Raw genomic sequence first — 70,660 nt, forward strand, 5'->3', positions numbered from 1 at the left:
TTGGCAAAAAATCTGCGAAAGATCGTGGGCGTATTCAAGGCAAGTTGTTGAGTAGCAAAGACGTGACATATTTTGTCTGGCATGCTGATCTGCTTCTATTGTAAGTTTTCAAACCCAGTTGCTAAGCTTGAACAAACCTATACATTGTCAACACTTCGAAAACCGAGGACTATAGATGCATCAAGTCGCACTTTTCTCATGTCAGGTAAGAGTTTCCTTTATTTAAGCATCATTCCATGACTTTTTAGCAGTATATATTATTGAACCTGGCATCATTTGTGTTACATTTTATGCTTCGTGCTTCACATTTTAGGTACATAATAAATTCATTACTGCATTTGTTTTATGCAAGAGTTTAATTTAATGTTGCTTAAACAATTGTAAAACATTGTTTATTGTTCTTGATCCATCTGTCATACCAATTTTTTATTGCTTAGATTTGAATACTCCAATATAAGCGTAGAACTTTGAATCTGATTCAATATCGCTCTTAAACTATTAGTTAAAATAATCAAAAACAAGTATCGACACCATGCTCCTAAACTCAAGAATAGAAAGATTCGTAGCTGAAAATCTACAGAAAGTTTAGATCTTTATTAAATTTGTAAACTTTATCCAACTATGAAGCTACTTAATATCAAGTCAAAATGTTGACCTAATCAGTTACTTTTCAATCCAGTAATGTAATATACACTTAGGTACTTTTGGCATTTAGGCATATGATCATATTTTTATACACTACTAACACTAAGATGTATTTTTGATTTTATTTCCCCTTTTTTTTTGTATAATCATCGAATGGGGAAAATGAAGTTAAGCATGTTGAATGGACTTCCCAGGTTTGTATTCACACTAGGTATTTTTTCGCTAATCTGCATTGTTTTATTGAAATTTTACTCCTTGAAACCTTTCATCATTTCGGATACAAAATGCATCTATGATATTAAACCCCAAGTAAATGGTGGTCCTCAAATCGAAATATTAAAGACAGTTATGAAGAAAATCGAACGTGAGATTACTGATATTAAAATTTCTCAGACGGATTCACCTTATGCATTGAGATACGGTTCATTTCTTGCAGATATATTGGGTCTTATCGAGTCTGCAAAGTCGGGTGATCCAGAAACCAAGGTTGTAACAAGTTCAAACCGGTCACAACCCATTCATGTGTCTCCTGATTTCTTCTTGACAGAAGAAATTCGGAAGTATATTAGGATAAAACCAAATCGGTTGGGAAAGGAAAACTTCATGGGAGCAAATGGGACATTTACAAGTATAGGCCATGCTTGTTTTTCAATGAAGCAAGAACTTGAAGAATACATGAATTATGATGTGGGTGAGATATGCAATGATGATTGGAAGCTGGCTCAACGCTTAATGGTTCATGGATGTGACCCATTACCCAGAAGACGCTGCCTTTCACTAGCCCCAAAGTTCTACACAGAACCGTTACCTATCCCTCAGTCAATCTGGAACCTTCCGGATGATAAAAACGTCCGATGGAGTCAATACAGATGCAAAAACTTCGCTTGTCTTGCAGCCAACAAAACAGGCAAAGGTTTCTACAAGTGCTCAGATTGTTTCAATTTAACCCATCATGAACGCCCGAGATGGGTCGTACCCAGCTACCCAGATCCGGCCTCTAACTCAACGCCTGATTTCTTAATCGCTGACATTCTCGATTTGAAGCCTGGTGAGATACGTATCGGGTTGGACTATAGTGTCGGGACGGCTACATTTGCTGCTAGAATGAGAGAGCATAATGTGACTGTTGTCTCGGCTACTTTGAATCTCGGAGCACCTTTTAGTGAAATGATTGCGCTTCGGGGATTTATACCTATCTACATGACGATAAATCAACGGCTTCCATTTTTCGATAACACGTTGGATATAATCCACACGACGAGGTTTCTCGACGGGTGGATTGACTTTGTGCTTTTAGATTTCATACTTTATGATTGGGACAGGGTACTTAGGCCCGGAGGGTTGTTATGGATTGATAGTTTCTTTTGTTTAAAGGAGGATTTGGATGACTACTTGGAGGGTTTTAAGATGTTACGGTACAAAAAGCATAAATGGGTAGTTGTACCAAAGGTTGATAAAGATGATGATAGAGAGGTCTTCTTTTCTGCTGTTATGGAAAAACCCCCTAGGCCCTTTTAGTGACAGATGCACAATGAACAAGTTTTATGGCAATTTACAAGGTATAGTAGATGTTTTCAGAATGTCCATTAATCATTTAATCCATGTGTTTAGGTACAGTTCCTATTGTAATTGATTATATAATTTGTACTTGTGTATTACATTTACTATTACTAATAACAGAGTTGGTTTCATATTTTGAAGATTCGGAGAACTTGCTAATAGAATACAGTTTGATTCCTCATTAACACTTTACTCTTTCTTTTCTGCTGTTTTAGGGGGCAATGTGAATGTTTTGTATGTTGTGCAAACTTTTATGGTAATCTTGTAGCCATGTCGCTAGCTAGGCATGCTTCACATTTGATTCGAGTACATTGAGTCGTACTTGGTAGCGTAATAAGTAATTTTGATGTGTACAAATTAGAAATCACCTATTGTAAGCCCAGTTATCTAGGAGTTCTTATAGCATGGTTCTTGAAGTGCCCATGTAGGCGTGTTTTGGGCAAGTTCAGTTTGAGACGAGAAGGCTTGAATGCCTCTTTAATGACCATGTCCTTTTTATAGGGCCTATGTATAAGTTTAATAGCTCGCCAAGTTTTTTGGTTTGACTGATTATTTGTCAGTCTAAACTCTAAATGTATACTTGCCAATTGTGTCCAAACACCATAATCTTTTCCCGTTTTATAAAAAAATGGAAGTACTCTTTAAATCAACTCAAACTTAAAAGTATATGAGTCAGAGACTTGGAGAACATATATCAAACTTCACAGTATACAGTCTTGTCTTCTTTGTTAGGCAAGCCTCCTTCAGTCCTTCAACTAATTCGAGTTTTCTACATCTCACATTTTCCGGGAAGGTCTTGTGTCTGGATGTATCATGTCTATATATATGATTTTAGCTGTTCTACTTTTAGAGATTGCAAGTGTTTGGTAAGGGGGTGTTTGGACTAGCTTTTTTTCCATGGCTTATGCTTATATTTTATAAATGGCTTTTGGCTTTTTTGCTTTAAGATTATAAGTCATTATGTAGTGTTTGTATTAGCTTTTATAAGATTATGGCTTTTATTAGGAAAAGGAAAGGCAAATGAGGGAAAAAAGCAAAAAAGCTTCAATTTATAGCTTATGAAAAATGGCTTTTATTGTGCTTAGATAAGCAAAAAAGCATAAACAAATAAGCCAAAACAAACACCCAAAATGGCTTTTATTGTGTTAAATAAGCAAAAAAGCTATAAGCCATGAAAAAAAAACTAGGCCAAACACCCCCTAAGATTTTGCATCTGCTTTCAGATTATTCTATTAATTCGAGTTGTTCGATGTCTCTACCATCAAGTCATTTTTAGGAGAGCAAATACTTCTATGGTTGAGGATAAATCCGACTATCCCAAGTTCCCAACGACTGATTAATGGTTTATAGTTTAGTGTCTTATTCAGGGCCCAGCGGTCTCATGAGTTTAGTACATATTATCATTTGCTAGAGACTGGGCATTATCAATTTCATTTAGTTGATGTCGATGTAAGTTGCTAGTTTTCACTGTATTTTGTAACGGTCAAATATTATTACTGATGAACAAACATGTACGAGATGGTACATGTATACAACCTCAGACTCAATCACTCAATTAAAAACAATTACACGTTTTTTAATCACTCAATAGTTTTTTTATTAGTATTTTAATGGCAAATTAACTCAATAGTTGATTGCTTTAGCGGTCATCTCTTTACTTGCAATATTTCATATTACTATATATCGATCTTTATGTCAAAAGCAGACATGATATTTTTTTTTTATATATAAATTTATAATAAATTGGGATATATAGAAAAATAAAAACATGAGATGAGGTGAGAAAAATTAGCCTGAACACATCATATAAATGGAAGGAAGTATAAGATATGATACAAGTACTTCTTCATTATCAAAAGGATTGTAGTTCAAATAGATATACATTTGTAGAAGTAAAATGTTAACTATGTCTATAACAAACTATCTATACTAAAAAAAAAATAGAAAAAATCCATACTACTCTAGACTAGTTGTAGATCAAAACTTCAAATAACTACGGACCGGTACCCATTATTACCGATATTACCCGTCGCTATGTGTCGGTTAGTACATGGTGTAACATTTGTTCAGTTTGTGTCTCATTAGTCAAGGAGCTCATTGAAGTTTGTGACAAGGACGGCTTGGGTAATAAATCAAGAAAGGCATTCAAAATGACTAAAAATTTGAAGATGTTTGAGCAAGAGGTGATTTGTTGTGATAAAATCTTCCATGAGATAAAGACTTTATATTTTCTTTGATATAAATGTAGACTGGAAAAAAAAGTAGCATTAGTTAGAAGGATTGGATCAATTTTAATGAAAGCTAACTCGTTTGAGACATTGACATTATTTCATAATTGCAGAGTAGAGTGATAATGGAATGACATACACTTTTTTAAAAAAATTTTATCCACTTTATTAGTTTTTTTCCTAATATAGTATTCATTTTTACAAAATTTAGTAATTATCATTACTACAATGTTATCAAAATAATTACATTAAAAATTACATATAGCTCAACTTAATAGTTTTCTTTAGGCAATTAGGCATCTTTCGGTATAAAGAGAGTACATTCTTATAAATCTATGAAAAGATAAATAAATATTCTTGAAACTTTGTGTCTTTAAAAAAAAAATAGTTTCTTGAATAATTATCTCCTAAGTAAAATATAAACAGCTGTTTTCTTTCACAGCAAAAATATAAAAAATAAAAATAAAAAGCTAATAATATGTCCACTAAATGCACATTATTAAATTATAAATTTATGTTACGATAAATAAATGTGTAGGAACGTCAAATTAGAACCGACAAAGACATTTGACACCGTCAAAATAAACGGCGTTAAATCCAAAATAAAATACTCGTAATATGATTCTGGATTCTTCTGAATCTAAAAAGCGGTGATTGTGTGTCCCCATCAGTATCGGGTTCGGATCCTCCTTTCTCGATATTCACTATTTTCGATCATTCACTTTTACGGTTTCAAATTCTTATTCATAAAAAAAGAAAAGAAAAGAAAAGAGGTTGATGGCGGAACACGGCGATGAAATAGAGACGAGTAACGACTCTTCCTTTGTTGAGAAGATTCACCGTGATGACACGTCATCTTCATCGGATTCTGATTCCGAGAAGAAGCAAGTGAAGTATGATGATGATGATGTCAAGAAGCATCACGATGCTCCGGCAGCTCCCTCACCGGTGAAATCGAAGAGTAACCGGTTGTTTGGTCGGCAGAAACCGGTTCATCAGGTTCTTGGCGGTGGAAAACGTAACTAAACTATTTCCTTAATCTTTCTTTTTTTTTAGTCATTTATTATCCTTATTATTATTTCTTTTTGTTATTGCTTAATATTATTGTTATTGTTTTTTTGTGTAATTATATTTTGTTAATACTTGAACTTGTAGTTTAGCTTGCTATATTTTTGAACTATATTACGGTTCGGTTTGGTCGGTTATTGTCGTCGTGATTTTAGGGATCTAGAAATGAACAGGGACTAAATTTTAGATGGTGTTAAAGCTTGACAGAAGCAAGTAATTGAATCCAATGAAGTTAGGGCATTACTCTGCGGTGTAGAGAGTTTAATAGGACAAAGATGTTATGTATGTTTAAGTTATTTCCTGCCGTAAAAGGACATCGACTGATCTGACCAAATGCAATGATAGGGTATATATATATATTTGGTTAAGCATATTTTGATCACTGAGAAACTAGGATGCAACTTCATTAGAGAAGTGACGTTTATCGTGATTGAGGGTGTGTGCTTGTTCAATTTGGTTCTTTTCGTTTACTTAACGCTAACTAATTGTTTGTGATGTCTTTTTTGGCTGGTCATGTAGCTGCTGATGTGTTTTTGTGGAGGAACAAGAAGATATCTGCCAGTGTCCTCGGTGGAGCAACTGTGATGTGGGTGTTATTTGAATTGCTCGAGTACCATCTGCTTACTTTGGTTTGCCATGTTTTGATATTTGTGTTTGCAGTTCTGTTCATGTGGTCCAATGTTTCTAAGCTCATCAACAAGTAAGCTTCCCGATGTTTGTCTCACGTTTACATTTTGAATTCACTGGTTAACTGATCTAGTGTCAGGTCTCCTCCACGCATTCCTGAAGTTAAAATTCCAGAAGACACGATTCTTCAGGCTGCTGGTGCGATAAGGAATGAAATCAACTATTCTTTTGCCGTCCTAAAGGATATTGCATCTGGAAAAGATCTGAAGAAGTTCCTTGCTGTATGTTATATGATTCAATACTACCCTCTAATTCCTGCCGCTTACCCCAAAACACACTCAATTGAAGCAATGTTTTGACATAAGTTTGCATATTTGGCAGGTTGTAGTTGGATTGTGGGTTCTCTCTATTGTTGGAAGTTGGTGCAATTTCTTGACATTGTTCTACATAAGTATGATCACTTAATTCCCTTTTTTTTTCTAGATTTTGTTTGCCTGTTTTGGTTTATATAATGATTATTCAAATTAGTCTGGTTATTGTCTTATTGCATACATGAGTTACATTTTCCAGTAATATACTTGGCTGATATATGTATCTTGTTTCATGAGAACAGCTTTTGTGCTCCTACATACAGTCCCTGTTCTGTACGAAAAGTATGAGGACGAGGTTGATGCATTCGCAGGGAAAGCAATGATCGAGTTTAAGAAACAATATGCAGTGTTCGATGACAAGGTTCTGAGTAAAATTCCCAAGGGACCGTTGAAGAACAAGAAGAATGCTTGAGAGGAAGGGCAACTCTCTTTCATTCAAGGATGGATTTGTTGTTTTAGTCGTCGTTTTAGTTTGGTCGAGGTTAGGCTCCTCTGCCCAGTTCAGATACTTGGAATGGTCGTAATTCGCTTAGCTTTATTCCATGAAAAGATACTATAGTGCTTTTATTCAATAATTTAGATGCTTTAGTGGGCTGTACATATACAAAATTTCAAATGATGCATTACATGCTTGTGTGTTTATGGAAATTATGTGCTTAACTTGTATGATAAATAGGTTTCTGCTTTTGTGGTTGGTATAGTTGGAGGTATTATTGAACATGTAGCCTAAGTTATTGTCGCAAACATATGATGCTTTTTACTTTGCAAGGATGGAATAAAGTAATACTCGTAGAAGATATGTGTTGCATAGATTGTATTGTTCCTCCAAATCTATATTATTTCATTTTGATCTAAGGAGGAGAATTAAATAATCAAAATCATAGACTCTTACTATATTATCATCCTATTGCATATGGTTAAGGTTTACCTTAGCTTATGAGATATCCGACGTTGTTAAATTAAGCATTATGTAAAAACATAGCAATTACAATTAGAACAGCACCAGCCCTTTTTGATATAGAAGTTCAAAGCAGAGAGAAATAATCATTTATATCTGGTGTAATACCAATATTTTAAGATGTTCAGCTTACTACTCTGCCATATAAGAACTTCAACTCATCTGGTATACCAAGCAAGAAGAGTGCAACTCCTTGTAGAAGTGATACTTAACTTGATTGATATGATCCTATTATGTTGAGATGGGTTGCATATTCCAGAGTGTTTTGTTACCCGACTTTCTTTCCATGAAATCAAAGTAACCTATTCATGCTCCTCTTGCAACCAAGTAAAGTAACTACTCTGTATTCTTTGACACAACTAAAAAGAGGAAGCAACCGTTGCTACTTCGTTGCACTGATCTTATAAATGATCAAAAATTTAAAATCTTGACTAAGTTTGTACCGCACAAACATAAAATCAGATGTAGTACATTTAACTAAAATCAACTAAGGCACTTTTATAACACAAGCAACCAAGAAGTTAAACCTACGTACCCAGCATCAGCTAACCTCCTCAAACACAATCTAAAGAAGAAGCAAAAGGCAGCAAGTGGTTAAATCCTCGCACTGGTTGTTCTTATCGATACTGGAAGCAGACCGTAACTGAGTGTTCCTTTTATTGTGACCATTATAGGTAATGCATGTATTTGATAGCTGTTGTATATAATGTATAGCCTATTAATTAAGCCAAGTAGCTCTTAAAACAACATATCCAAAGGTATCTCTATTGATTTGGGGCAGGTTTAATAATAATAATAATAATAATAATAATAATAATAATAATAATAATAATAATAATAATGCTTTAACCCTTCAATTTTGAACCATCTAATATTTGCTTTAATCGATCTCTTAATCATTTTAGATCTTTGAACAATTATCGTGTAATTGTTTTTTGAACATTCAGACGGTATTCGACATTAGTGGACATCTCACCGTAAGTCGTTACGGGTAATTCAAAAGAAAAACCCTTGGGGCATGTCACTTTAAAGAGTTGAACCCATGACCTGAGAATGACTCCAGTCAGTTGATCTAGCCTTCATCGTCTATAGTTTTAATTGTCTTAATTTTTACCAACAATCTTTTAACAATTATAGTTGTTATTTTATTCATGTTTAGACCCTAAACTTTCAATAAGTTGATTTCTTTAGCCCGTCGATGAATAAAAATAAAAAACCACAAATATTAGGCAATATATAAATTTACACCCTTTAAACTAACCGTCGCCATTTGCATCAATTATTAGGGTTTAGCAGAAAGCGCCATGGGTGGTCGCAAGCACAAAAGGAGTGGGTGCATACTTTTATTTATATTATGTGTCTGTATATATTAATTCTCTACTTACAAAAGAGAAAAGTAAATTTATAATGTCATTCTTTTAAGTGTCCCGTGTTTTTATTGATGATTACACGTTAACTTTGTAATTTGTTTTGTGTGATTTGCTAATTTAATTTTGATTGGGAGAGTACAGTAAGAAGAAGCAGAAGAAGAAGAATGGGGTTACTATCGCGGTGCCATCAGCTAAAAAGTCACGCAATAGGATCAGAACAAGCCTTAAGATCTCAAATCATGATGTATAACATGTTACCAATCAATGCATATATGCTTCTTTCTTTTTTTTCTTACAAATTGTATTTTCTTTTTGGCTTTAATGATTAATTATGCGCGATTTAATTTGCATGCATGATGAATAAAGCTTTAATTGATGTTTTTCTTACAAATTGCACCCTTTTGTAAGCCAAAGATCATCATACACCTTGATACTGGAAAATTAAAACTGATTTGGCCCGGCCCCGCCACCTCTTATCGATTTTTTCATGTGAACTGATTCCCAAATAAACTGTTTTTTTGATAGCTTTCATTTTGTTTAATTTGGGTCGATCAGGTTATGGAAAAGCTTGCCAAGAAGCGTCTGACACCATCCCAAAGTGGGGTTATGCGGATTTTTGCAAGCAGTATCAAGGCATCTGCTAAGCCACTACTCAAGAGGAGACCAAATATCTCATCTCAGGATGTAAGAGACCATAATTCATAACCAAATGCTTCTATTATACTTGTCATTGTTTCGATTTATTTCATTTTTGTTTCTTTAAGTATCTTATTTTTGTTCTAAAGAATCTAATAATCAGGAGATTTGTTAAAGTGATTTTGCTTAATAAAATTATTATTAGTATATATATATATATCAGCTATATGATTAGAAATTTTTTGATTTTAATCTTGTTATATCTTTATAATTATAATTTGTTTGCTCTTATTCTATCAGCTCGAGGACAGGTTCGCCAAGTTGTGTATTTCATCATTATCCCAAAGTTGTCCTGATTTTCATGGAATTGGTCAGACTAATAATGATAATAATAATAATAATAGCATAATCGGAAGCAATGTTATGAAGGAGTATGGTATGCATTTCAACTCTTTGGTGATTTTTTCTCCTTATTATTGATGTTCCTTACCCATCCTTGTGAAAAACTAGTCTAGTAAATAACAAGTCACTGTGCTCATTAACTTTTTTGTTTGATTATGTCAAGAAAATTGCATCCGCTCGCTAAGGAAGCATTCAATAACGTGAAGCATTTGTAGACGCACACAAATGACAAGGATGTTGGGTTCAGTTTTGAAGGTATTGAGCTTAATATTGACATGGTTTTCCGCTACTACAAGATGGCCAAGCTTCTGCCAATAGTTGAACATAGTAAATTTTTTCATGTCGGTTTTCTGATAAATATCTTTCATCTCTCATCTTTCTCGATTTTCATGCGTACGATGTGAAGAGAGTACTTTTAATTATAAGAGTAGTAATGCTTTTTCGGGTTGTTTAGGGCTTATTTGACATTTTCATCGTAAGAATCGCATTGTTTACAAGATTTTTCAAGCCTTAGATTGGAGAGGTAATCCAGTCTGTATGGATGTATCAATTGCACCAATGGATGATACGCTCTCTTGTTATCTTTTTTCTTTCCATTATGGATAATAGGCATGGCAGGTAGCAAATGGCAAACGACCTATCTATAGCAATTCCAAATTTCCATTTTTTGAATCTATGCTTATTGCTTAATAGGTTTATGTACATATGATTATTATTAATGTTTATGCTTGTTTTAAGGATTTGCTAAACATGGCATAAAAGCTATGGTTAACACACAGTAAAAATATTGTACAACTTTTTACTGCTAAGTTAACCATAGTGTTAAGACCTATGTTGAGCAAAATCCGAGTTGAGGCCAGTGGGTATCTTTTTATGTTACTTTTAGTATCAGGCGTAAATTTCTTTGAACTACTACACGTTGCATTTTGTTCACGAATGTCTATCACACACACTCGTGCTTTACAAAGCACTGGGATATTTAGTATCACTGTATCTCAGTATGGGACTCCTATTGAAGTTTTAGTTTCATATCATTATGCCATACTAATGCACATTATTTCCAGCTGTGTCACTCTCGTCTGAAACTTGGCCCTTGCCTGGTGGAATTCGTATAGTCCTTTCATTAAGGTCCGAGTCTGGCGGTAATCATAAATTCAAATAAATAATAAATAACTACAACTAAGCAGTTCAAAATTTACAGAATTTCTACAAACAAAACTTAGACGATTTGATTTCCTGTGAGATTCCATACTCTAGAGAACAAGAATGACACGCATGTAGATAATCAAGTTGGATACCTTCTGTTCCAAGTGTTAACCCCACAGTAAAGTAACAAACTTGATGCTTCTGCACTTGTGCCCTGGTAAATCTTGAAAAATGCAGGTAAAGTTATCCGCTAACCCGTCAAAAAACATCACGAGTTCCATGGTTATCCAATAAAAAATTTGTCCGGCTCTAGTGAAGGGAGAGACCATGGAATCTATATACTAAGCTTCTATTTCCGTCTAGTAGGTTCTGTTTATGAAGGACATAACACAGATGTGTGAGTAGGCCACAAAATGAAATATGAAGGATCAAGGAACATGATAAGATTGTATCACACCTATTGATAAAAGCCGCTTAGGATCATTCTAGTTTTCCAAGTGGAGATTCTGAGGCATGATCGTCAACCAACCAGAGGTTATAGTCATGGAACCTCTTTATCTTCTTTTCAAAACCCACTATATAGTTGTTATGAATAATGACATGTTTCCCCTTGGTTTCTTCTACCCATGTCTGATTCTTAAAGTATAGCCCGCCAGTTGGAAATGCTGCCTGAGGGAGCAGGTACAGGTCAACCTGCCAGGTGTATTTTGTTACTAATCATCGGCGACTCAACAAAATTGATGCTCAAAAGATGCGCTATATGGCCAGAGCTTAATTTCTATAAAAGTGGATGACCATTTAATGTGAAACAAGTGATTAACGATGGGACTATGACATTCCTAAATGCACCACTGATGTCCACAAAGATAAATACAAGACTAAGCAAGAACTTCAACTAACCAAGTTCAAAGTCAAACAAACACGTATGGACCGTGCCACTATACCAATTCCACAAACTTTACAGATTTAAAAAAAGGGATACTAAAACTTGGTTCAGAAGTTGAATTTCGGTCAGAACGTGATCATTGGAGCATTAATTTATTTTACCTTCCTGTGGTTGCTTTCTATCGAATAAATTAAATAAAGACTCATTGTAATCATATCAATTTAATGATCAAAAGGTGAGTGAAACATACCTCCCCAGCTGTTTTGTTCAATGCCCAGTTGAAAGCAGGCTGATCATTAGCTTTCTTTGCTTTAGACCATGGTTGTGCTTGAAGTTCTTCAATCCACTTTTGCATGACTAATTTTGCACCCGGTGTTGGATGCATATATATCATACAGCTGCAAATGTAAGTCCGCCCTTTTTTCCCAGGAGGTGGTAGGACATTAGGGTGGTCGAGCGGTTTTACCTGGTCATGTGTCAAAAAAAAAAAAAAAAAAAAGAATCAGGGTAAAGTATGAATCATAATAGGAACAAAAGCCCATCTGAAAATGAATTAAATATAAGTGATATCTGGTCTTGTAGATATTTCTATCCGTCAACTTATTTGAAGATCATTATTATAAATAAGCAATATCTGGTCACGTAGTTATTTCTATCTATCAACTCATGACTGGGTTTATTTGGGTTCTGTTTTATCTAAATGGGTTAACTACAACCCTTGAACTCCCCATCTTGCAACCTTTTAACCATTTAGATGTTAACTACTTAAATAAAATGCAACTTTTCAAACTTAGCATAGCACTTGAAACTAAGAAGCGAATTCAAGACTTACAGCAGCCATGTCATCCATAAAGTAAACATCATGTTTTCCTTTCAGGTAAGGAAATGGATCTGCTAACCAAACCATGTCAACATCATTGTACATCACACTGTATCCAAGCTCGAGTATTTGAAGTAAATGACGTGGCCTTCTTGAAGTGAAGTTGAAGAACCCCTGCAAATGAAACCAAAGGCATCAACTTATATGTCATATACCTTGTCACAACTCGTACTTATGCACATATATAACGTTAAATATATTAGCATAACCGCAGTACTCTTAATGGCATCCATTTGGTAAAACTTTAACTTAAGCTGCATATACAGGTCCATGTCCTGCTGAAAGTTCTACTTAGCGCCACTAATTGACACAAACTCTGGCAATGCATTGTTTTTGCAGAAATATATTCATTTAACCAATAAGAAATTGGACCACAAAACTAATGAAACATTTGTCCAATCAATACCCAGTATACCAAACATCACCCATCTGACAGTTACTCAAAGATACTACAGAATACACTGCTACTCAAAGATACCACAGAATACACCCATCTTATTTCCTAAATACATGACACTTAAATATAAGTAACTTGCAACCAAGATTCAGCCTTTTGTAACTTAAAACCCACGATTTACTTACATTTGGCCTTAGATTCATCTAACTACTTAAATACACAACATATAATGTACATGAAAGTGGCCTAACTATCCGGATACAGCCCTGCGTAGCTCAGATTCACACTACAAAGTCTATATTTAAAAAAAAACATACAAAGCATAAACAAACAAGAAGGGGGGGGCTCATATTCACCTGAGAGCCAAACTTATGAGCAAGTTGAAAATCAGGAGCAGGAGGGATCAAAACAGCATGACCAGGCCATTTAGCATTAACCGTAAACAAAGTGCTATAATCCTCAGCAATCACCAGCACTTTCTGATGATGCTTCTGTCTGACTATACTAATCAACCAGTTATTCAAAAACGGCAAGTAAGGCTGACTTACAGCACACACGATAACCGTCGTTCCGTTATTCGCAACAAACGATACGGCTTCAGGTAATGTGTAACTCCTCCATTTTGATTCGAACAAATCCCTTGTTGACGTTACAGAAAACAGCGAACGCTCACCGATCCACGGCGAGAAAACGCCGAGGATTATTATTAGGGTTAGTAGTAGCAAAACTGTTGTCCGATTGAAAAGGGATGTGAAGGTGTAGAGTTTTGAGTTTGGTGATGATCTGTTGTAGAGTGATGTGTAGGGCTTGTGTTGTGGTCTTTGGTATAGTGATGATGACATTTATTTAGTTGATTGCAGATGTATATATATACGTATAGATTTAGTGTGTGTGTTTGTGTATGTATGTATAGACTGTGTTTGTGAGAAGAGTGGAGGTTTAATGGAGTTTGTGATTGGATCTGAAACAAGAAAGGTTTTTATGTGGTGGCCTTTGCTAACTTGCGCCACCGACGCGGTAACATATTGATTTTGCGGTTAATAACTATTTTTATCTTATGTCGTGAGGTTAAAACTAGGGATGTGATAAGTTGTACTATTTCTTTTTATTCATTTACCACAGCTGGCTTGTACATTCGGTTGTATAATTTATACACTGTGTTACATTAATAAAAAATGGTAGTACGAATATTACTCTATGGATGAAAACGAATCCAGTTGTTAATAAGTATTTGAATTTAAACTCGTTTAAGTCGAGTTTCAAACTCGAGTCAAACTTGGATACAAAATAAATACGAGTATTTGATTAGTTTTACGAGTTGACCTTCATAAAGTACTATTCGATTCTTTAGACATTCTGTTTAGCTTTTATAGTAGAGCAAAGCTATTGGAGCTTCAAAACTGAGTTTTATGAATTTTGCCCGAGAGTAAGTACCCGCGCGTTGCGACAGTGAGATGATGGGGGTGATAGGTCATGGAGTGTGATAGCCAAATGCCTTAGTTGTACAGGCTCCGCCCTCGGATTTAAAAATTCGTCGAAAGTATATCGAATGAGATCTCTAATTAAAGAGCATAAAATTTTAAGAACACTCATATAATTTTTATAATTTATCGATGTATGGTTTTTGAGATAAATTTTTTTTAATGAATTAGAGAAATAAATGATTTATGAAGGAGAGGGAAAAAAAATGATTGGTTGAGATTTGAGAAGAAAGAAAGGGTGGTAGGTAAATATAGACATGATATATGAGCATTTTAGGAAAGTAAATGTTGAAACTTAAAATGTAGACATGAGAGATTTGCTTTATAATATAGTATAGATAGATATAGATTAGTTTAGTTTGGATCAAAAATAAATTTGTTCGATTTTGGGAGATTAAATTAACTTATCAAGTCTGAGTCAATGAAAAATAGTATAAAAATGCTAAAACAACATAAGCAGGTATTGCAATCAAATTCGAACAATTTAACTATTTATGCTCGAACACACTTTGAAAAGTTATTCAAGCAGGATATTTGTTAAACGACTTGAGCCAAATATCCATAATACAAAGGATTTCTTAAAACCATTTACTAATCATCTTACAAGGAATATCTTCAAGCAAATATTTTTTATAGACTTAAATTTTAATGTATTTAATAGGATGGTACATTAACAATCATAGATTTTTGTTAAACTGACATGTAAATTGGACCATTAGTCCTACTATGAACTATGAGAACTCACATATTACATACACAAAATGAAAGTACAAGTAAAGAAAATTTACACATTCTCCTTGTTATTCGTGGCTGGCCTCAACTATGGCACTTCTACTAACCAACCGTGCATAATCACAGTTCTCATGAAACAGCACTGGTCCTTAGTTTTGGTATCTTTTGTTTGACAAAGAAAGACGATAGAACACTCTTGCTACGTATAGGAGCAGGGATGATCTCACGTCTGGGATTATCAAATGAGCGGAATGACATCACTGTCCTTGGACCTTCCACGGAATCCTGTCAAAGAAAAAGAATAAACATTCACCATAAACATGTACTCGTATAATTGATTGCATCATTTACTTACAAATCTTGTTTCTAGTGCCTTAGGCCTCCCAAGTTATTCTAACCAAATGATTAGTTTACAATTAATATTAAACTATATCAGATTTATAATCAAATGTATTTACGGGGCGACCAGACCCACACAAAAATGACCCTTCCCAATCTGCTCAACCCACCCATCATGCCACCTCTAAATTGATACAATTGTTTTTACTTTTCAAACTTGACTTTACCTGTCGTGAGATACCGAGCGTTTGAACGGCTGTGCTTGAAGCTGGGCCCATTTTGGGCAGCTTTGAATGAGCTTGAGATGTTTTTGTGCGCGTCCCATCATCATCTATATATTTGAGATTAGGAATACAGTTTGATGTAGCTGAATAGTGAGTGTAATACAAAGATACTTACTGGATGCATGAGACGATACAGAAGCATGACTTGAAGTTTTAGCATCGTCAATGCTGCAAATTATAAGCATAGCCATAAGCCCTTTTCAGTAAAGTTTAGACATTATTTCGTACTTACCTCTCGTTCTTGCGAGAGTTCCTTGACAGAAAAGGAGAGATGAAGTAGAGGGCAAACCTTCATGCAGTATTTTGCACTATATGATTTTATATTATAAGCATGCTCCATTAAATGGTTACAAATTGCATAATTTGGTTAAAGATAACAAGTATGTTTCATTATATGCTTTAAAAATGCATGTTGCATATAATGCTATATAGTGAATACTACATCACATTTTCTTGATGCTTATGTCTTTATAATACGAGTACATTCAAAACACTAATAACCTATTAAATTTAAGAAAAGTCAGGACAAAAGTCTTTACACGTCGACTTAAGCAAATAAGACCTGTACCAAAATTACATGTTTTGACCAATTACCCAAACGCCCATTAAAACTAATTTGTTATGAATGAGCCACTTTGGTTCCCATTCCTCATTCTTGGAATTATGCCTTGCATTTAAGGAAAAGTGATGGCTTGGAAATTTAAATCTATTGTGAAGAAACAAGTAAAGATGTTTATGAAACCTCATTGAGCGTGAAGTTCCCTTCAAAGTGGACTTGGTTTCGGATGCTAGATGCCAACAAAGAGTGTTTGCTGCTGGGGTACCTGAATTGAAGTTAATATGCTGAGTAGGATAATGTATTGGAAATCTAGCACCAAGTGTTTACAACTCTAGGTACCATGCAAAAATGATGATATTTGAAATAAAAAATGTATTTCCTACCTGAAGTATACTGTCGAGGTCGTGATTGAAATTGGTACTGCCTTGGATCAGTTTGTATCTGCGGACTGAAATGGACCTTTTTGCTCACCGAATCTAGAGTAAAGTAGTTAAAGATTCATTATATCTAATAACTAAATGCTGTTAACCAATCTGCATTATAGAACAATTACTGAATAATAAAACTTTATATGTTTTGGTGATTTGTCATTTTCATTTAGCGGTCCTCTTCACATGATGTGATCAAAAGGTAAACTTGATTAACATGGTTCTTGTATTCATAATGTGAACCCACAATTAACCAGAGAAAACTGGAAAAGGAAAGCGGGTTAATTGAAATTATATCTTGCTGCTAATGGGTCAGATATATAAACTGAGAGAAACCAGGTCGAACAATTTAAATGTCGCCTAAAGTAGAGTTATGTGTTTGCATCCTGCTACATTGCTTTATTCCAATAAGATCCGGTCAGTTTTTTAAGTTTTAACAAATCATTATGATCAAACTTGATTTGGAAAGTATGAGCATAAAAGAGGACAAAACACGTAGAGGTGGGTCAACCCACCTTATTCTAATATTCTTATCCCCTCCACCCACCAACTGACCCGCCCATTTGCCAGTTTGCCACCAATAGTAAATTTCATGAATGAAAAAGTACTAATTATTCTTACTTGGCAAAATATAATGCTTGTGATGTCGTGGTACAGCAGCTAACAATTGTTGTTGCCTAATAGCTTCTCTATCCGTATATGTTTGGCATGTAAGAAGTTGCTTAGCACACACACATATACATTCAAATCATCAATAATTTAGGTATAAAATACTGTCTAGAGAAAAATTCCGCTAAATATTATTAGTACCTGATGTAAGCATGTGACGTGTAACCCAGTTGTTGAAATTTCTGAAGATTGCTGGTCTAGAACGTCAGTCAGTTTGTAGGCAACAGTGCCAATATGGTCAACAGCATTTACAAGGGCTCGTACAGCATAATCTTTCAGGTTATCAAGGACCCTACAACAAGTACGTATAAAATTTCAAAAGAATTAGCACAAACTTCACTCGATTTAATATATGTAATGTTTTAGATGCTTCTTACACTTGTTTTTGTTCACTATGAAGGTAAGACTTCTCACAATATTCAGCCGCGGAATAAAGTTGAGGCCTTAGATTTTTTAGTTCCTAAATGAAACATCAAACAAGATTAGCAATCTAACTTTTAGCTGTTATTTAAGATTTAAAAAGACACTGGAAAAGTAACTGAATAGGATTAATCAATCTAGAACTACCAAATAAATCTTTTCCTCCAATTTGTTTAAAATTGCAAAGTTTGACGACACTTTCTTTTTATTGAATCTGCTTTTCAATTTGTGTTTTCTTGTATAAAATGTCGGGTTCTTTTTATGTTTTATACAACATCGGAATTCAGAAATCTCATAATCAGATACCTTACCCTCTTATTAATCACCTAAATTTAAAATTATTTATCATGTATGTATGTGATAACCAATCCTGACTCCTGACCCATATTATTTTCACAAAATAATAACTAGCATGATTATGATTTATGATTTTCTTACCCGAATGTCTCAAAAAGACCACAAGTCTTTTGAACCGCGATCAATGTATTCAACTAATCACTAAAATGGACAAATAAGTAATTTCAAGGAAAGGTTACAAGCTGTAATGGGGTCTATATATGTGTTGTCTAAAGTGCTTGCAGAAATTAAAGTCGCAATCAATCATCGGTTTGCAGTGTATGGGTTGCAAAAAGGAATTTTCGTTGTAACTTTCTGATTATTTTAAATAATCAAGTAAAATGTAGCAGTAAAAAAACTGATTATTGAGGCAAACATAAATTGACAACCAACATGTACATTACATCTATGGTAAGTTTCAGAATAACATCAAAAACAATTATCCTAACCAACAGTTGCACATTTCTATAAGAATACCCATTTCTAAATTTGAGGTCAAACCTGGCACTTCAAGATTTGCAAAATTAGTACCCAGTTTAAGACAATTAACACCAATTTAATTCCATTTGTACTCCCTTTCATAAACTTCATATAATTGAAAAAATTTCTATAAAAAGTTAACACTTTTCCATGACAAATTGTACAGTCAAAGGTGACCAATTTGACTCGAAAAGTCAAAATAGCTACTACTACTACTACTTATGAAACAGTGAATGGTAGTACATACATAAAAGTCAACGGCATTGCACTCTCATACTAAATACGAGTACAAAATATATATAATTACTGGTATATATATAATCATACAACAATACCCAGATCTAATATGAGATAAAATTTGGGAAATTAGAAAAAATAAGAACCTGAAGGGCTTTGACAAAGCTGATGCTTTGCTCCATGGATGGTTCATCAAAGGTCATTGCTTGATTTGATTGCTCCAATTCCATTACTCAAAACTTTATTTAAAAGAAAAAATTTTCCAAGATTAATCGGTCACTTCAAGAAAACGGATAACCGACCCATTATCAGTCTTTCACCGACCGGTATAATGTCCAGAATGTAGACACTATGTCGAAGAAAAAAGAAAAAGAAACTAAATTTGATTGATAAAAATGGGTGAGAAGGTGATCTTGGAATATTAATTTGGATTGTTGTTTTTGATTAGGAATTGAATTGAGTTTTTTATGGTTTGGTGAGAAAAGAATATGAAGGGAAGGGAAGGGAAGGGAGTAAGGCCAAAGAGAAAGAAAAGAGTGTGATTGTTGAGCCGAAGAAGCAAACAGAGGAAGAGTTGGTTACAAGTGAAAATGACGGGGTTTTTTATTTTTTATTTTGTTATTAATTATATAACCGTCCCTTTAATTAAACGGTCTTAATTCTCAATTTTGATAAAATTAGTAACAGAAATGGGTTTTGATGTTTGAGTTTTAAAAGAACATACAAAAATTCTAGCTACAGTAGATGGTGCAAATCACTCACAATTGGATTATCGATGTAGACTTATTGAGTTATGAATAAAAATTGTAATATGGTGCAAAATCACTTAAACAGTATGTGTAATAATTAACACTAAAGTTTATCAATTTGCAACTCTATTTAATCTGGCACTATCCCGTTTTTCAATTTGGTATGAGCAGAGATATGATAAAAAGTCCATTTTTATATTCGATCTTGTTTTGAAAAAATTGGTTTTTTTTAAAGGTGTGGATCACTTGCTCGCAACACGTGATCTAGTTTACGTTGTTTTAACCGGGTCCGCGCTAAAGAGTCCCCTCAACCTCAATACCTAGTAGGAGAAGAAACTTCCAACTAAATCACTCAAAAACACGATATTTAATTGGGATAAAACCATGCACCCTCTGCAGGACTCAAACCTGCTTCACTGGATGACTTTATTGTGAAAACACTGGTTATTAATAAATAAATTTTGATAAGTTAAGTACAAAATTCTGATATGATGAATTGATGATAAAGACTTGTCGTTAAAGACGAAAATAGATGGAAGTCCCAAATTCCAATCCTTACAGAAAAATATATCACTTTGTGGCCACGGGGGTTCATTTAGCATGGGGAGTATCTCGTCACCTCTCCCCGCCCTCCCTGATTTTTCAACAGGTACATGTCCGCTCTCTAATCGCAGGGAATATCTCCCCGCCCCTCCCACCTTTTTCTATTTTCTATTTATTTTTATTCAAATAATAACTTAAACTTTTATTTAATAAATTAAAATTAACACAATATTAAACTAACACAACAAAATAAAACATGAAACTAGAATCTAAAATAACTCTGGATTATCCGTGCACTCCGGGCACTCCGGGCACCTTTAAGATAAGTCTGGATTACTCGCAAGCAAAGCAGGTAATCATTTTGAGATTAGTTGCTTTATAAAGTGACTTGGATATGCAGTTTAAAAAAGCTTCGATAAATAAATTTTTATAAAGTAATGAGTTGTTATTTATGTAATTGTCTAGTTGGCCATTTCGATTTGTGGTATCACACGTGCCTACTTGCTGGAGAAATATAGTTGACATTAACTAATACTCCCTCCAGTCTCATTTTAGTTGTTATGTTGACTAACTTTGACCGTAAATAACTTTGTTTGTACTCTATAGTAGTTAATGAAACTTATATGAACGAAAAGTACATTAAAAACCCAATCCATTCATATATTTTATATCAAGTGTTACATGACACAAACAAAATTATTTACAGTCAAAGTTAGTCCACATAACAATTAAAATGGGACGGAGGGAGTAGTATATAGAATTATGGATTGCCTGAATTCATATCCATCATTAATTTTGTTTCTACCTATCTGTATCATATCATATGCTTTCATAACATTATAGTGAAAAATGGAATAGTGGGGCTCTATCATACTACGCCTCACAAAGGTACTATATATTTTTATTTTTGATTAACATCCAATTCTGAAATTACCAACCAACTTTGATGCTTTTATTTAAACTAATCTAATTTTTGATTAATTTTAAAACTCATAACTCTATTTCACTTCTCTCATATTATGTTTAAAAGCTCCATAACTATTTACGATAGCTATGCTCGGTAAAGTCATATTTACTATGAATAAAATGCTTGCTCATTTGAAACTTGTATGATAATGACTGTTTATGAAAAAAAAAAATTTCTTCCAATCATTTCTAATGTTTATTAGACAATACTACTAATTAACTAAAAGTTTAAACTATATATTGACTACATACATTTTATTTTGCATAAATGAACTCTAAAAGAATACCAATAAATATCACAATAGAAGTAAGTAAGTAACTGCTCAGTGCTGCCTTTTGCGGGTTTTGAGCCCCAATACTTCGACGGTGTATGGGGGAGGTTAAGATGTAGGCAGACCTTACCTCTACCTAAGTAAAGAGGCTGCTTCCAGTTTCTACCTAAATGGTAAAAAAGGCCCTCCAACCTTTGCATGGGATGAGGATCGAACTCATGACCTCTGTCTAGAGAGGCAAGAGTATTTTACCACTGATCCAACCATGCTGCTTCCCAATAAATATCACAATATCAAACAATTGTTATTTATTCCCTCCGTCCCAATTTAAATGTCCAAATTTGATTTGTTTGGTCTTTCTACTCTAACTTTGACCGTACGTATTTTTGTTTGTATAATATAATACATAATGAAAGTTATATCAATGAAAAATACATCTAAAACTCAATCTATCCATATATTTTACATCAATTATCGTATAACACACACGAAACAATTTATGGTCAAAGTTACGAAAGAAAGACTTCAAAAGTCAAAATAGGACATTTAAATTGGGACGGAGGGAGTACTAAAAACAAGAAGTTATTAGTATGACATATAGGGTATGTTTGTCAAAATTAGGTAGTTGTATCTTTTAGTTGGAGCTGTAAATTGTAGCTTTTAAATAAAGTTGTTAACTAGAGTTTTTATTTTTTAAATGTATTTGATATGTAGCTGTAACTTTTAGAAATATTTGTTTAACTTTAAAATAATAAAAATTTCAACGAAAAGCTAAAGCTTCTGAAACGCTGTAGCGTTTCATTTTAGAGTTTTTTCTTTTAAATAAAATCTAGTTACATCCAAACAAACTTTTTAACAATTTGAGGACTTCTAGTTTAAAATAAAAAACTAAAAGTTATGAAAACTCTTTGAAAAACCACTCCCAGACATAGCCATCATAACAAAGTCGGTCCACATAGGTAGTCCAAGTAACCATTTCTTGTTGATATTGAGTTATTGACACAAAATTTGAAGAAAAAAAATTTATATACATTGATTAAAGATTTGTAAAAAAAAATTTATATACATTGATGATGTTTTCAATTTGTTGCCCGTTTAAAAAAAAAAAAAGTTAGAAACATAGATTTCAATAGTTCATTACCTCATTACTTACGTTAGTGCATAAATAATTCAAATAATTATTTGGTTACATAAAAAAATAGAGACAAAGTTAAAAATTAAAACTAGACCATCAAATAATTATTTGAATTATTTATGCACTTGTAATGAATTATTTGGTGTAAATTTTTAATTTAATATATTGAAACTCCTTATGTTTACTGCCCAAAAGATACTCTTTTAACATTAAATTGATATAGATTTTTGATGTATAAAGTTTTATGATGATCATTTAATTAAGTATTCCAGCTTTAGTGACAAGAATAGCTATTTATGAACATGGAACTTGAAGAGAGCACCGAATAAAGTGGAATTTGTAAAGAAGGGCGGTGGTTTGGGCGGCCAAATGAAGGCCACATTGATTGGTGTTGATAAGGATGGAAATATTGAAAAATATTTCAATATATTTTAAAACTATTCTATATCTTTAATCGAAACAAATCTTGGTATAGTATATTGAGGTTTTAACTTCCTGCAATTACAATTTCTTTTTATTGGCAGAGTAGACACTACATATGATTTGGCACTAACACGTATACCATATGCCATTTGGTATCTAGGGGTGGGGGGATTTTTCACAATTTGATTTCCTCTTTTTAAGGATTTTTAAGTTCGAATCTTACCATATATAAATGTTGTAAGAAACCCAAACAACGTTGTATATACTCATCTAACACATGAGAACAAACCCTGTATGATGTTAGTAGTTGAAACAACACACCCACATAATGATGTTAGTCATTTAACTGTTGTTGTTTTGGGAAAAAGACGTATACCATCTCTCTCTCTCTCTTAATCATAGCATTACGAAATTCATTTTCACTGCATATTTATAATTCTATACTATGTTATAAAAATAATATACTTTTTTTTTAGAAATGTTGAAAAATATTTAATACTTTTACTTAGTATCTCTTTAAATTTATTTCATCTACATTACCACCATAAAATTAAATATTAAATTACATTATCAATCTTTTATCTTTTAAAATATCTCCATTAACCATTTACATCAATTATCAACATCACTCGATATGCTTTATTTATCACCAACAGTCACCCCCACCACCACATCGTTGTTGCCACGATTACCGCCGTATTGTGCAGGTAACGTGCTAGTATAACGATTATTCTTGTGGCGCCAATAATTAATCGATTATTCATATAAACCTATATTCCACTTGCAAATTACACGGAGTGATTTAAACATGAAACGTGTTTGCTATTTTTTTTTTTAAACATTAAACGTGTTTGCTACTTCTTATTAGTCAAATACTTCAATATTTAAGTTACTATCAAGTAAAAAAATCATTTGAAATTTTAAAATTCATAAATTATAGGGGTACTGTCACAAGTCACAAATCCTGCATCCACGGTCTTTTATGTTTTTTGTTCGAACTGAAATAATTTATACTGGAACCAGGTCATAGAATCGGAGGACTACAGCACAAATGTCTGTTCAAACAAGCGCACAATCAATCAGACGGGAGATTGGTTCGAGACATCCGCTAAGTCATGTGATCATGTGTACGACGTGCTTTTACAGCATATAAATCATGATACCAAATGGATCATGATTCTAGCTCTAAGTAAGACAAACGCGTATATAAGTGGTTACGAAGTACGAAATATTTACAGTGGCTATGAAAAAAAATAAAAATAGATGACCACGAGATTCATGACAAATAAGATCATGGTGGTTCAAATGGTCAATGAACCAAAGGGAAAACCAACATAATTCTAAAATTACCTAACCCAATGAAACGGATCATCTCCGAAACTAGTTCAAACTGGAAAGTACAGGGCGCTTCCGATGCTATGATAAACACAGCACTAATGATAAGAATAAAACATACTAGATGATAATCAAGACAGACTCTATAAATAAACAAGATCCGTAATTAGAATTACAATACAAAAACAGAGCACCAAAAACGCTCATAATAGATGAGAGTAGTACATCGATAGATTGTAGGGGTGAAAAGGTTTAATAAACATGAACTCAACCATGAGTGTTGACAGCTTCCCATAGTAAGTTCTGGGGAGCAGGGTTTGTTAGATCACGAGCCTGCATAGCTGCAGTTCTTAGTGTCTTGAGTGTTTTTATGTTGGCATCGAAGAACGACAGACTCATATATGGCAAATTGTGTTTCTTGCAAAGTTCTCTAACGATTGGAGAAATTGACCTCAAATGACAGCGAGGTAACCTGGGAAATAAATGGTGCTCGAGTTGGAACTGTAGACCACCAAAGAACCAATCCATGTATGATGAACACGAGATGTCAATGGTCCCATTCGTTTGCTTCTCAAACCAATCGTTACCTGTTGGTGGACCCACATACACGTTTGCTGCAAAGTGGTTCAGTGTAAATTGAACATGTTGGATCCCGGTGACACAAAAGCTAACCAAAACAAACGCGACTCGCTCTGGCCAGTTAGGTAGGTATGACACAAGAAGCGGAAACCAAGTCCAGAAAACGATGGTCCCGAGAATGTTGAGGCCTCTATCAGGGATTCTTCTTTTAGAGGCCAGCAATATTAATGTTTGGAGATAAAGGTTGACCCTCGCGACACACATGATTGGGTAATAAGAATAATGTTGATAGCTCACGAAAAACCGAGACAACCGGTCAAAAGTCAGCTGTCTCCCATAGAATACAGATTGCAACGAACTGAACAATTTATTGGAGACCGCCAGCATGGGTAAATGTTGCAAGTCGGGATCATAATCGAGACTATTACAAGCTATGTGATGAGCATTATGTGTCCATTTCCACCACGCTATGCTAATTCCTGTTATACAATTCCCGATAAAGATTCCTGCGAACTTGTTCCACCCACGAGTAGCCATCATTTGATAATGACCCGCATCGTGACCTAAATACGCGATCTGCATCCAGGCTAATCCCAATAACGCCCCTGCCAACATATGAACCCAGAAGCTACTAGAGAACAATACCCCGTATACAACAGCAGAGAGAAGCAACGATACAAAACAAAGTGAATAAATCACACCGTGCCCTTTCTTTTCAAACATCCCAGCTTTTGCAAACTCAGAAGCAAGCTTTCTATAATCTTTGGACACATCAGAAACTTTATAATCTTTTAGATGATACCCAGTGAAGAGTTTATCAAGGTGTTTCCAAGCTGTGCCAGGATGAAAAGCAATAAATGCATCGGTTACATCCTGACCAGCAAGATTCATGAGCGGAATATCACCACCCGGGTGTATTTTAGCCCACTCTGTAACATTGTACACTTTGCCCTGAATCGAAATCCAGAGGTCACTAGCCTTGTTGTGCTTCTTTAATTCCTCGGATGTAATGTGCTTCTTTCCATCTGCAGTTGAATTCAAAACTGCAAAAAAGAAGTAACATCTCAAATACAATCAAATTTCCATATATAAGTAACGCACATCGAAGCTAATAAGAAGGTGGTTTACAAAAACGATGTTGTTTTATACATAACTAAACAAATAACTAAAAATTCTAAGTTTTGAGCATATCAACATCTTGATGTTCTTCAATAACCTAACCTTTTACAAGGTTATCCAGCCAGTATACAAGAGTAACAAGATATAAGTGTAACTAGCATAAAAAAGGTGAACATCAACACACATCATATACTAATTATACATGATTTATTCACTATACAGCTACAAAATATACATAATATGTTCAAAATCCAATATCTATATCAAGGGCCCTTTTGACTTGATTAAAGGCAAAACAGTATTATCAATAATTGCAGAAGATTGTCGACATATAGATATTATATTTAAATAAGATGGCATCTTTCTTGACTAGAAATAGTCAGTGGGATGTAGATATTTAATTTAAGGGGCTAAATAGCATTTAATTGGATAGTTCAGCAGGCCCGGCGGTTCTACATCAGACTTAAAAACAATAGGATAATAATAACTTCGAGGCAATGCAACAAAAACAACCCATGTTCAGACAGAACTTTGTGCCATGCATGGCCATTTGCCTAAACTAGTTAAATTTCCATCAGATTATAAATTCTAAATACGTAGACACATGAAATTGAGGGATCATACAATAGTTGCTAATGTACTAATTATGGTACTGAAAACATTTGCTACTGGTCAAAGAACTTTGATTTTTAGAACTCGGATCCTATAAATTCATATTAATGTCGCATTCGGTTAATATAACGCATCTATTCATTTTTTGTGAAAAAAATGCTTGATATGCATTTTTGGGTATCAGAAGATTGTCCAGGGTAAACAAGGTGTCTAATTATTATAAGGTTTACGAATTACTTCATACTTGTGGGTCTTCAAAGTAGCCAACAAGTGGGCAGCAGAAACTTTTACCCGGCTTATTAGATCAGAAATAAGATGTCGTTTTATGCTAGTCCACAATTGACAATTCATCTTACATAAACTAAAATCAATTGATACCACACACTTAGTACAAACACACTTGGTAGGTGATACCTAATATCATATAATTACTGGTACCATATTAGGTTACATCAGACAGTCTTCCCCCTTTTCACCTTTAACCCAACAGCCTGCGTCGATCACGGAAGAAATTACAAACAAGCGACATCTACTTCAAATTCGATCTTAGTTTATAAGGCAAGCTTTCAATAATCAACATTTTAAGGTCTATAATTGGAGTTTGAAAAAACTTAAGTCCATACTTGTAATTATTAACTTTGTAAACTTTACTTAAGGAAAAAATATACATATGGGCTTAATGTATCATTTCCACAACCATAAGAAGGTACAACTACTAATGCATTATAAATATTAATTTGAGAGAAACATTTTTATAACTATTAATTTGAGAGAAACATTTTTATAAATAAGTGGCCAGCCATCTATATGAAGGTACAACTACTAATGCACTAAGTACAATATGGTCAATATGATTCTTATTCATACTATTCCACTATATTCTATTCATCATCTAATATATAATTAAACCATAAAGAAAAACCTTCCTAGGGGTTAGCTTTTTTTTTTTTTATTATCAAACAATAATTCTCCAATAAATTATTAGAGTTTTAGACATAAAGTTTTTAATCTTTTAATAGCCAAAAAAATCCTAAAAGCAGGGATACCTTTTCCGAAAGAATCAGATCTGGTATATACAGATATATAAACTATATATAATTATAGAAATACAAATTTCAGATCTGAAAATAGGAAACAAAATCAGCTATATAACAAAGGGTGAAACATATACGAAACCAAATTTTAAACAACATTGTGAAAATATATAATAAATGGGGGGGGGGGGGGGGGGGGGGGGATTTAGAAATTAAAAATTAGATATACAAACCTTCAACGCCAGCAATGGAAGGAGAAGAAACCATAGTTGAATCTTCACACATCAATACAAAACAGTGATTGATGGTTTTATATAGAGAGAAAGATAGGATATAGATATATATATATATAAATATTTATATATAAGATAAAATATATATAAATATTTATATATAAACGTAAAATGTAATATAAAACCACAATGTGGATGAGCAGGAAGGCAGCAATGCAATTTGGAGAGAGAAATTGATACGAATCTGTTTCTGTTTAATTTGAAACCCTTGATAACAGCGCAATGGCAAACATTTATATATATATCCTTTTTTTTAAGAAGAAAATATATAATATTATAATAAAATAAGATGATAGATAAATCTAACGGTTGATATTGAATATATATATAATTTTGAAATGAAAATATCTAGAGGAGGTTAAGTGAACAGGCAAGCACATCACAGGGTGTCATGCGTTTGTAAACCTCCTTTGCCACCAAGCAAGCAAGCATACACACTACCACTTTACTCGTCTTTCCATAACACATTGTTTTTGGTTTGGACCACCCCCCACACCACCTCCCATAGATTACTTACCTTTGTGGCTCTTGTGTTTTTCCTTATTTTTATTACTTCCTTTTTAAAATTTTGTACACATTCCTAGTTTGACTTTTCCGAAGATATATATTTTAGAAAAATGATAAAAAAAAATTTAAAAGTTTTTTTAAAATTTTTATGACATGGTAGTCCAGTTATTTTGTTTCTTAATCTCAACTTTTTATTTCATCATATATCATAATCTTATAATTAGAAAAAAAAAATTAAAAGATTTAGTTAGAAGACTTAATCATTTCTTATGTTTTTAGTGTCAGTTTTCATATATAGCCCAAAACGCACTATCTTATTTTAGAGAATTTTTTGTTCATAAATTATAAACCCAATAATCATCTCACTCCACTGTTTATAAGAAATTTGTCTATAGCCTTGCATGTATCTCCTCAACCATATGTAATACGGAGTAATAATAAAGTTGGAAACGCATAAAGTATGTGTCAAAGAGTTAAAAGAAACGCATTTTTCGTTTTGATTAGTAACGAATGAACATTAAGAAAGCATGTTTGTTTTGGTTAAATTAACGCGCGCGCGCACACACACATATATATATTATTCACCTTTTTCGTTCAGTAAAATGTTTATATACGGGTAAAATGTTTATATACGGTCATTTATGTTTTCAATTGCTAATATTTTCGAAGTATATATACATACATGTATATCCGTGGACGTGGTATATCAACAAAAATGGTACACATCTAAAGGATTCCTTGGTTCGGGTCGAAAAAACAATGTCACTCGATACTTATCAAACTTGCTGCATGTCTGTGAGGATCTCACCAGAGCGTCTTCCACTTCTATTAGGCCACGAACTAGACTAGAATCATTCTCAACAAGTCCATAAGGATTAAGGAGTGATCATGTTTTTTTCATCAAGTCTGGGTAGAAACCAAAGATCTTGAGTGACCGATCCGCAAAACAAACATAAGAAAAAAACAATTGGCACTATATATACTTTCGTTATTATATAAACGTGCGTACGTGGATATTTGATATTTTTGCTAGTCTTTGTTATGTTTATCAATTGACCTAAATTAATAATTATCCTTTCATTTGATTTTCATTTTAATTTAGTTGTTTCCTTAATTAAAATCTAAACAAATGGCCATGAGGAAATGAAGTCCCTCCGTAACTCCATTAAGCTATTTGCGTTCATTCTTCAGTCTAGTTAAAGTTAGAGGAACATAACATAAACAAGTTCTGTTTTTATTTGTTTGGTTTGTCTACATATATCCATATTATACATTTCCATTTCTATTTCTTTGGAAATTGGTCGCTTTATTATATATTACTTAAGGGGTTCGCATCGCCAGCGTGAAAGGTGTGGCGTGGGTGGTGACCACGCGTGGCACACCGCCGCCCGGTCCCTAACCACCCACGCGTGATGCAAATTGTGTTAACAATTGATATAGAAAACGGAAGTAAGATTGTAAGGCTTATACAACATTTGATACTTTAATTTGGAAACTAAATCTATTTGCTTGCTGCCAAAGTCGATATCTTTTTATTTCGGGAAACAATGATTTTTTCTGATCACCGCAATCTTTTCTTCTTTCTAACAAATTGCGTGGAAGTTCGACTCGCGTGGTGCTTGAGTCCTTTGTGACCGTTGGCGGCATTTGTTACCGTTTCACTTTACTTCTTTTTTTTTATCCCCTTATATCTATTTAAACACTCTTTTACCCGATAATTCATACATACACATTCATATTCACATATTCATATTTACACACATTTATCTATTCATTCATTCATATATTTCCCTTCAAACATGGCAAACAACATTGAAAATATAACTTTGTGGGATGTAAAAATGTCGATGCAAATACACATGAATAACGACGACAAACACCGATCTGTAGTCAACAACGTCATTCAGAGCGTGTCTGAAAACAAGGCGGCTTACCAAGCTGAGATCGACCGACTTGAAGCTCCCAATCGGCTTCTTAAACGCAATGAAAGTGAGTATGCTGTGCATTTTCGTCAGAAGATGGATGGGCTGAATCAAATTATTTTTCATTTTACCACCGCCTCTACGACTTTGACATCCACGATAGACCACGGACTGTTCTGGCAAGGTAGTGTCAGTGGTGGTCATGATGTACGTTATTACTCTGACCCGGGAAAGGAGTACGTATCTCCTCAACCCGACGACATAGTATGGTCTCCTGAGCCCTACCGCTACATTCACCGCAACAACGGTGATAGTACCGTGGCCTCGGACTATTCCAAGTGTTATGTTTACGCATTTTATTATGTAATGTTTTATTTAATCTTATGTGATGTTTTTTACGTCTTATTTAGTATTGTGTAATGTTTTTATATTTTTTTAATATTATGTAATGCTTTTATGTTTAATGAAACTTTAGTTTTAAAAATAAAAATTAAATTGTAGTGAGTGGTGGTGATGACAACAAAATTTGGGTGAGTGGTAGGTGAGTAATGAATTTGAGATGACATAATGCGATTGGTTAAAAGTGAGTGATGAGTGAGTGGTGGGTGGTGGTGATACCCTCACCCTTAAATAGTAAAAGATGCTAGAATAACATGCTATGTACTTCTGTAAATGGTTATCAAAATAGAATCATGTCAAATTGTCAAGTAGAATGAATTAATAAAAGGCCACTTTAGATAAGACCCTAAGTTTTACGACCATAAGCCGAATATATATTTCCAGCTAACAATTCTTAATTATATTAACCATCACAAAGTGACAAGTGTCTAAACAATTATTCCGTGCCATATGTGTTTGATTCTTGTAAATAAAACAAATCATATATTTGATGCAACTATGGTTGTCAAATGAGTTCGGGTTTGGGTTGGCGAGTTTGGATTGACAGGTTGTCGAGTTGAAAAACTCTAATCCTAACCCAACTCACTAAAAATTTCATGTCAGAAATTTCAACCCAGACCTACAACCCGTCAACCCATGACCCAATCCATTTGACATGATAAGCAAATATATATATATATATAACGGAAAAATAAACCAATATAAAGCTCTATCATTGATGTGTACGTTGAAAACAAAAAATACCAAAAAAGAAAGAAATACGAGAGTATTGTTAGAACTTGGCACAAAGTTAATAAACTTGTCGTCTCACCCGACATCATGTAGCATCTCATAAAATTTTGAATCCTCCTCTTATTTTAGATGTTAAGTTACTTTAGATTAGATATATAAAAAATGAGAATAGGGCATATTGATAAGTAGATAGTGGAGTATAAGATATTATATATAAATCAATTATTTTTAAGAAATTAGGTTGGTAGGTCGATCTGACAACCCAACAATCCAACCCAAACCCAACCTATTCAGGTTGACAGGTTGGTGGGTCGAAAATTCCCAACCCTAACCTGACGTTTTTTGGGTTGGGTTTCGGGTTGGGTTGAGATCGACCGACCTAGATGCAACAATATACTTAAGAGTTTCACATCTCATTGATTGTACGTCTACAAATGAACAAAAAGAAGATTTCCATTTGAATTCGTAAGTTTGGTGCTTTTTTAGTCGTTGATTATTATTATTGTCATAATCGAAGTACCGAATGAGAATAAAATAAAGTAAGATAATGATTCTCCTACAATCCATGATCATCAGTTCATCACATCTATTTGTTCTATACGTGACTACGTGTTACGACTTACGAAGCAACTTTTATTGAAACACTTCTATCCACATAATAATTTTCATGTTCTTTTTCCTTTGTAAAATTGGAAAAAAATGACCAATGGTCATAGTCAATTGTGCCAAGTGGTGTAAAATATGGCCCTATGGTTTTCTAACCAAGTGTGGCCGGTATTGGTTCTTTCCCACTAGCCATAAATCTGTGGTAAATCCAACTTGATGTTAAATGGATAGTTAACCGACTGTTGGGTATATATCGGTTAAATTGTATAACTCTTTGGTTAACTGAAAAAGAAAACAAGAAACGGGATCTGCCAATACGAGTCAATCTCAATACCCTTTGCTGGACACGTCTTCGAGCAGGCCCGCAAGCAACTTTTTTTTACTAAACGCCAAAACTAAAAAGTATATACAATTTAATCTCGGTTTGATTAAAAGCTTTGTTCAACACGAAAGGAACTCTCCAAAGATAAACTTATGTTATGTTAGGGTTAAGTATCGTAAAACAAGTATTAAAGTAAAATAAATAAGACAGTATCTTGAGCCTTAAATCATGGATAAATTGATACACGAATATTCACGAAACAATTGATGCACGATAATTTTCATGATACAAGGTAATTTTCAGTGAAAATAAATTTATTTTTTTATTTGTTTTACTTTAACACTTATTTTATTTTATCTAAAACCTGTTATTATAAACAAGGAGTACATATGGTACTGAAATGAATAGAAATAAATAGTGTATTTTTTTCGGGAATAACTAAAGTGATATTATTTTTTATTTTTATTATATGTGAATGAGCTGATAATACTTGCTATGATCAAAGTTAGTATAGAAATGGGTTATTTAAGTTAAATATGCTAAAAAGAAAATAAAAATTGATATGAATTGTTATTCATGACCAGTGCATCACTTCACTATATATAATTCACTATATATAATAAAAGAGAATTATTTTCTAAAATTATTTTTTTAAAAAGTATTATGTGACATGCCTATATTTCTTTTCAAAATGTTTTTATATTAATTATAATGTCATATTTAGTATTGAATATTTTTAAAGATCAATAGTCCATTAAATACTTATTTTAAATTTCTAATTATGATTAGAAATGTCTTATTATGTTTTGTTAATTTAATAAGTATTTATATATAAAAATTATATTAGTCAATTTGTATTAAATAAAAAAAAATTACATAATACTTATTTTAAATTTCTAATTATGATTGGAAATGTCTTATTATGTTTTGTTAATGCAATAAATATTTATATATAAAAATTATATTAGTCAATTTAATATCTCCAAACCAAGTTATGATGTATTAAATAACAAAAATTACATATATTTTTTTTACATTTTTTTTTCGTTTAAAATTTAATTTAAACTGTCCGGATTAAACTCGGGTTAATTAGCTAGTTAGAAAAAAAAAATTAATAGCAAAAGTAAGTGTTGTATGTTTAGAATGTGTAGTGTTTTGATATGTTTCTTAATTCGTTTTAAAAAAATTTTCTTATCCACTTTTTTTATACAAGTTGTTTGTTTTTCTTTTGAAAAGGAAATTGATGTACGAAATAATTTGGCCATTTTTCGTAAGAAAAAGGAAGGTTATAGAAAACTTCTCTTGGAATCAGAATTTTATCTTATACTCCGTATATGATCTTGTGTTCGATGGCTCATGGTTGCTAGCTTCGTCCCTTAACTCTAACTTTTACACCTGTTTTCGACTTTTTGTTAGGATGGCCACCTTTTGTATACTACCCGCCACCACAAGGACTTTACGGGACATGGTGGTTGACACGTACGTACATGTAGATATAAAGTCTTGTCTTTCTTCAGAACAGACACGGTTCGAGGCAATTCAAAATTTATTTAAGCTTAATTGTTCCATCTACATCTATATATACAGTCTTGATTATTTGTTGGGGAAATTCGTGAATAACGAACAGATAATCGGATATAATCAAACTCTGAAAGGCGTGTAATCACTTTCAGATTGAATCAATTTGGCGGTTCACCAAAACTATTCAATCGGATACAATTCAGAGAATTAAGAACGTTCTGTGTGTTTTTTATTTGAGAGAAAAGAACCAGAAAGAAAGAAGGAAAAAAAGAGAATGATCAGAAATCTTGTTACGGGTTGTATAAATCCACCAAAACGGCAGTTATTTGTCAGGTTTCGAAATTGCCATTTTTAGTCCCTCAAGTTCCGAAAATTTAATTTTTCGGAGGGATTTTTACTATAGCAATTTTTACTATCTTGTTAGGGATTTTTAGCCAGCTCAACCCCAGCCAGGGGCTCTGCCCCCTTGGACCCCGCTTCCAGGGGCGCTGCCCCCGGACCCCCGTACCTTAGGGAGGTCATAATAAATTAAAATAGGTGTGCACTCCGTACCACCAATCCTATATGATGTATTATTATGATAATACTGATCAAACAAGTTAACCCAATTACACTAAAATATCCAACATTATTTATTACTCGTATTATTATTTTTTTACTGTGCTTGTATTTTGGCTTGTCTTTGTGATACAATTCCAAACATCTAAGTTCTAACGAATTCAATTTCTTTCAATTTGAATTTGAAGGATCAAAAGAGTGTACATAAAAATAGATTTACTCCGCATTTTTTTTGCAAGGAGAAGAGACTTAAAAAACCGAAGTCAATTTTATTTTCTCATCTGCTTATGACTTGGTCATTCTTATGTTCCAAATGGATCATTTAAATCCATGAAAATCTATCTGTAATATACTAACTAAATCAGTAAACCAATAGCCCATATCAGAACTGGGCCAAATTAGTAAAAAAACGTGAGCCCAAATTCACAGCCATTATTAATTAGTTTCATATATAATAAAATAAAGAGTTAATTGCAAGATTGGTCCCTGTGGTTTGTACAATTTAGCAAGAAGGGTACCTTTTCGAGAATCGTTGCAATGGGGTCCCTATTTTGAGAATTTTTTGCAAATTTGGTCCCTTTTTGACGGATCCGTTAAAGGTGGCCGTCAAGTGTGCACGTGTGCCGCACGTGTGGGGGTATTTACGTACTTTTTACCCCACAGGGACCCCCATTGCTAAAATGGAAAAACCACAGGGACCAATCTTGCAACTATTTAAAAATCCATCACTAAATAATACTACCTTTTAACTTTCCCAAATTTTTTTTTATTAAGTTATTAACTTAAATATAATTTATAACACTTTTTAACTTTTCATGATTATTTGTTGTTAAAAAACTAAAAACATATAACCACTAAAAATTAAAAAGTTTTATTTAGTGATGGATTTTTAAAAATTGTAAGTTTATAACACTTTTTAAAAAGGTAAAAGGTATTAGTTAGTGATGGATTTTTAAAAATTGTAAGTTTATAAGACTTTTTTAAAAGTTAAAAGTTATTATTTTTTTTTCGAACATTCAGTTGGTATGCGACATCACGGCCCATGATCAACATCTCGTATTTAGTGATGGATTTTTAAAAAATGTAAGTTTATAAAACTTTTTAAAAAGTTAAAAGGTATTAGTTAGTGATAAATTTTTAAAAATTGTAAGTTTATAAAACTTTTGTAAAAGGTATTAGTTAGTGATGAATTTTTAAAAATTGTAAGTTTATAAGACTTTTTAAAAAGTTAAAAGTTATTTTTTTTTCGAACATTCAGTCAGTATGCAACATCACGGAAACCTCACCGTATAATGGTGAAACCTTGCACGTACCGTGGACAACGAGATGTTGACCATGAGCCGTTACAAGTATTCGAAGGAAAAAACCCCAAGATTTGACATCCCTAGGGATCGAACTCAAGACCTTGAGTAAAACCTGAGATTGCCTCTGACCAGTTGGACTAATCATCATTGGCTAAAAGTTATTATTTTAGTAATGGATTTTTAAAATTTGTAAGTTTATACAAATTTTTAAATATTTAGTGGTGCGTTTTTAAAATTGTAAGTTTAAAAAGTAAGTTTTATAAACTTAGAGTTTTTAAAAATTCATCACTAACTAATACCTTTTAACTTTTTAAAAAGTTTTATAAACGTACAGTTTTTAAAAATCCATCACTAAATAATACCTTTTAATTTTTAAAAAGTTTTATAAACTTACAAATTTTAAAAATTCATCACTAACTAATATCTTTTAACTTTTTAAAAAGTTTTATAAACTTACAATTTTTAAAAATCCATCACTAAATGATACCTTTTAATTTTTAGTGGTTATATGTTTTTAGTTCTTTAACAACAAATAATCATGAAAAGATAAAAAGTGTTAAAAATTATCTTTAAGTTAATAATTTAATAAAAAAATTTTTTTTTTGGAAAAGTTAAAAGGTATTATTTAGTGATGAATTTTAAAAAAAGTTGCAAGATTGGTCCCTGTGGTTTTTTCATTTTAGCAATGGGGGTCCATGTGGGGTAGAGAGTACGTAAATACCCCCACACGTGCGGCACACGTGCACACTTGACGGCCACCTTTAATGGATCCGTCAAAAAGGGACCAATTTTGCAAAAAATTCTCAAAATAGGGACCCCCATTGCAACGATTCTCGAAAAGGGACCCTCCTTGCTAAATTGTACAAACCACAGGGACCAATCTTGCAATTAACTCTAAAATAAATAATACTCGTATGTTACTTTTTTTAAAAACAAATAATTATTAAATAACAATCTACAATACGAGTACAAATCAAGTATGGTGGGCGGTGGCGCTGCTGCAACGGCGGCGTCGTTTAGATGGATACTACAATTACACAAAGATGTACCAAAAGCTGCTAATTTCTACAAACAAGGACTTGATTTCAGCATTAATGTATGCACCCATCGTTGGGCCGAACTCCAATCCGGCCCGCTCAAGCTCGCTCTCATGCATTCTTCCAAGTTATTTCCACTCTCCTTATAATATATTCATACACTCTTATAATTTAATTTTCCTTGTTTAATTTAATGTTATAGCTCTTATAATTTTCGAGTACATTTTTAGGGTTTATAAAATCTGAGTAAGTTTTTGTTCATAATGAATACAATACACCTGTGTTTGTTATGTTTCTCTTTTTATATTTAGTCAAGTAGCAAAGGACTATCTTGTAATCCATGTTACTAGTTTTGAGCCCATTTGTAGTCCAAAAATTAAAATAATAATACAAAAATAAAACATGTGGTTGCCTTTCAGTTTGCGTGTGCGCGCGCATATTCATTTGTTAAACCAAACTAACAATCGAAAGACATTGATAAGTTATAAATAAACATTACCTGATAAAGTGTGCTCCCTAGTCTTTGTTTTGGACATTTTTATTTAATCCAAATGTTAAGTATGCAGTTTCTGATTAGATATTCACTATTTGCAGCGAGATAGCAGTTCAGAAAGGATACTCTTCACTGTTATCGTTCACTGTAACAGACATTAACAGTAGTGTGACTAAACTCATGGCTTTAGGTGCAGAGATGGACGGCCCTATCAAATATGAGGTCCATGGGAAGGTAATACTACTGCCATTGTTCAACTTGTGCTCATTGCATATGGTTATTTTCTTAGCCCATGGCTTACAACTTTTCGTTCATAACATTTAAAGTTATCTAAGAGAGATCAAAAATCATGTCCATTCTGTATTGTATTAGGCAGACAGCAATTATAACCTATAAAAGCGCTAGCTCTGTGCTCGGTCCGACGGGTTGATTGATGTCAATGTGGGAAATATTTTGTATGCACCAATAGCGGTCCATTGGCCCGTAATACTCTTTGTGCTTTTTTATCAACACTTTTTTTGTATCTGTGATTTGTATGTCAAATATGATCAAACAAGATATATAATCAAAAGAGTGATCTGGTTTTTGTAATAAGGTGGATGTTTATACTTAAACCACTAGCAAATATACCATAGGTGACTTTTGATGTATTTGACCTCTTTCCTGGATACCATTTTACTCATTTGTCACGTTAGAGATTTAGAGATAAGATATAACCTGGGTTGGCCCGTTCACAAGTATGTAAATGGGTCAAAGCTACCACATCTATTTTATACCCAGGCAAAAGCAACGAAAATGAGTTCGTTAATAACGTTTTAACAATCTCAGCGTTTCTGTGAAAAATCCAAGAACACCTCAAATTTTCTTTCTTTTGTTGGCAGGTTGCTGCAATGCGGGGTCTTGATGGTCATATGCTGGGTCTTTATGAGCCTGCTTGAAGCCTTGCAACCTGCATACCCAAAAGAACCAATTTTGTTTGTAACAGAAGCCGATTTGAAAAGCAAACAGATCATAAATTCCTCTTCATAAGCTCTTTGTGCATGTACAAATCTTGTATGCTGCAGAATGCTCTACGGCCTGAGACTTCTAGTGTCCTGCTGCTTTATTAGGTTTATGACCTATAACTTGTATGGGAAGGATGACAACTGGTGGTGGGCGGACACGTAAGTGAAGTGGAGTAGGGTATTTTTTTTTTAAACATTTTGCTGTTTTTTCAGGCAGCACTACAATTGTAATTTTGGTTAATTTGCTTTGGTTCTTGTTCATGTAAAATCTGTTTCATATTAGGAGCTTGTTGATACTTTGGTTTACTTGATGGTCATGGAACATGTTCTACACTTCTACCTAAGCCTGGCAATACTTCAAACCAAACATTAGTTCCAAGAGGCTGCTCTATTAAATTGTCCTGCATTAGCTATACAATTTTGTAATTACAGGAATCTGTGCAACGATGGAGTTACTGTGATTTTAGTAGACGGGATTTTAACACCTGTATTAACCGCAAATCCAGACCGAAACATATCCATGAAACGGAATCAGATTTCTTTCCGGTCAAGTAATAAACAGACGAGAATATCCCTCTAAAGAGACAGTGATTTAGTTGTTCAGACTTCAGACATTCTTGTTTAGTAACTATTGAGGAGTTTAACAAACCAAGAATAGTTGTGTCGTTGAATTATAATCCAATTACATACATCAGAGCTAAATGCTTGTTTTATTTCTGATAACCTGAAAAAGAATACTTCTATTTTCCACGGTTTTAAAAAATCAATTCCAGGAAGTATATTTTTTCATAAAGAATTTTTGTAACAATAAGAATAACAATTGTTATAAATTTAGTGACTTAGTCATGAAATATTTCCCCGTCATTACTTTTATTTATACAATTGATATATAAACGGAACTAGTTATAAAGTGGACAATATACTATGCAATTTCTTTCAATTTTATATTATATTTTACATCTTTTTAATTCGTACGAATACATTTTCCAATTTTTTTTTTCAGTCAAATCAAAGAAATAACTTTTGTATTTTTAACGAAGATTTAATTACACGAGTTGGCATACGATTTCACAGTTGGCTTTGAGTTTAAAAGCAAAAAGATAAAAGTAATTGAATATTCTTAAGTTTTAACTAATCTTTTTAAAGGTATTAATTAATGATGTACGTATATATTAACATCTTATTGTTAGTAACAATATCTTATATAAAAATTCATGTACGCCTAAGTTACAAGATTTCAATTCTATATAAGTACATAATAATTGTCTTATAATTACCTTATATATATAGTAATAACAAATTAAAGAAAGGGAAATGCTAAATATAGCCTTTAGGGTTGTATTTAACGTGCATAAAAAAATTTGTACCTTTCATATTAAAAGTCCACTCTCTGATTTTCATAGTAAATGTACAAATAATTTATACACTTTAAACTCAGCCTTAAAAGTGTTATTTAGCAAACCCTTTAAAGAAAATATACACATATTCAAAGAAGATATTAGCCAGCAATCAATATAAATTTTAAGAACTCAAAGTACAATCCGTACACACATCCTTGTGCACGATTTCACAGTTTTAAAGCTATCATCACTTCAAAGGTGTCATAAAGACACATATATCTATATTTTGAAAGACACACATATATGATTTTAAATTAACATTTTATTATTGGATATATCATTAATCATTCGTTTTTTTTAACGACATCATTTATTTAAGATACAAAAAATTATATAAATATATCATCTGTAACTAAATCAGCAAAACCATATAACAAGTACATAATTATCTTTTTACCATAAATACTACTTTAAAAAAAAACTAATTATTAAAAAAATATACAAATAACTAAGGAAAATATTAACCAACATCAAGATACATAAATATAATACACATAACTAAGGAAAATATTAAACAAAATCAATATACATAAATATAATTTTCATAAATATAAATAATAAAACCCCAAACTATAATCCGTACAAGCATCTTTATTTTCAAACACTTAATTTTCAAACACCTAACAATAATTTGCCTATGTCAAACAATAATGATGTTAAACACAACATCTTCAACCTCCCACAAGTCATAATCCTCCACATTCTTTCATGTCTTCCCATCAAATCTTTGCTTCAATTCCGACGTGTTTCCAAGTCATCTCGGCAGTTGGTCTCCCACCCGTATTTGGCCAAGCGCCATCTCTTGGCCTCAACCCCAAACCACCCTGATGATCACCACCTTTTGATCTACTACGAAACCGATGATTACAAGTATGAATTTTACTCCCTTAGATCACCTATCACTTTACAAGAAACACTTAAGCTTCAAACCCCAGACAATGCCCTTCATGGATATCTTAGAATTGTTGGTTCTAGCAAAGGCTTAATGTGCTTTTTTGACACAAACTATTTCTCGAATGTCGGTAGGGTTATTCTTTGGAACCCAAGTGTTAATAAGTATAAGATTGTCTGCGATCCTGTTTACAACGACTTGAATAGTAAAAAGTTTTCTCATTTTGTTGTCGGGTTTGGTTTAGTTTCAAGGGATCTAGAGTTTAAGGTTGTTGAGATTGTTTACTATTCGCATAAAGTCAAGGTTGTCAATGATGTGTTTGTTTATTCATTTAGTACTGATACTTGGAAGAAAAAGGATAATGTGACGGCTCCTTGTTTTTTGGCTAGGGGTTGGTCTAGTAATGTGATGGTGAACGGTTTTGTCCATTGGTTGGGTCGTAAAGGTCCTGGTAAGGGTGATGATTATCTGATTATGGCGTTTGATATAGAAAATGAGTGTTTTAGTGTTGTTGAGCTGCCTAAGAATATGGTTTATGGTTATGATCAATTGTATCTGGTTCCATATGGTGATTCTATTTGTTTGTCATTGTGTGCTCATTATATTGGACTTAATGGGATCGACAAATGGGACATCTGGGTGATGGGTGATTACGGAGTAGCCAACTCTTGGATGAAAGTTTGCGTGGTTATGCAGCCTAAAGTGTCGAACCCACCTCTGATGATGAAAAGTTATCATCGAGTTTTGGTGGTGACGAATGATGGAAGTCTTGGTTTGTATGATTCGGTCAAGAAACAGATGTGGAATCTCGGGACGTCTGGATTGAAAGAAAGTTTTCGTGCGGTTCACTATACGGCTAGCTTAGCTCTGCTTAATTGATGATGGTTAGTGAAGGCTGGATAAATGGCCGGCGATTCTTTGCACTAGTTTTTTTTTTTTTTTTTAATATGGTTTTTATCTTATTTTTTTCGTTTCATATTTTTTATGCTGCATGCATAGGGATGAATAACCGTGTAATTTGCTTAATTCTTTATCGTCTTATTCTTTGATACATAAACTCATGAGATGAGCAATTATTTGTTTTGATCAGCTTAATTTTCTGGTTTATATATATGTTTTCTTTTTCTAGATTATTGATTGTTAGATGTTTTGTATGTTCCATAGAGAGAAAAATAATAGTAGTATGTACGTGTTAATGTGTGATGATATCTAAATTATTACCTTATAGTTAAAATATCTATACTATAATACCACCGTCTAAAATTTTAAAATGTTTTAATTAGAACTTTGTAAACATGGTAAGGATCCTTTCTTTCAAATTGATGATTGCCGACCTATTTAACGATACGATTCTTTCTTTCAAATTGATTGCTAGCCTTTTTTAACTACAATAATACTAATTATTGTAATGGGGCGGGTATTGTCGGGATCTCGATCCTCATCCCCATACTCGGTTCTCATTTATAATCTCCATCCCGGTCCAGGCCCGTAGGGGATTTAAGTTACATCCCCATACCCGTCCCCATCGGGTATCGGGGATCCCTGTTCGGTAATCGGGTATATCTTTTTGGACTAAACATAAATTCATTGAAGTAGAAGATAGCTAAAAAAACGTGTAGTCCGACCTTTTCTTTCTATATATAAACTAATATCTATGCATGTTAAGTAATTGTAAATAAAGTGTAATACATGAAAAATATTAAACGAAAAGATATAAACTTAAAGTGATTATAAAAATATGAAAAAGTTTAAAGTAACTAATGAACGTATATAGTTTTTTTGGGTTCGAGTATGGGGATCGGAGATTTATGGTTTCCCATCCTTGTCACCATTCCTACCGGGGAATAGAATTACATCTTCATACACGTCCCCATCTCCAGTCAACTTGGGGACTTCCCAATCAAATCGGGTTCGGATATCGAATTTCCCATCGGATACAAGTTTTTTAGTCATCCCCTAATACCGATGCAAACGTAAGTTTCTCTATCATTTATAGCTGAACAATATTTTAAGAACTAGTCTTTTGAATGAACTTGTTTCTTAAATTGACGGTCGAACCGGTTGAAAAAAAACACAACATTATACATAGACATAATTAGTATATAATTTTAACATTATAAGTTTTTCCAATTCAAATGATAATGTATATAAAGATTATAAACACAATATTTACTTTTCACAAAAAATTAATATATAATACTTTTTGCTGGACAAAAGATCAATTTTACCTTAAAACATGTCAGTTTTACTGTAAAACCCTTATAATAACCCGATCGATCGACTATGTCATCACATGTTACATGAGTGTCTTTTCTTTGCTTTCACTTTGGTAGGAAAGTTAGTTTCAATTCAGACGTGCTGTAGGTAATTTTAACCAATAATTTGTTAGATTTTCAATCCCTTACTCATGAAAAATACCTTGAGAAACTCAAGATTCGAAGCTGAGACTTTAGGAAAAACTCACATCCTAGACTCATATAATGGATTTAAAAGATACCTAGTAAAAAACAAAATTGATTAAATGCATTAATTATTTAATTAGCAACTACAGTATATATATATATATATATATATATATAACATACTAAATAATTAAACTGATAAATGTGTAAGCCAACAACTTGGAGAATCAACAAGAACATTTGGGCGCACGAGTTGTTGCTATATATCGTATACCTAGCTACCTTGCATATGTGATGAACTGCTTATTTTGGATCTTGCACGACATCCTGATAATGATCATACTTGACAACACACTCTAGTAAATTATCGTCATCTGTGCTAGTTGCCTCACCTTAGTATATGATTAATTAAGATCGAGCGAAATACAATGAACATATATCTATACTACCTATATAAACAAACTACCCCCTCCCCAATTCAACTCTATACCTTTGAATTACCTAAAATACCCTAATACATTTAAACTAACTCCACACGCCTCATCCCTGAAATTCCGAAATTACCCTTAATAGAAAAACCCACAATTACCTAAAACCTCTATTGTTATAAAATCCCCATTAACTCTAAAATTATTGTTGAAAGTATTGCTACGAATAAGAAAAAACATCTTAATTGTCATAGATTATATTACAAAATATTTAAACAATAAATACCTTTTTATAACTCACGAAATTAAGAACCAATTATATCCTTTGTATATTCGTATTAAATTTTAATATTGGACTATTTATTTTTTTAATTGCCTTGGTCTCCTCCCTTACAATTGTAAGTGGTATTTTTTATGGTTAGTGTTTACACTTCATTAATTATTTGCACTTAATCCGCGACTTATTTTTGAAATGATGTATACGGTTACATCCTGTATTGACGTATCTCATGAAAGTAAACTGAACGCTATAAACCATTTACGGTGTCTAAAGCGTTATAGACCGTCGCCGCTGCAACGCGCGGACACCATTCTAGTACGAGTATATACAGACTAGCTAGTGCTTAATTAATTATCTATGCATTGTCTACGTACGTACCAAATATAAATGATAATGAATAACCAAATTAAATATATAGACATACTAATTAATTAATTAGCTCCATAGACGACATTGATCATAACAGTGGCATCACGAAGATTAATTAATTACTTGGATCGATGTCGTAGAAGATCCATATATAATAAACAGGTTCATGGGGCACTTGCTAGGTATAGAGTCTAGCAAGCAAGAACTAGCTAGCTCCCACGTACTAATTAATTTGTTCTAGATTGAAGACTCTCTAAATGATTGGCCGGCCTACATATATCATCAGCTAGCTGCTTATATATTGAAGCAACGTAATTAAGCGCGTACGTGCAGTCTTTAGTTACATACATACATTATTACAATATTCATTTCATAATTATTACTCCTATATATAGAGTTACGTACCGGCCGGGATGCCAATAAAATGAGTTAGGTAACCCATTCATATGAAAGCTTTCGCTTCAACCTATAATGATGTTAATTACGTAACTCATGCCATTCATATGCATGGTGGTTATTGGTTAAAATCCATCTAGCTAGCTAGTTATATATATAGATCGATTAAGATTAATGTTCGGATCGAACGTGTGAGCCTATAAAATTTATTTGAACCGATTAATGTGCTGAATTTTCGAAAAAAATGTTTTTAAAGTCGTTCTATAATTTATTTCCTATTTAAGTCATTAAAATTTAAATGTGTCACATTTTTACCATCTTACAATAACCTGATTCTTATAATCTTACGATATCAATACAGAGTTGGGAATGATATATCTACAACAATTATTAACAATCCACAACAATTTATGTTTTACGCAGTTATAAACTGTGCAGTAAAACATGTACATTTGTTGTATATGGATAATAATTGTTGTAGATTTATCACTTTCCTAGCTTTGATAATATGTGATCAACAATTCCTTCAAAAAAAATTTTTTATTATTATTTTTTGAATGACAGTGGTGATTGGACTCAGCAGCATGTCTCTTCATCGTCCGATAGAGATTGACCAGGTCACCAGCACAGTCAATCCGAGGGCATGACTGGCGGTGAAAGTCTCACTACCTGTTCTGGAGGAAACTAGCTAATACTAGAGAAACTCCCATGCTTCACCTCATTGGTAAAGACTTTCCAATATGTCTTTCAAAGGTTTTGAACCTGTGACCAATAAGGGGCATTAAATGTCAAGTTGGGCTAAATCCCAAATACAATTCCTTCAATTATTATTGTTGTTTCTTTAATTTTATTTTAATCATCTACCCTTAATTTATTTTTTTTGATCAAAACTTTTCCCAAAACAACATATCTGTTAGAACACCATTCTTAAAAAACAACAATTTTATTGAAGATTCATTCGAATTACAACAATAAAATTACAAGTAAAGAAAGTAGTACAAAACATTACAAGAAAGCAAAATAAAGAACAAAACAGAAACAGAAAGAAAGGCAAAAATGGGCTGAGGATATGGTTAAACCAAGGTCCCTTAAAACTGATTTCGGGTACAACAGCCAAAGCAGTTAGTACTGCCGGAGTCAACCACAACCCAGAATTTACCTTCAAGAACTTCTTGAAGTGGAGTAAAAGAGAAAGAGTTTTGTAGATGATCCAGGATGGAGAAAGTGTTAGAATTCTTGTTATTATCATTCTGATCAGTTACAAAACATATATAAATCAGATTTTGTTAAGTGGGAAACACCTATTAACATTAGAAGGTTAACAACACATTAAAACAGATGTCACTTGCTGAACTAATGCAAGTGTTGTTCCAGGTGTTAAACCAGGAACAAAGGATCCCACTTAAGCCACAACCACTAACACTTGAGCCATCACACTTAGCCAGCTAAGTGCAAAGTGCGCCACTAAAACGCCACATTACGCCTCATCGCCCACGCCCCCGGTCTCGGGCGCGGGCGCGTCGGGTGCTTCGCACCCTCCTAGCTCACTTGGGGTGTAGCCCCTTATAAGGAATTATAATTCCTCCAACACTCTTCCTTATAAACATACTTAATGTTTATTCTTCTACCAATGTGGGACAAATTCACATTAGTTAATTATTCTTTCAACTCCTTTTAACATATCTATTAACTTGGATATTCTATGTTATTACATAAAATTTCCAACAATATCTTCATGTAGACTTGTTGGCATGAATCAAATTGAGCTACTAATTTGATAATTCAAACATATAAAAAGTACTTTATTGCACAAAGCAAGGATATATTAACAATTCTATTATGCCCGATCCACTAAAGACTTAATCTTGTTTTTCAACTTATTTAAATGCATGTATGATCACATAAAGATTTAGATCTTGTTTTCCAATTTATAAGCCAATTGCTCTAATGTTTTTGTTGAGCATCCATCTTTACTAAGAGTATTAGTAGCTGCATCTTTGAGATCCCGAATTCTACTTTGAATTTCTTTCCCTTCTTCTCCTTCCAATAAACTCTTCACAACCCTAGCAATCTCAACATGACCAATGATACCATTCTCATCAGCTTTGGCTCTCAACGCCGCTTTTATGTCTTCAGTTAGAGATACCACATTCATCTTTTGCTCCTCATAAAGTGGCCAAGCAATCACTAGCACACCATGTACTACAGTCTCAAGAATCGAGTTCCAACCACAATGAGTCAAAAATCCGCCTGTTGAACTATGACTTAAAATTTGGGCTTGTGGGCCCAAGAAGGTACCACAAACCCAGTACCTTTGGTTCTTTCCAAAAACCCTTCTGGTAAAAACCCAGGGGGGTCCTTAAGACCATGAGAATCAAAGTATCTGGCATTCGGTTGATCACTTGGACTTCTAACCACCCATATGAACCTTTGTTCACTTAATTCCAACCCCATGGCCAACTCATTAAGTTGATTAGATGAAAGGGTTCCACCGCTCCCAAAAGATATGTACAACACCGAACCACATGGCTGACCATCCAACCATCTTAAACACTCCAACTGACCATCCACATCGCAACCTGAACCAGTCTGTATCAAAGGTCCAACGGGATAAACCTTTGGTTTCCCTGGTTCATCCTCCAGCAAAGCTTTCAAAGCTCCACTTTCAATCTCCATGAAGCTATTTATAGCTATACCTTTTGCCATACTATACCTCTTTGCATTATGAAGCACTCATTTGTATGCATCATTCTCTCTATCTTGAAGCGAGTCAAATAGGTCTTGTCCATGAACAGGTATGCAACCAGGAATCGTAATCGGTTCAAGCAAGTCCCTATACTCACATGAAACCATTTGATCAAGTTTAGGCAAATGAATAAACAAAGACAAAACCATAGCAATTGACGGAAAGAATATATATGGTGAAACACCATATTCAATGGCCACATCAAATGCATCTGTGCCAAGAAGATCAGTAAACAAAGCCACCATGTTTTTTTCCTTAACTAAAGTCTTGAATACTTCACGGAGCGAATCAAGTGACCTTGTGACCATGAGACATATTCGGGTTTCCTTTTTGCTATCTTGTGGTAAGTCATCAAAATTGACTGGAGGAAGAATGAGATAATTTAAGCCATTAGGAAGTGAATCAAGAAAAACCTTTTGAGATATGGATAAAGGTCCATTGTTTGGGATGATGAAAGTGGCTGAAATATTGTGGTGAATCTTTAGTTTTTTAGAAAATTCAACTAAAGGGATCAAATGTCTCATACCTGGACTTGGTACAATGGCAATATGGGGTGTTCTTTCCATTGAATCATATAGAAAGAGATATATAGCTTGTATAAAAGTTTAGATACAAATGAAGTTTATATGTTTGATATATATATATATATATATATATAGCCACTAGCTTTTGATTGAGGATTATTTTTTGTGCTTTGCGTAAGAAGAAGGAGGAGATCCCTCAAGTTGTTTCTAACTTAAGGGGTCAAATTAGAAACATCTTGATCCTTTTATTAAAATCAATGTTTGAGATTCAAAGATCATTTTTTAATCTCAATCCTTGATTTTAATATAAAGTTCAAGATTTCTCTAACATGACTATTTTAGGAAACTTGATGGAATCCTCTCTCGAAGAAGAAAGGATACATGTACTTTACATTTGAAAAAGATTGTTAGTAGCTAGAGTTGATGAGTTAAATTATAACCAACCCGGCCGTCGACTTGCATTGGTGAAGTCGATCAATGTTAATTTCTAAAGAGCAAGTAGACGATCGAGTTGAAGCAGGTTGAGGGTCATATTGTATATCTACGATCTGGCCCTTTAGGTTTCTTTGGTGCGCAAGAGTGCTATATGATCAAAACCGTAATAAATATATATTTCTAAATCTAAGATCATCTTTGAAAATTTTGTTACATAATAGCTAGGCCGGTTTTGCTTAGAAATACTATAAAGTGCTAATTAGGATGATCTGGGACAATTCTCTTGAAATCGCGAAGAGATCAAACCATGTTAGGAGTAGTATCCACTAAAAACTACACGGCTTATGTCCAATTGTTAATCGGCAATGAGATCACTATTTGACATGGTTAAAGTGGTAAATGATATATCTAGACATAATCAATAATAAAAACACATATACTTAAATTCAAAACTTAATGTTAATATTAGTGATCATTATTATGGTTAGAGCTATAACTCTAGCTAGCGTGGTGGTACAATGTTATGGATATTTGAATATGTTAATATAATACCGAAAATGCTAAATAAATTTTTTAGGTCGGATTTCGATTACTTATATAAAAAATTATACTTTTTCATAATCTACCCTTTAAATTTAATATAACTATTTGATACATATTAATAAAAGCTTTATAGCTTCATTTAGCAAACCCATATTATAATCAACTTACTAAAACCCAATAATAATAATATTGTTTGATAGTAAGTGTTTGGAGTAGGTGGGCTATTTACATATTTGAACGTCTTAAAAATCAATTAACTAGAAAGCAACAATAATATTGTTGATAATAAAAGTGTGTATTGGGTGGGGACTACATGATGATGAGTTGCTTTATAGAGATATATTTCCCAATCAAAGCTTCAATTGAAATAGAAAATGAAATAGAATAAGATTTAGCTTTCCTGTTTTGGATTAAAATGGGTTCATAGTTGGGATGGAGTATAGACATCTTATTCTTTACCCTTTCTAAACAAAGAATTGAATGTATTGTCAATTTGGCTTAGCTATTAGAAAATATAACATGGTATCCGCACAATGTAGTCGTGACGGCGATGGTGTGCTGATGGGAGCGATTGTTAGTGGTGGGGGCGGCGTTGAGTAATGTTGATAATTGATGTAAATATACGCGTAACTGATAATAACTTATCAATTAACTTAAACTATAGTTAGTTAATTTGAGATTAACTAAATGAAATTTGAAATTAATTGTGTTAATAATATATCATCATCTATTTTACTCAAAAGTCATGTATCATTGTTGAAATATTTTTAAAAATGAACTGATTTTAGTATGAATGAGAATATGGCAGCATATATGTACCATGAGAATCGTTTGAATTAAAATTAAACTAGATTGGATTTGAAGTATGTAATTTGATCATGTGAGAATTCATTTGAATTCAAATCTAAACCATAGACAAAATCATTTACTCAAATTCATGACATTCAAAACACAACCAATTAAATATATTATAGTTCAAACATGTCAGTCATCTTTTTTTTTCTTTTCTAAATTTTGATTTTAATTGAAAGGGGGACGGTGGATGGTGGTGATTCTAGGTGGCGGCGGTTGCTTGGTGGTGATTCGGCGACGGTTGGTTGGTGGTGACTGTAGACGGCGGTGGTTGGAGGTGACTGTAGATGGCGGTGGTTGGTGGTAATTGTAGGAAGCGGTGACTGGTGGTGATTGTAGGCGGTGGTGGCTGGTGTTGATTGTAGTGGCGGTGGCTGGTGGTAATTATAGGCGGCGGTGGCCGGAGGTGGCGGTGGGTTGCAGTGGCTCGTGATGGTTATAGACGGCGGTGGCTGGTATTGGTTACAGACGGCGGTGGTCGGTAGCGGCGACTATTGTTGGTGGTTATTAGGTGGTGGTGATAGGAGAGGCGTAGGGGTAAGCGGAAATAAATGTCTAGTCGGAAAATTCCATCGGAAAAGATGATCGGAAAAGAAAGAATGGAAGAATAAATTTATATGTATGATTTTCATTTTTCGTCCCTCAAGTAACTATTTTTTCACTTTTCGTCCCTCAGGTAGCTATTTTTTCACTTTTCGTCCCTCAGTGTATGGTGAAATGACATTAGTGTCCTCACGTGTCTAGCACGTGCATACGTTAACGGCCCTTTTTTAACGCCGTAAAGCCAATGGACGATTATTAAAAAAATTGACCAACTTTAGGGTCAAAATTATATTTTTTTAAAGTTTAAGGATTGAAAGTGAAAAACGTGTCAACTTCAGGGACGAAAAGTGTAATTTACTCTATTAATAAAGCCCAAAAAACTAAAATTAAAACGTGGAAAACGAAACTCATCAGATCGATGATCGTCCCCCATCTAACCATCTTAACCTACAAACAAAATCTAAAGACAGGTGGCAAAAAGACACTAGAAAAAGAAAATAGTCCAAAAAGAAGATTATTGGATGCCTGGATGGTATTAAAAAAATAAAATAAAATAATAATAATAATAAAATAAATAAAATAAAATAATTGAGAGGATGTGAGGTTCCAAATCCAAACTACAAATCAGTGGTGCAAGGCGTACCTCGGAGCCTAGGACAAGACCAGGTAATTAGTGGCAGGCAAACTACGACTACGTACCTCGTAACATATAATTATTTGATGTAAACAGATCGAAATGGTCCCAACTCAATAATTACTAATAAAAATCTCGAAACCACAAAGAGTAAATGTATATACTCTATCAGTTAATGGTACATCTGCATCTCTAAGTTATACCATTCAAAAAAGAGTGGTAACAAACTAACAATATAATCCATTAAAAAAAAAAAAGTTCTATAATCCATCCAGAAAAAAAAAAAGAAAAAGAAGGTTATACGAGCAATAGGCTGACTATGTAAAACTGATAAACCTATACAAGTATACAAAGATTTAAATTGAAATATTAGAAATAGAATAAGTTCCTACCACTCCTTTTAAGTTTTGCTGTTTAACGGGCTAATTAGCTGCATCAAAAATTTGCAATATATTTACCTTACTGTATATTACTCTAATTAGCAATAGCATTCATCAATATATATAGTTCTTAAGTTCTGTGGTCCACATAGATATACGAACTTAAACGTTTTTCTTGAATTTAAGTATTACACGTCTTAATTAACAATTATTTTTTTTATGTCAAATTCGGGTTACTGACGGCCAATAGCCCACCCGATCATCTCTAATTTACACACGAGTACACATGGTTCGACTCTCATGACTGACAAGTCTGTGAATCTTTTCCCTGAATCACATTTAACGGCTTATGGTGTACATTTCGTAGTCTAAAGTACATACAGGACTTCACCATTATATGGTGAGGTGTTCCCTGATGTCGAATACCGACTAACTGTTGGGGAAAAATAAAAAAAAGTGAAACCCATAACCTTTTTATTATTATTGAAGTTACTGGGTACCTTATTTATTCAACCAGTGAGGGTCATTCGTACATCTTAATCAACATGACAATTGAGAGACATAGCACAGCCACAAGTTACTCTTTGATTTTAGTTATTATTATCAACTCATTTATTGGACGGAATGTGGTGATCATTAAGGGGGAAGAAGAAGAAGAAGAAGAAAAGTGAGACAAAGTCTTATTCTTTTCTAATCAAAAAAATGGAGAGTAGTAAAGAAAGTTGTAAGGTTTGTGTGACAGGAGGTGCTGGATACATTGGGTCATCTCTGGTTCACTCACTTTTACAAAAGGGTTACATTGTTCATGCTACTCTTAGAACTCTAGGTGATGAATTTAAAGTGGGACTTTTGAAAAGTTTCCCAAATGCAAAAGAAAGGCTTTTTTTGTTTGAAGCTAATATTTACAAACCAGAGGAGTTTGAACCAGCAATACAAGGGTGTGTCTTTGTTTTCCATGTTGCAACCCCTTTGCAACACACTACTGGTTATAAAGTACGTTCGAATTGAAGCGTTTAATTCCTTAATCTTTTTTTTTTTTATTAGATTTATTGATTGATAACAACCAGTCAGTGTAATTAATTAATTTATCAAGATTGTTTAAAAAGAATAATTAATTAGAACTCGTTTTCCTGATTATTAAATCGTTAAACGATTGTGATCTTATCGTGCGTGCAGTACAACAATCTCGTTGACGCAACAGTTAACTCAGTGAAGACGATTGCAAACGCTTGCATACGCTCAGGGACAGTGAAGCGGCTAATCTATACTGGTTCTGTTTTTGCAGCTTCACCTCTAAATGAGGATGGGAATGGTTATAAGATCACCATGGATGAGAGTTGTTGGACACCCCTTCAACTCAATGTCCCTTACTCAAATGATTTTCTTAAGGTCCTACCAAAAATTAACTTCTTACTATTCTAATTATCTTAACTTGTATACCTACAATAACAAATTTTTGTAAAAAATCAACTTGATAGGTGAAGTTGTGATTTTCGTAAGTGCAAAAATATATGAGGTCTTTACCATACGGGGCCGGTTTTGAGAGGCCGGATTCTCACCCAAAACATAATAAAATTTAATATGATTATGCATTTATAAACGTACACAAATTCATCAAGTTTAGGCATTAATCTTGTGGTTCACAATTTTTTGAACTATAATGATGAATTACTTTATGTGGCTTGAAAGAGTCTAGAATCTGAGAGAGATGTCCAAACTTCATTAAAACTTAGTCTCCTTGTTTATCTGGAATCAGATATAGTTCAGATAATTTATTTAATTTGCCTTAAAACACTTGATAAACGCTTTGAAATTATAATCATGCATAGTGAAAATTAGTTTATATCTTTGTAATGTATATTGTTTTGTTGACACTATAATGTGAAAAGATTATGAACCTTTTATATATAAGAAGTTAATTAATTTATATTTGAGGTGCTCTTAGCCGTTCAAAAACAAAACAAAAGCTTCTAAGTTAGTAAAATGTTAGGAGATAAATGTAAACCCTTCGTATTAATAAAGTGCCTAATTTAACAATTTGGAGATATAGGACATTATATTTTGAGATCAAATTAAGAAAGTTCTCCCCACATAACAATGTGAAGGTCGAATCAAATTTGCCAAAATACTACTAGGTGTGCATTTTTTTTAGCCATTTGTCCAAATTTTAAGAATTAACATTCATAGTTGATTATCTCGCTTATTGTAGCTCTTATTGTGATATATGGTTGATTAATTCATTAATTAGGACTACAAAGACGCCAAAACAAAATCGGAGCAAGAACTCTTGAAAATCGGAGAAGACGTCAAAGCAAATGATCATGAGTTGGAGATAGTGACGTTAACTTGTGGGTTGGTAGGCGGTGCAAGTTATTTGCCACATCTTGCAGGAAGTGTGTTGACACTCCTATCACAAGTTCTCAACAATGCCGCATCGTACAATAATGCACTCAGGCACATGGAGGAATTGCTAGGCAAAATCCCGATTGTTCATATTGATGACGTTTGGCGCGCTCACATCTTTTGCGCAGAGACACCATCGGTTCAAGGAAGATTCTTATGTGCCAGGGCGTACATATCAAGTTCAGAAATCGCAAAGTATTATCAAGAAACCTACCCCCAATATTGTCATTTTAACCAAGAGTAAGATTTTGATATCAAAACCCTAACAAAATGTATATGGAATATATATGTTGTCATTAATTTCTCATGTCCAGGTATTTGAGAGAATTTGGGAGAGATATCAAATTCGGATCTACAAAGCTTGAAGATAAAGGTTTTGCTTACAAATATAGTACAAAGAATATCCTGGATGATAGCATTGAATTTGCCAAGAGATCAAACCATGGGTAGCAGTACTAGTCGTCTCTTGAATGTTCAAAGTGATAAAACCATGCGCACAAAGCCACAAAATTTATCCTTGTATGTATTCACAATATTTATTTATATTTTCCTTAAGACAAAATTACATATATACTTATAAAATGTTTTATTTTCACATTGTATCAAAATTAGAAAGGGGACAGCTGCGTACACCGCTCCCGATTGAATCCAACCCTGCTCCACATAAAACGCATAGTAGATATACATACACAAGCTTCAGATAGTTACGTCAAGCTTAATTGCGAATTTAGGTATGGATATAGATATGTGTTAATAAGGATACAAAGTGGATCTGAATTGAAAAATTACTTTATAAGCTATTCTATGAGTCTAAATATAGATGAAATTGTGAAAGCAAACCTTATATTTCTTTTAGCCACGTAAGAATTCGTCGGCCAATTGATAGATGGTTTACGTAAGTCGGGTTATATAGGTATTTTGGAATCAGAACTTTAATGGACATGGAAGTATGGAACTAAATTAAGATCTGGAATTCTGTTTGGGAATTAGTGGGTTAGGTTGGGTAAGGAAGTCCGACGGCTTTAACCTATTGACTGAGTAGGTTTGGTAAGGAACCCCAGAAGAGTATATCGCGAGTTCGATTCCTACCACGAGGTTTTTTCTCCAATAATTTGGGTGGTTTTTCCGTTGAAAGAATTAGCTAAATTCGATGTTCAGAAGTGTGATCCAGATATAAACAATCTATCTATAATATAAATAAAATAAAATTTTGATGATATAATTATTTTTAAAAAAATCTTACATGGCATCTTTAGAATTTTTTTAAATAATTATTTCTTTTAATTTAATTGTTTTATGACATCATCTTTTAACTTTTTATTTTTAATCTTTTTATTATGAAGTTTTCTAAATCCTAACCAAGTCTAATATAAAATAACAATTTTTTTATATGTCATGTCTTATCAAATGCGTTTCACTAATTATATTATTAATTTCTTTTTAACTTACACTACAACAAATTTGTCATTTTTACGCAACTTTTCTACATACTCACTAAAAATGCGTAAAGTTTTGTTAAGTTTTTCGCACTTAGAAATGTGTACAAATAGTCTACATTAAAAAGTGCGAAAAAAGTTATAAGTTTCATAATTAAAAGTGAGAATAAAAATGTTTACATACTAATAAGTGTGTACAATATTAGATTTATACACGCTTATAAATGTATAAATCATTTTTTTCGTGGGTGATTTTTACACACTGAAATGGTAATGATCATTACAATTTCTTACAATTTAAGTATGATTTCAAAAAACATATGGTACAATTATAATTTATATCCAATTTATTTTTGTAATCATAACTATGTTTCGTTATTATTATTTATTTGTATGAGTTCATTAAAAACAGTTAGACATATATAATAAACGAAATAATATGTAGAATTACCATCAATCTGGTCAACACTTTTACGTTTTTGTTTTACGTAAATACATTTTTGTCCGACTGTTGGTCACTTTTATAAAAAAAAACAATCATAGCATGTTCACAGTCGTATGGTTCTTTAATTTTATTGTCACTTTTTATAAATATGTAAGTAGTGTTGTTTTTTATGTTTATCTTCTTGTATGTCATAACCTTTATATCTTTAATATACCCGGGTATCACCCGGGTTTATAAGCTAGTATGGTGGAAAAAATACTTTACCTAAAAATACGAGGGCATGATGAACTTAAAACATTACATAATATCTTACACTTAGATGTGGGCATTGGGTTGGAACCAGTGGAACCAGTTCGGATCTGGAATCCAAACCGATTCGGGTTAACCAAAAAGGAATCGGTTTTGACCTAAACCGGAACCGGTTCTAGGCCTTGAAAACCCGAACCGATTGAACCGAAAATATAGGTTCCAGATCGGTTCGGTTCCAAACCGATTCCGGAATCAGTTCCTAATTATTATTATTTTTGTTTTTTGTTTTTCAGAACTTAACTGCCGTTAAAGGTCTTTTTTTCACCGTAAATCAATTTTGGGCCACTTGATAGCTAACACACCAATCTTTAAGACCCAAAATACCTTCATAATGATAATATTTACTTATCTAGTGAATTAACACAAAAAACTCCAAGTTATTTCACAAAAAACACTAGAAAAGAATTAAAAACTCACTAATAAACCATTTAACGGTTGTTTAGGCCCTTTTTTGATCGTAAATCGATTTTGGGCCACTTAATTGCTAATACACCGAGCCTTAAGACCTAAAATACCTTCATAATGATAATATCTAGTGACTTAACACAAAAAACTACAACTTGTTTCACAAAAACACTAGAAAAAATTGAAAACTCCCTATTAATTCATATAACCGCCGTTTAGGCCAATTTTTCCATTGTAAATCGATTTTGGGTCACTTGATTGCTAATACACCGAGTCTTTAGACATAAAGTACCTTCATAATGATAATATCTAGTTAATTAACACAAAAAACTCCAAGTTACTTCACAAAAAACACTAGAAAAAAAGTGAAAACTCGTTAATAATTCATTTAACCGCCGTTTAGACTAATTTTTTCATCGTAAATTGATTTTGGGCCACTTGATTGCTAATACAACGAGCCTTAAGACCTAAAATACCTTTATAATGATAATATCTAGTGAATTAACACAAAAAACTCTATGTTATTTCACAAAAACACACTAGAAAAAAATTGAAAACTCGCTAATAATTCATTTAACGGCTGTTTAGACCAATGTTTCATCGTAAATCGATTTTGGGCCACTTGATTGCTAATACACCGAGCCTTAAGACCTAACATACCTTCGTAATGATAATATCTAGTGAATTAACACAAAAACCTCTAAGTTAGTTTACAAAAAACACTTGAAAAAATTGAAAACCCGCTAATAATTCATTTAACAGCTGTTAAAGGTCTTTTTTTCATCGTAAATCGATTTTGGGTCACTTCATTGATAACACACCGATTCTTAAGACCTAAAATACCTTCATAGTGATAATATCTAGTGAATTAACAAAAAAAACCCCAAGTTATTTCACAAAAAACACTAGAAAAAAATTAAAAACTCACTAATAATTCATTTAACGGCCGTTTAGGCCCATTTTTTGATCGTAAATCGATTTTGGGCCACTTGATTACTAATTCACCGAGCCTTAAGACCTAAAATACCTTCACAATGATAATATATAGTGAACTAATACAAAAAACTCCAAGTTATTTGACAAAAAAAACTTTAAAAAAATGAAAACTCGCTAATATTTCATTTAACGGCCGTTAAGGCCACCTTTTTACTGCATAAATCAATTTCGGGCCACTTTATTGCTAATGGCTCAAGCCTAGGACCCAAGATACCTTCCAAAATGATAAGATCTAGTTAATTGACACAAAAAAACTCCAATTTACTTCACAAAAAACACTTGAAAAATTTGAAACTCGCTAATAATTCATTTAACGACCGTTAAGGCCACTTTTTTAATACGTAAATCAATTTTGGGTCAGTTGATTGCTAATGAATCAAGCCTAAGATCCAAGATTCCTTCCAAAATGATAAGATCTAGTTAATTGACACAAAAAACTCCAAGTTACTTCACAAAAAACACTTGACAAAATTGAAAACTCGCTAATAATTCATTTAACGGCCGTCAATGCGACTTTTTTTTACTACGTAAATCAATTTTGGGCCACTTATTGCTAATGAATCAAGCCTGAGACCCAGGATAGTAAGATACCTTCCAAATTGATAAGATCTACTTAATTGACACAAAAAACTCCAAGTTACTTCACAAAAACACTTAAAAAAATTGAAAACTCGCTAATAATTCACTATAATTCTTTCTTTTTCGCCAAAAATGCATACTTTTATTATAGACCATCTTAATCTTCAACAAAGTTCAAAGTATTCAATCAAATACAATGTCTTCAACCAAATAACAATGTCTTAAACCAAATAACAAGTCTTCAAACAAATACAAATTCTTAAACAAATTAAATAGTCTTCAAATTTAAAGTCTTCAATCTTCATTGTCTTCAAATTGTCTTCATTTGTCTTCTTTTGTTTTGATTGGTCTTCAAATGGTCATACACAAATACAAAGTCTTGAAACAAATACAAACTTTTCAATCAAATAAAAGTCTTCATCTTCATCTTTATCTTCATCTTCAATCTTCTCCTTCAATCGGAGTTACTTGTTATTGAGCTTGAGCGTCATCAAGCTGAATCTCTTCATCGGAAAGTGATAAGGATGTACCTTCCTCAACTTCTTCATTGTGAATATGTTCTTAAAGGTCCAAAGTATCTTCAAGACTTGATACTTTTGTTTACGCCCCATGGCGTCCAAGTGGTTTTTGTAGCAAATACACATCTCCAATGATGCCGGTGTAAGTTTTGTTCTTCTTATGGACAAAACGCTTCCACTAGTTGAAAATGCGGATACTAGCCACCGTGGAAGCTTGAGCTCTTAGTAAATCATGTGCCATGATAGATAGAATCGGAAATTGACTTTCCCTTTCTCTCCACCAATTCAATACATCCACATTCATGAAAGCATCAATTCCAAGGCTCACCAAAAACTTGGTTCCAGTATACCTATGATAATCATCATAGGGTGTTCTTGTTGGAACTTGAAGCCTCATTTCTCTGACGTTTCACATTTGGTGGTTGCATGGACAACATAATTATATAGGTTTGAATCCTTGGTTTTTTTGGTAGTAACAAAATGACTAGGAGTAGTAGAAGAACTTGAGTCATATCTAGCTTCATTAACCTTATACAATCTTTCTAAATTCGCATTAAACTCACTTTTTGCCATCATGGGAAAGTTTACATCCTTTTCATAACACTCCAAACTATCACTTATTTTTTCAATAAGTGCCTCAACGCCGCTAACATTTAAAGTGGGGTTCATTGCGGTGGCACAAGCAAAAATTAGGGGCATTTCCATAAAAAAAAATTTTTTCATTTTATCTCTCATGGCTTTCACCAATTTCATAAATTTGATGAAGCACCAAATGACTAGTAGAGTAATAAACTCCCGAAACCAAAACCGTGACATTTTTAAACACTTGAAGTAAATCTACTAAAGTTTGAATAATTTCCCAATGGTCAAACTTAGAAGTTGTCAAACGGTTGTCAACTAGATCATCATGAAATTGTTTTAAAGTAGTTTTTTGACGTAAATCACATTCAAACATTGTAAAAGTGGAATTCCCTCTAATACGACAATCCCAATGAGGTGTCAAATATATCGAATTGGTATCTTTACACAATTTGATATACTTTTTATGTCTAGTCTTACCCCCAAAAAACACTTCCTTTAACATCTTTACAAAGTCATGTTTAACAATTTCAATCACCTTTTCACCCAAACCGCTTTTCACAACCAAGTTAAGAATATGTGCAACACATCGACCATGATAAAAAAAAGGGATAAGTGCCCAGAAATGCAGTCAACTAATGTTCAAAAGTTATTGTGTACACGAACTCTAGGTCAGCTTTATTGTGTTCACGAAACTTGAAGTTTTGGTTATTGTGAACATAAAACGGGATTATGACTATGTGGGACCGGTTACTTTCACGTTGACCCATTGACTGCTTACGTGACATGCACACATAAACTTTTTGGGATTAGTTTATGCATACAATTAAAAAAAAGATTATTTTTTTCAAACTCGCCGGAAAATTTAAAAATCCGATTAAACCTTCGTTTCTTCAAATTAGACCACGAAATTCGCACCAAAATACTCAAAAATCAGCCGCGAACAAACCCTCAACAAAAGTTAAACCGATTGAGACTTGCCGGAAAATTTACCAACTCACCGGAAAAATTAAAATCACCATAACTTTGTTGTTTATTCGAGTTTCGACTTGAAACCAACACCAAACTGCTCAAAATTGTTATCCGGAACTCGAAAAAACAACAAAGTTATGGTGATTTTAAATTTTTGGGCGAGTTGATGAATTATCCGGCGAGTCTCAATTGGTTTAACTTTTGTCGAGGGTTTGTTCGTGGCTGATTTTTGAGTATTTTGGTGCCAATTTCGTGGTCTAATTCGAAGAAACGAAGGTTTAATCGGATTTTTAAGTTTTTCGGTGAGTAATTGCAGTTTCCGACGAGTTTGAAAAAAAATAATCTGTTTTTTTTAATTGTGTGCATAAACTAATCCCAAAAAGTTATTGTATGCATAAACTAATCCCAAAAAGTTATTGTGTGCATGTCACGTAAGCAGTCAACGTGAAAGTGGTGACTGACTAACTTTTGACCCGGTCACTTTTGCATGCTATAGGACTATTGAACAAGTTTCCTGAATACAATAAAGCTGACCTAAAGTGCGTGCACACAATAAATTTGAGCATTAGTTGACTGCATTTCTGGGTACTTATCCCTAAAAAAAATTACCATCACAAATAGGAGTATATTTTAGTTTCAAGTGGTCAACCGCTTTTGTATTATTACTTGCATTATCAAATGATATTGAATAAATCTTTTGTTCAATTAAATAGTATCCAAACACATCCGGCCCTTAACTTATAGTATAGATTTTCACCCGTATGAAGTTTCTCAAAATTTTCAAAAGCAATCGTGCGCTTCATCATTTGTCAAGTACTATGATCTATCCAATGCGCAATAACACATATGTAAGAACCGGGCAAACCATGAGGAGCACTCCAAACATCGGTTGTCAAATTTAAACTACCATTTAAATTTTCAAATTCCGTTATAAGTAATTTTTTAGCCATTTTCCAAATTTTCATACATGTACGTTTTAATGTAGAGCGACTTAGAGTAGTGTACGTTGGTTGGAGTACGTTTTGAAATGTGGAAGTGACCTCCGGATCATCCTGATTGAATGACCAAGCTTTTTTAATGACAAGGTTGGAAGGTTGCTCACGAACTGACTCCGTCGAATAATGAAAAATAGTGCCATCATTTGCCAATGTGTGTTGACCTTGTGAAGAGGTACCCGCTTCTTGTGCTTTTCTTACCGTACAATGATTTTTAACATGTTTCTCCAAAGTCGAGTTTGCATTTTTCATAAGAAGATGGTGACAATAATTACACTGAGCCTTAACATCACCATTCGACAACTTAACCAATTGAAAGTGTTCAAACACGGAAGCCGTTCTTTTATAATCCGTCATTATAGCCACCACTGTTGGCTCACTTGTGGAACCAATACTGGAAGATTGCGTTTGTGAAGCGGAATTATGCTCTAGTTTGTGAGAGATTTGATGTATATATTATATATAGTGTATATAGTGTGTATATATATATCAGGGGTCCCTTATTTTGAGAACCCATTTTTTCGTAAGAACCTTAAGAACTCTTAAATTACGTATTGAATTACATGTTTTTTTTTGTTAATTTACATGTGAAACGTTATAAAAATATATGTTGTAGAAGAAAGTTTTTTCAAAACCTTATATATATATCAGTTTGTTAACATGTGAACGAAAACGTGAACATATTCATTTACAAGTTCACAAAAGACTATTTTGAAAGTTTTAAATTTTTTTTTTTTTTGCAACGTACTTTTTAAAATAATTTCACATGTGATCCAATACATAATTTGAGAGTTTTCATGGTTCTTGCAAAAAAGGAAAAATGGTTTTCAAAATAAAGTCAGTCATAATATATATGTAGAGATATAGTGGTTTTAGTAAGTGATTTATGAATACATAGTGTTTTTGTAAGATATAAAGTGTTTGTAAGTGATGAAATGTGTAAAATCAACCTAAAATAAAGAAACATATATATACTAGTTGTTTGATGACAAAATTTGGTGAAATAAACAGCTCCTAACGGTCAAAAAGGATCAAAAACGGCTAGTGTTAACGGTCACTAATGGCTAGTTCCATCAGGTCAAAAAAAATGTTTCTGAACCGGTTATTCGGATCGGTTTCTGGAAACGGGACCGATTTTTGGAAAAATGGTTCTTAACCTAATACTAATATTTTGGTCTTTTGGTATGACCCAAACCCAAATTGCATTTAAACTTGAAAACCCTAACAAAATAACCTTAACCCAAACCCAAACAGATTAAATCGGAGCTTGTTGAAATATTAAAAAAAAAAAAGAATTACTCGGTCTGGTCAGAAGAGAGAAAATGAGATAAAGGCCCAATCATCCAAATCCACCTATCTAACAAAAATAGGGTTTTTAGTCAGAGGCCCATTTTTGACATACAAGAGTAGAGAAGAGAAAGAAGGCTGGTAACTTGGTAAGGTTCCATTACATACATACAATACACCTCGTCGATCGGAAAAAAAAAGCAGCAATCGGGGGAATTGATGGGTCGGCGGATATTGAACGAAGCATTGAGGACGATTGTGAATGCCGAGAAAAGGGGTTTTGCATCTGCTCAACTTCAACCCATTTCCAATACCATTTCTTCTTTCCTCTCCATCATGAAACACCGAGGTCTTTTTTTTCTTCTCACAAACACACACATATTATTGTCTTTTTTAGGTTTGTTTCATTTTGTGTTTATAATGATAACGAGAGCAAGTACCCGTGAGTTGCGGCGGTGAGATGGTGGGGTGATACCTAGGTCATAGAGTATGATAGGTTATAGGAGTTGATATGTCATAGAGTATGATAGTCAAATGCCTTAGCCGTACCCTCGGATTTAAAAATTTGTCGAAAGTATATCGAATGACATCTCTAATGAAAGAGCATGAAATTTTAAGAACACCCATACAATTTTTATAATTTATCGATGTACGGTTTTTGAGATAAAAGATTTTGAATGAATTGGATGAATAAATAATTTATGGAGGAGAGAGAAAAAAGATGATTAGTTGAGATTTGAGGAAAAAGAAAGGGTATTATAGTTATTTTAGATAAATATAGAATAGATAGGAGGGACATTTTGGGGAAGTACTTAAAATCAATATTGAAAATTTCAAGTTCAATGTTTAAAATCTAAGGAGAATCTGCTTTATAATATAGTATAGATATAGATATAGATATAGATATAGATATAGATAATTGTTGAATTGAAGTTATGAGTTTCGGACCCAGTTCTAAGCTAATTTATATGCCTGCTACTGATTTAAATATGTGGCTTTTAATCGGGTTTTGTAAATTTGTACAAACAGTGCATCCAATGTTAGAAATGGCATAATAGTGTTGTATATATACTTGTTATAATCAATAGTAGTATATATTTTGTAAATTTGTTTGTAAACATATTTGTTGTTGCCAAGTTTTTTTTTTGTATTTCCATTTTGCTACTGCTACTTCATGCATTCAGATTTGTTTTCTATAAGTTATTTGGTAACAATTTAAGCATAGCTTCAGCGAAACAATATGAAATTATGTACGATGCCTAGGCATTTAGTATACTCTTGTTATCAGTATATAACTGTGGAACCATGATTTTGGTGCTTCCAGATGGGATAATTAATTGTCACAATTTCACGCGTCTTTCAGTTGGTATAATATATTGAGCAGTTTTTATTAAAAATTTATGTTATGCTCACCTCTGGTTCTAGAATTTGACAGAGTTCATATTTGTTTAGTAGTTTATATATAATTTTTTGCTTTGAATCACAGGTTATGTCAAGAATTTCGAGGTGCAGGATCCCCATAGAGTGGGGAAGATAAAAGTTGAGTTGCTCGGAAGGATCAACGATTGCCGAGCTATAACATATAGACAAGACATTAAAGCGCATGAGATTGAGAATTATAGACTACGCACCCTTCCAACACAGCAGGTTTTGACATCTATAACTCCTCACTTTATTATAACTTGTAAAATCTATTTGCATTGTTATCTTTAAACATTGTCATATGACCTGCTCTGAAACGACTATTTGCCTATGATGGTAAACGCTGTAAAATCTGTAAGCAGTAACCTTGTTATGTGCATTTGTAATCCTAATGTTTGGAAATTTATTGTTACTATTACCGGCATCTCTGTACAAGGTTTTGCTTAGAATATTGACTTAGCTTTAGTTTTAGAGAAACTTATATTGGTGTGAGAGTTGTACTAGGAATTATATAGTCGGTGCAAATGAAATTTATAATTCAAACCGTATTGGAAGTTAGTATACGTATAGTTGAGTTTCAAAGGAATAAGTAGACGGAGCAGGCTGCAGGGGACAGATCCCTGTGGTTTATACTCATGAGAGTTGATATCTGATAGGTTCAATTCAGTTGGTTTCTTAAATGTTCTAGCTTTTTAGGGTTGAATGGTTATATATATTTGTTGCTAGGGTTGCCATCATGTAGCAGTTTGCATAAATCAAAATACGATATATGTGGATCCTGCTACTAAATTAAAACGATCACACTGCCCAATTTTGTGTTCTATTATCGTGTTTCTCATAGTTGTCAAAAGCGACGGCGAACTCAAAGCGCAAAGACCCTAAATGGGGCGAAGGCGAGAGGCGCAAAAAAAGCGCACGGACGGAAAAAAAAGCGCACTAAACTAACAACCAAACCAAATGCCATTCAAATTAGCAAATTCCATCTAAATAACACATAATGCATTAAGCCAAAAAAGTTCAAGACAAATTGTTAAACACAGAAAGTTCAAAACCATTGACAAAACTTAATTAGAGCCACGGACTATGCTATGCCATCATCGTCAAATGTGTCGAGCTCTTCTTCCTCAGAATCATCAATTAAGCTTACATAAGATACAGGTCTTGATGATGGTACATTACAAGACCTTGTTATTCTAGAGGGCTCTCCTGCCCCGCTCGCCTCTCCAACCATGGTCCAAGTTAAATCCTCATCATTGTGAACACGATCCTCGTCCATTATCCCTGTTAGCCACTCATTGCTATCATCAATGACATCTAGTGAAATTGGATCAAAGTCATCAGGGTTGTCATGACGATTCTTAAGCGTGGTGTTGTACTTGACATACACTAAATCGTGCAATTTCTGGTCTTCAAGTCTGTTCCTTTTCTTGGAATGGATCTGATCAGAATTATAAAGTATCGTCAACTAACTATTAAACTCATATAACGAGTCACTAAAAACTGATAGTCACATCAGAATTATAAAGTATTGTAAAGCTGTTCATATTGAACTCAACAGATTATGTGCTCGAAGGTACTCCAATTCCTTTCACATCCTGATGCACTGCATGTTAAGCTCAACACATTAATTGCAAATTCTTGTAAATTTGGTGTACCTTTCCCAAAGAGCTTCCACCACACAGCTGTACAAATCATAATATAGACATAGTAATCTAGTATTCTAGTGCCACATTAAATTAAAGAAACAATACAAATAAGTAGCCTTACCAGGTTGTACTTTCATGTGTTGCCTTTTTGCAACTTCTAATCCAAAGAAAGCTGCTTGGTTAACCCACTGAAGCAGCTCTATCGTTATTGCATCTTGTGTGTCTTTATCCGGGACCAGCCACCTCATGCATTCATGTAAACCGGCTGCCCCTTCTTTGTCATCCTCAATTTCCTTGTTGTAACAGTAGAACTGCGGGTTTAAGTAATAACCCGCTGCATGTAAGGGACGGTGAAGTTGAGAGTTCTACCGTTTGTCTACTATATCCGAGATAATCTCATACTCGTCTTGCTGTTGGTTTAAAGCACCTTTAATTGCAAGCTTAGCCCTTTCCATGGCTTCATATATGTAACCCATTGCGGGTTTCTTCTCATTATCAACTAGGCGAAGCACTTTCACAATTGGACTCATCACTTTTATACTAAAAGTGATATTGTTCCAGAAAGTAGGGGTGAAAACAATATCATTAGCTCGTTTCCCCTTTATTTCTTTAGACAATTTATTGTTGGTCCATCTTTCTGATATGAATCTGCTGGAATGATATGAAATAAAAGTATAAGGGTGTTAAGTGTGTTTTTTAATAATTGTTTCTTATTCTTGGTAACTACTTGTTCTCCAAGATTAGGTCAAGTCTGTCTACAGATAAGGCTGCCAGCCATTAGGGTTAGGGGTGGAGATTATTATTAATTGTTCTTAGGAACTTAGGGCCGCCGGGGCATTAATCCAGACAATCGGGCTACTGGGGCATTTATCCAGATTATCAATAAATCTAACAGCCGAGTTTGGCTGGCTTTCTCTGTGTTATCCTCTGTGTTTTCTCGCTTATTTTCTGTTTTATCAGTTGATACATATCAATTGGTATCAGAGCCCTAAGGTTTCTATTTGTAATTTTGCCCAGACGTTAGTGAACAAGAAACAATGATAAAAGGAATTAGATTTAATAAGGAAACTAGTGAAACTGGTAAAAATCTTCCAGCCCATTAGTATTCATTAATTGCATGCACCCCTGTTGAATTGTTTAGAATACTTCTGATAAATCTTTCCTCATCCGTGTCCATAGTCTGTATCAATGTCATTCCAGTTTGTGACCCAATCTGTATGCTCATACCATGTTGTCCATGTATTCATAGTTAGATGTGACATACATTATTTCCCACCTGAGATATTACCTTCTATCGGGAGGTTACTCGGTTAGACACCTGGACATTAACTAAATACATTGTACCTTTCTGTAAATGAATCTAATCCATGCGGAGTACTTAACTACCTCTACCAGTATTTTACCCACAGGCTATTTTTTGTTGAACTTGATTTATTTTCTTCTTACTATCGATGCAGTGGGGATACGTGGTGATAACAACTCCGAATGGCGTATTGGACCATGAAGAGGCAATTAGACAGAACGTTGGTGGTCAGGTTCTGGGTTACTTCTATTAAGCATAAATCATCATTACCCCCCTCTGCATGTAGAACCAGTTGCATTGTATCATGCTGGGATTGAATTTGAAGTTCCATGTAGACAAATGATATTATTTATATGTGTAGCTTAAGTGTAGAACTGTTGCTTCTTGATTCAAATAATATGCAAATCAGTAGAACCAGTGTTAGCAACAGAATTATGAAAACAATCAACTACCAATTTTATATATTTTCAGTTTTAAGTTTATGGAGTGTGCTATGATAGCCTTTGGGGTGGGGCTATGGATAAAGACACAATAAATTGTGATACACGAAGGTTGTAAATTATTATCACGAGCTGTTACTTTTAGGTGTAACATTTTACTGCCTGTTAAATAGAGAATTCCAAAACTTATTTATCAACACTTGACTAGCTAAAAATATTTTATCGGCGTTTGAGGCTGATTACCCTTTATTTGTAATGAGAGCAAGTACTCACGCGTTGCGGCGGTGAGATGGTGAGGTTGATAGGTTATAGAGTGTGATAGCCAAATACGTTAACCGTATGGGCTCCGCCCTCGGATTTAAAAATTCGTCGAAAGTATATGGAATGACATCTCTAATGAAAGAGCATTAAATTTTAAGAACACCCATATAATTTTTATAATTTATCGATGTACGGTTTTTGAGATAAAAGATTTTGAATAAATTGGAAGAATAAATGATTTATGGGGAGAGAAAAAAAATGATTGGTTGAGATTTGAAGAGAGAGAAAAAGTGTTAGGTAAATATAGAATTGATATATGGACATTTTGGGAAATAAATGTTAGAAACTTAAAATGTAAACATGAAAGATTTGCTTTATAATATAGATATAAATATAGATTATTGATTACTTTTAAGGCCTTGTACCAAATGAAACGAACGAACATGAAGGGCTCATGTTCATATATTTGTTTACGTTGAAAAGAATAAACAAATGATAGTTATTGTGCGTTCGTAGAATTGTAGTTCATTATGAAAATACAAATTTTTAAGCTAAGATATAAACCAAACCTATATGAACACACAAACCAATATATAGAGCTACATAAACATGATGCTGGGATGTCAAATTTAGGAAATTTCATATGATGTTTCAGATTTCAGATAGGAAATGAATCGAGATTTTTATTTTAACCAAAAACTTCCCGACTAAACGATTCAACAACAGACCATAACTTGAGTGGTACCCATATGGCCATATGGCCATATTTGCAAAGTAAAAACCCAGGAGAGTTCTCCAGACTCCAGATACATATTCAAAAATAATTAAGGTAGGTCAAAAACTATGTTCATGTAATTTTGTTGGCATGATACAAATTGAGCTACTTTCATACAACAAACATACTCAAAATAATTTATTACATAAAGCAAAAATAAATTAACAATATTGTTTAAAAGCATGATCATCTAAAGACTTATATCTTGTCTTTCAACTTATAAGCCAATTGATCTAATGTTTTAGTAGAGCAGCCATCTTTACTAAGAGTATTAGCAGCTGCATCTTTAAGATCTCGAATTCTACTTCGAATTCCTTTCCCTTCTTCTCCTTCCAATAAACTCTTCACGACCCTAGCAATCTCCACACGACCAATGATACCGTTCTCATCAGCTTTGGGTCTCAACGCCACTTTTATGCCTTCGGTTAGAGATACCGCATTCATCTTTTGCTCGGCATAAAGTGGCCAAGCGATCACTGGCACGCCATGTACTACAGTCTCAAGAATTGAGTTCCAACCACAATGGGTCAAAAATCCGCCTGTTGAACTATGACTTAGAATCTGGGCTTGTGGGGCCCAAGAGGGTACCACAAACCCGGTACCTTTGGTTCTTTCTAGAAACCCTTTTGGTAAAAACCCGAGGGGGTCCTTGAGACCATGAGAATCAAAGTACGTGGCATTTGGTTGATCACTTGGACTTCTAACCACCCATATGAACCTTTGTTCACTTAACTCCAACCCCATGGCCAACTCATTAAGTTGATTAAATGAAAGGGTTCCACCACTCCCAAAAGATATGTACAATACAGAACCACATGGCTGACCATCCAACCATCTTAAACACTCCAACCCATTTACATCACAACTTGCACCAGTCTGTATCAGTGGCCCAACCGGATAAACCCTTGGTTTACCCGGTTCATCCTCTAGCAAAGCTTTTAATGCTCCACCCTCCAACTCCTTGAAGCTATTTACAGCTATACCTTCCGCCATACTATACCTCTTTGCATTATGAAGTGTCCATTTGTATGCATCATTCTTTCTATCTTGTATCGGGTCAAGTAGGTCTTTTCCATGAACCGGTATGCAACCAGGAATCATAACCGGTTCTGCCAAGTCCCTATACTCACATGAAACCATTTGATCAAGTTTAGGCAAATGAAGAAACAAAGATAAAGCCATAGCAGTTGATGGAAAGAACACATAAGGTGAAACACCAAATTCAATGGCTACATCAAATGCATCCGTGCCAAAAAGATCAATAAACAAAGCCACCATGTTTTTTTCCTCAACTAAAGTCTTGAATACTTCACGAAGCGAATCAAGTGACCGCGTAACCATGAGACTTATTCGGGTTTCCATTTGGGTATCTTGTGGCAAGTCATCAAAATTGACTGGAGGAAGAATGACATAGTTTAAGCCATTAGGAAGTGAGTCAAGAAAAACCTTTTGCGATATGGATAAAGGTCCATCGTTTGGGATGATGAAAGTGGCTGAAATGTTGTGGTGATTTTTTAGTCTTTTAGCAAATTCAACTAAAGGGATCAAGTGTCCTATACCTGGACTTGGTACAATGGCAATATGGGGTGTTCTTTCCATTGGATAGAAATAGAAATAAAGATTTATAGCTAGAGAGAGTGGGTGAAAAAAAGTTTAGATACAAATGAAGGTGATATGTTTGGTATATTTATAGTCATTTTGGTTGAGGGTGTTATGTGCTTGTGTAGGAGGAAGAAAGGATGCATGTGAGACCAAGAAAATTATTTATGCCCCCTCTGTATTTAAGGGAACATACATTAATAACTTATTTAAAGTTAAATTTAGCAAAGATTGTTAGTAGATTTGAGTTAAATTCTAGAACGATTTATTATTATAAAGACATGAAGCAACTTTTAGTGTATCGTAATTAAGCGTATCACACTATTACACATTTTAGTCAGAGACAAAATTACCAAACCTGAATTGGGATGAATAATTATGCTAATCAGTGCTGTAACTCATTCTAAATTTAATAAATGATTGAGATATTACATGCTTTGATTCATGTTATACTTCATTAGTTTATATGTAATATGATATGAATCGAAATTTATAGTAAATATTCCCAACTAAATTGGGAGATTGTCAAACAACGTGACATCCGAACAATTTAATTTAAAGAAGACCTCCAATCATTGTAATATGTAGGACCCGTACAATAAATATATAAAAATATATACTAACATGATACCCACGCGTTACAGCAGATACCATTAACAGGGTGTCTCATGTAGTAATTATCAAAAATAGTATAATTGAGCAATCTAATAAAATTAAGATTTTCAAATAAGAATATAGTTGTTTTTTGTGGGGAGTGATATTTTAGACAAATCTCACTATGTAACTTTCAACAGGGAACATATTCTCTTTATTTAAGTAGTATATAATTACATACATATATATATATATATATATATATTAG

The 70,660-nt window shown here is 33.4% G+C and overlaps 10 protein-coding genes and 1 pseudogene across 10 annotated transcripts; 6 read left to right on the forward strand and 5 right to left on the reverse strand.

Moving 5' to 3' along the window:
• The first annotated feature begins 791 nt into the window (after positions 1-791).
• LOC122592662 (probable methyltransferase At1g29790) lies at positions 792-2,338 on the forward strand. Its single transcript, XM_043764945.1, has 2 exons — positions 792-839; positions 1,082-2,338. Exons 1-2 carry the CDS (start codon positions 827-829, stop codon positions 2,161-2,163), a joined length of 1,095 nt encoding a protein of 364 aa, XP_043620880.1. The 5' UTR covers positions 792-826; the 3' UTR covers positions 2,164-2,338.
• A 2,734-nt stretch (positions 2,339-5,072) lies between these two features.
• On the forward strand, positions 5,073-7,172 carry LOC122591734 (reticulon-like protein B5). The gene is made up of 5 exons (XM_043763981.1): positions 5,073-5,451; positions 6,021-6,201; positions 6,268-6,409; positions 6,510-6,579; positions 6,742-7,172. Exons 1-5 carry the CDS (start codon positions 5,211-5,213, stop codon positions 6,909-6,911), a joined length of 804 nt encoding a protein of 267 aa, XP_043619916.1. The 5' UTR covers positions 5,073-5,210; the 3' UTR covers positions 6,912-7,172.
• A 3,830-nt stretch (positions 7,173-11,002) lies between these two features.
• LOC122592504 (UDP-D-xylose:L-fucose alpha-1,3-D-xylosyltransferase MGP4-like) lies at positions 11,003-14,110 on the reverse strand. The gene is made up of 5 exons (XM_043764748.1): positions 13,531-14,110; positions 12,730-12,891; positions 12,148-12,363; positions 11,469-11,704; positions 11,003-11,380 (listed from the first exon to the last, which is right to left on the reverse strand). The coding sequence occupies exons 1-4, from the start codon at positions 14,014-14,016 to the stop codon at positions 11,492-11,494; spliced, it is 1,077 nt and encodes a 358-aa protein (XP_043620683.1). The 5' UTR covers positions 14,017-14,110; the 3' UTR covers positions 11,003-11,380; positions 11,469-11,491.
• A 1,159-nt stretch (positions 14,111-15,269) lies between these two features.
• On the reverse strand, positions 15,270-19,678 carry LOC122593031 (protein ABIL1-like). Its single transcript, XM_043765372.1, has 9 exons — positions 19,286-19,678; positions 18,044-18,126; positions 17,808-17,958; positions 17,619-17,718; positions 16,953-17,045; positions 16,753-16,834; positions 16,126-16,178; positions 15,954-16,057; positions 15,270-15,672 (listed from the first exon to the last, which is right to left on the reverse strand). Exons 1-9 carry the CDS (start codon positions 19,367-19,369, stop codon positions 15,517-15,519), a joined length of 906 nt encoding a protein of 301 aa, XP_043621307.1. The 5' UTR covers positions 19,370-19,678; the 3' UTR covers positions 15,270-15,516.
• A 4,873-nt stretch (positions 19,679-24,551) lies between these two features.
• LOC122591333 (delta(8)-fatty-acid desaturase-like) lies at positions 24,552-28,262 on the reverse strand. Its single transcript, XM_043763593.1, has 2 exons — positions 28,140-28,262; positions 24,552-26,184 (listed from the first exon to the last, which is right to left on the reverse strand). Exons 1-2 carry the CDS (start codon positions 28,189-28,191, stop codon positions 24,830-24,832), a joined length of 1,407 nt encoding a protein of 468 aa, XP_043619528.1. The 5' UTR covers positions 28,192-28,262; the 3' UTR covers positions 24,552-24,829.
• An 8,756-nt stretch (positions 28,263-37,018) lies between these two features.
• LOC122593971 lies at positions 37,019-38,865 on the forward strand. Its single transcript, XM_043766446.1, has 3 exons — positions 37,019-37,234; positions 37,702-37,834; positions 38,482-38,865. Exons 1-3 carry the CDS (start codon positions 37,050-37,052, stop codon positions 38,536-38,538), a joined length of 375 nt encoding a protein of 124 aa, XP_043622381.1. The 5' UTR covers positions 37,019-37,049; the 3' UTR covers positions 38,539-38,865.
• A 1,776-nt stretch (positions 38,866-40,641) lies between these two features.
• Positions 40,642-41,775, forward strand: LOC122592165 (F-box/kelch-repeat protein At3g06240-like). Its single transcript, XM_043764369.1, has one exon. It carries the CDS (start codon positions 40,642-40,644, stop codon positions 41,773-41,775), a length of 1,134 nt encoding a protein of 377 aa, XP_043620304.1.
• Positions 41,776-46,680: 4,905 nt separating this feature from the next.
• On the reverse strand, positions 46,681-48,083 carry LOC122594495 (annotated as a pseudogene).
• Positions 48,084-51,994: 3,911 nt separating this feature from the next.
• LOC122593917 (putative anthocyanidin reductase) lies at positions 51,995-54,426 on the forward strand. Its single transcript, XM_043766377.1, has 4 exons — positions 51,995-52,421; positions 52,605-52,817; positions 53,677-54,071; positions 54,146-54,426. Exons 1-4 carry the CDS (start codon positions 52,131-52,133, stop codon positions 54,279-54,281), a joined length of 1,035 nt encoding a protein of 344 aa, XP_043622312.1. The 5' UTR covers positions 51,995-52,130; the 3' UTR covers positions 54,282-54,426.
• Positions 54,427-62,401: 7,975 nt separating this feature from the next.
• LOC122593282 (40S ribosomal protein S15a-5-like) lies at positions 62,402-67,205 on the forward strand. The gene is made up of 3 exons (XM_043765672.1): positions 62,402-62,701; positions 63,839-63,999; positions 66,878-67,205. The coding sequence occupies exons 1-3, from the start codon at positions 62,572-62,574 to the stop codon at positions 66,974-66,976; spliced, it is 390 nt and encodes a 129-aa protein (XP_043621607.1). The 5' UTR covers positions 62,402-62,571; the 3' UTR covers positions 66,977-67,205.
• A 1,108-nt stretch (positions 67,206-68,313) lies between these two features.
• Positions 68,314-69,886, reverse strand: LOC122591033 (hydroquinone glucosyltransferase-like). The gene has a single exon (XM_043763223.1). The coding sequence runs from the start codon at positions 69,796-69,798 to the stop codon at positions 68,398-68,400; it is 1,401 nt and encodes a 466-aa protein (XP_043619158.1). The 5' UTR covers positions 69,799-69,886; the 3' UTR covers positions 68,314-68,397.
• Positions 69,887-70,660: the final 774 nt, after the last annotated feature.

The sequence above is a fragment of the Erigeron canadensis genome, chromosome 3 (assembly GCF_010389155.1).
Source record: "Erigeron canadensis isolate Cc75 chromosome 3, C_canadensis_v1, whole genome shotgun sequence".
In the NCBI taxonomy this organism is placed as follows: Eukaryota; Viridiplantae; Streptophyta; class Magnoliopsida; order Asterales; family Asteraceae; genus Erigeron; species Erigeron canadensis.

What these genes read in the sequence shown, in the direction of transcription:
- LOC122591734 (XM_043763981.1), top strand. Translation starts at nt 5,211, where the DNA reads ATGGCGGAACACGGCGATGAAATAGAGACGAGTAACGACTCTTCCTTT. An exon ending in GGTTCTTGGCGGTGGAAAAC is followed by an intron (nt 5,452 to 6,020) that starts GTAACTAAACTA and finishes CTGGTCATGTAG; the next exon opens with CTGCTGATGTGTTTTTGTGG. An exon ending in GTTTCTAAGCTCATCAACAA is followed by an intron (nt 6,202 to 6,267) that starts GTAAGCTTCCCG and finishes ATCTAGTGTCAG; the next exon opens with GTCTCCTCCACGCATTCCTG.
- LOC122592504 (XM_043764748.1), bottom strand. Translation starts at nt 14,016, where the DNA reads ATGTCATCATCACTATACCAAAGACCACAACACAAGCCCTACACATCA. An exon ending in CTCATAAGTTTGGCTCTCAG is followed by an intron (nt 12,892 to 13,530) that starts GTGAATATGAGC and finishes TTTCATTTGCAG; the next exon opens with GGGTTCTTCAACTTCACTTC. An exon ending in TGAACAAAACAGCTGGGGAG is followed by an intron (nt 11,705 to 12,147) that starts GTATGTTTCACT and finishes TACACCTGGCAG; the next exon opens with GTTGACCTGTACCTGCTCCC.
- LOC122593031 (XM_043765372.1), bottom strand. Translation starts at nt 19,369, where the DNA reads ATGGAATTGGAGCAATCAAATCAAGCAATGACCTTTGATGAACCATCC. An exon ending in GGAACTTCACGCTCAATGAG is followed by an intron (nt 16,179 to 16,752) that starts GTTTCATAAACA and finishes TATAATTTGCAG; the next exon opens with CATTGACGATGCTAAAACTT. An exon ending in CGCTCGGTATCTCACGACAG is followed by an intron (nt 15,673 to 15,953) that starts GTAAAGTCAAGT and finishes TTTCTTTGACAG; the next exon opens with GATTCCGTGGAAGGTCCAAG.
- LOC122591333 (XM_043763593.1), bottom strand. Translation starts at nt 28,191, where the DNA reads ATGTGTGAAGATTCAACTATGGTTTCTTCTCCTTCCATTGCTGGCGTT. An exon ending in TTCCATTGCTGGCGTTGAAG is followed by an intron (nt 26,185 to 28,139) that starts GTTTGTATATCT and finishes TCTTTTTTGCAG; the next exon opens with TTTTGAATTCAACTGCAGAT.
- LOC122593971 (XM_043766446.1), top strand. Translation starts at nt 37,050, where the DNA reads ATGGTGGGCGGTGGCGCTGCTGCAACGGCGGCGTCGTTTAGATGGATA. An exon ending in GCTCTCATGCATTCTTCCAA is followed by an intron (nt 37,235 to 37,701) that starts GTTATTTCCACT and finishes CACTATTTGCAG; the next exon opens with CGAGATAGCAGTTCAGAAAG. An exon ending in AATATGAGGTCCATGGGAAG is followed by an intron (nt 37,835 to 38,481) that starts GTAATACTACTG and finishes TTTTGTTGGCAG; the next exon opens with GTTGCTGCAATGCGGGGTCT.
- LOC122592165 (XM_043764369.1), top strand. Translation starts at nt 40,642, where the DNA reads ATGTCAAACAATAATGATGTTAAACACAACATCTTCAACCTCCCACAA.
- LOC122593917 (XM_043766377.1), top strand. Translation starts at nt 52,131, where the DNA reads ATGGAGAGTAGTAAAGAAAGTTGTAAGGTTTGTGTGACAGGAGGTGCT. An exon ending in AACACACTACTGGTTATAAA is followed by an intron (nt 52,422 to 52,604) that starts GTACGTTCGAAT and finishes TCGTGCGTGCAG; the next exon opens with TACAACAATCTCGTTGACGC. An exon ending in TATTGTCATTTTAACCAAGA is followed by an intron (nt 54,072 to 54,145) that starts GTAAGATTTTGA and finishes TCTCATGTCCAG; the next exon opens with GTATTTGAGAGAATTTGGGA.
- LOC122593282 (XM_043765672.1), top strand. Translation starts at nt 62,572, where the DNA reads ATGGGTCGGCGGATATTGAACGAAGCATTGAGGACGATTGTGAATGCC. An exon ending in CTCCATCATGAAACACCGAG is followed by an intron (nt 62,702 to 63,838) that starts GTCTTTTTTTTC and finishes TTTGAATCACAG; the next exon opens with GTTATGTCAAGAATTTCGAG. An exon ending in GCACCCTTCCAACACAGCAG is followed by an intron (nt 64,000 to 66,877) that starts GTTTTGACATCT and finishes CTATCGATGCAG; the next exon opens with TGGGGATACGTGGTGATAAC.
- LOC122591033 (XM_043763223.1), bottom strand. Translation starts at nt 69,798, where the DNA reads ATGGAAAGAACACCCCATATTGCCATTGTACCAAGTCCAGGTATAGGA.